This window comes from Silurus meridionalis, chromosome 12 (genome assembly GCF_014805685.1).
Source record: "Silurus meridionalis isolate SWU-2019-XX chromosome 12, ASM1480568v1, whole genome shotgun sequence".
In the NCBI taxonomy this organism is placed as follows: Eukaryota; Metazoa; Chordata; class Actinopteri; order Siluriformes; family Siluridae; genus Silurus; species Silurus meridionalis.
The window spans coordinates 17557867-17629955 of record NC_060895.1 but is presented as its reverse complement, the minus strand read 5'-3'; the positions used below and the strand labels follow the sequence as shown (position 1 = coordinate 17629955).

General features: G+C 39.4%; 2 protein-coding genes across 2 annotated transcripts in view; both read left to right on the top strand.

Moving 5' to 3' along the window:
• The first annotated feature begins 37563 nt into the window (after positions 1-37563).
• Positions 37564-61900, top strand: LOC124394443 (pre-mRNA-splicing factor ATP-dependent RNA helicase DHX16-like). The gene is made up of 21 exons (XM_046862657.1): positions 37564-37633; positions 39145-39350; positions 39434-39669; positions 43392-43569; positions 43661-43717; positions 43838-44092; positions 44260-44499; positions 45525-45713; positions 45833-45943; positions 46139-46254; positions 47255-47465; positions 47587-47685; positions 47779-47931; positions 48626-48766; positions 50339-50501; positions 51335-51453; positions 53169-53236; positions 53340-53502; positions 54284-54445; positions 60589-60762; positions 61628-61900. Exons 2-21 carry the CDS (start codon positions 39153-39155, stop codon positions 61754-61756), a joined length of 3162 nt encoding a protein of 1053 aa, XP_046718613.1. The 5' UTR covers positions 37564-37633; positions 39145-39152; the 3' UTR covers positions 61757-61900.
• Positions 61901-69750: 7850 nt separating this feature from the next.
• mgat1a (alpha-1,3-mannosyl-glycoprotein 2-beta-N-acetylglucosaminyltransferase a) overlaps positions 69751-72089 on the top strand; it is a 9289-nt gene continuing 6950 nt past the window's right edge. Inside the window, exon 1 of the mRNA XM_046863145.1 lies at positions 69751-69974. The gene's annotated coding sequence lies outside the window, so the exon portion shown is untranslated. The remainder of the gene's footprint in view (positions 69975-72089) is intronic.

Genomic DNA, 72089 nt, shown 5'->3' with positions numbered 1-72089 from the left:
CTATTCTATAGCAGCAGCTTGAGCAGTAGTGCTGGAACAAATTCTATACAAATCTGCTTTATATTCTAAATTTAAATGATTTAATTATTATAAAATAACCTTATTGTTTCTAACCAATAATTTACCTGGTTTTTCAATGGGGGTTCATATAAAGCTAATAATGAACAGATAAAAATGTTATTTAAAAAAGAAAAAAATATAATTTATGAGGTAATGCATTCCGTAAGGAGATGTTAATAACTTTTATGGAAGAAGTCTTCAATTTAAGTGCTTTAAAAAAAAATGTTTGTAAAGAAATGCATTTTCTTTTCCATAAACATTTTGTAGAAGAGAGAAAAAAAGCAGCTGTTTGACAGAAGTTTATATCTGCTATGGTGTAAACAATAACAGAATGAACTTGTCTCATTGATGTTACAAAAACATTAACTTCACATCAGGCTTTCATCACATTGTCCTACGATGCCCACGAAGGTGTGCCCACATTGTGTATCAGTTGGTTTTTATGTAGTTTATTTTTAATATAAACTTTTTTTTCCAAGATTTATTTTTGTATAACATGTAATGTAAATGTCTCTCATAACTGAGAAAAATGTAATGAAGGCAAGCCACAGTTTCTGTGTCATCCTTTTTGTCCTCCAATTTTCAGGTGGGTAATATGTTTAAAACTTAACAAAAGTTATTGTTATGGCTTTGTAAACATTCAGAGACACTTTTGGTGTTAGTGTGAAGAGTTTTTTCACAAGGCTGGATAAATGCTAATAGAATAAATGCTAATGCTAATGTAGCAGGGCACCGCGCTAATGTTGTTTAGCAAAGGTAACGCGACGCCACGCTAGTGTGGGCAAGTAGTTCTTTACGTGAGGGTTGCGTAAGCCACGTGCTTATACTGTCACGAGTCAAAATGTGATATCAGGCTCCCTGCATTTTGTTATATTTTACATGTATATAGATTTGGTTTTAATATAAAGGATGTTGAGATATTTAAATATAAAATTACATGTTTGTGTTAGTATATAAAAATGTTAGCTAAAAGAGTTAAAATAAACAGAGTTAATAAGCAAAGCTCTGCAAGTTCTAAGAAGCTGACAATAAAATCTGCCATGTTATTTACAAGTTGCTGTGAAGCATGTAGTCCAAAACACTGAAGGGTGTGTGTAAAAGTGCATTTAAGGTGCAAGTAACCAGCATGTTAATTTGAACAGAATGTGTTATTTTTGGAGTTTGTGTGGTTTATGTCATGGCTTAAAGGCACTCCAATATGTCTAAGAGGACAGTGAATATGGACAGTGAAACAAACTGGATAAATGGACAGTGTTTACAGTGCAGTGAATAACATGTCAATAAAAAAGAACTGAGAAAAATGTAATTAAGGCAAGCCACAATTTTCTGTGTCATCCTTTTCAGTTTTTTACAGCTGTCTACAGGTTCCACAACCTGGTGCCTGTAACACTTACCATTTTTCCATAATATTAATTTATTCGTTAAAATGTCAAACTGTTTTCACTGTGTGACTATTTGTTGAATATTATTACACAACAGAAAAAGCTATGTAGAAGACTTTGTTTACATACACTATATTGCCAAATGTATTGGGTCACCTGACCTTTCCTGCTATATGTGGTACTTTTCCAAACTGTTACCACAAAGCTGAAGGCACTCAGTGGTTCCAGGATGGCAATGCCCTTGTGCACAAAGTGAGCTCCTTGAAGATCTGGTTTACATGGTTTGGAGAGAAAGATCTTGAGTGCTATAGAGCACTGATCTCATCCCTACTGAACACCTTTGGGATGAATTGAACTGCAACCCAGGTCTCCTTACCTACATCAGTACCTGCCTTTAATAATAACTTTGTGGCTGATGAACACACACATCCACTCCAGATCCACAATCTAGTGGACCATCTTCCCAGAAGAGTGGAGGGAATTCTAAAAACAAATTGGGACTAAATGTGGAATGCAATGCTCAAAAATCACATACTGTACATATGATCAGGTGACCCAATACTTTTGGCAATATAGTGTATTTACACTCTTAAGTGTAAATACCCTTCTTTTATATGTAACTCGTACATTTGAAGCCTTTGCCTTGTTATATACTGTTATATTTTAGGGCTGTAGCTATCGATTATTTTAGTAATCGAGTATTCTGCTGATTATTCCAACGATTATTCGAGATAATAAGTAACTTTTCTTTATTGAAGAGCAATACTCAATATACAAGAGAAGATAAGACGGTCTCTTAAACAAGACATTTGTTTCCTTTGTAGATTAATGTACTTTATTATTGCTGAAATTGCATACAAAAATATCTGTGAAAACAAAACCCATTTAGTGCATTTACTAGTCCCGTCCGAATAGGGCTTAAGTCTACCCTTCTTTTTTTCTTGCAATTCCACCTTATTTCTTCTTGTTATTCTGACTTTTGTGTTTTAGTTGGGGAGGAGGATGGCTGAGCTTTCTACTGACCTCATGTTGATTAAAATGATCTTGGCTTTTAAACAGTAAGTCTCCATGCTGATATTTCCAGTCACAGATATCATTTTCCAGCTTTAGGATTCAACCCCGTTATTATTTCATGTGACCATTTCTTTTTCCCTGCAGGTATAAGTGCTCCGAGGAGGTGTTGACCATCGCTGCCATGCTGTCAGTCAACAATTCCATCTTTTACAGGCCAAAAGACAAAGTGGTGCATGCCGACAATGCACGGATGAACTTTGTGGTGCCAGGAGGAGACCATCTAATGCTCCTTAATGTTTATTCTCAGGTAACATCATTGTCAGGAAGGATTTTACTTCCCTATACCTGTCATAGCGATTAATGGACATGTCCTTGATGGAACTGGTTTTACTTGTTATAGTGTAGAGAAACTAGTCCCATCCGAATAGGGCTATAGTTGATGTCTAATAAATCTAGGACCAACTTTATTTACAGTTTTTCCCGATTGCTAAAGCCCTATTCAGACGGGACTAGTTTTACAGGGGGTCGTTAGAGAAATTTCTGTTTCACAGAGGTACTTTGTGATTTTAATCCCGTCCGAATGTGCCATGTCTGTCTTTTTCTTACACGACCTCTGTAAAAATTCCAGAGCAAATTACCTACTGTTTTTCAGCAAACTCGGCGCTCCTCTGAGAAATCTAATCCCGTCCGAATGCGAATGTCTGTGATTGACGAAATGTTTTTTCCAAAACGCGTTTACTTGTGTGTTTTGGTCAACGTGAACTACCGTACTAACCCTAGCGTGCCGGTATTCAAATTTCTGCTTTCTGCGCACCAATAATGGATGTAGAGGTCTTGTGCCACGCCCACATGTAAAACACAGACACTCCTACCTCCGCAAAAAAATTCTAACTCAAACGTCGTTTGGAAAACTAGTCCCGTCCGAATAGGGCTTAAGACACATTTCTTGAAAGCTGCTCTACTTTTCTCTAAACTGTAAACACAAAACCCAATTCTCAAGCTACATTCACAAAACCTCAGACTCTTCTTGGGGAAAAATGTCTCATAGCTTGCAGGAGATGTACCCTGGTGTAAGGTTGGCATTCATATACCTTCCACCGCCATGAGGAGAAGAATTCCTTAATGGGGTTTAGGAAAGGGGAGTACGATGGAAGGCAAAGATTGATAAAACCTTGGTTCATATTGAACCACTCTCTAACCTGGAAGGCTCTGTGAAAACTCACATTGTCCCAAACAACAACATAGATGGGATGCTCATCCTGCTGCCCTAACAGAGCATCTCGCATGTGATTGCAGAAAATGAGGAGCTGGTGAGTGTTGTAGGGCCCCAGGTTGGCATGCTGGTGGACAACCCCATGATTGCTGATGGCAGCACATAATGTGACATTGCCACCACGCTGCACAGGAACACCAACAATGGCCCGATGGCCAATCACATTACGGCCTCTCCTTCTCCTTTTGGTGAGATTAAACCCAGCTTCATCCATGTACACATATTCATGGGGTCTTCCCATTGCATCCAGTTGAAGAACCCTCTGTAGAAATAGATATAGTTTTGTAACTGATACGGAAAAAGTGATTTAGGCCACTACAGTAAATCACTACTTAGAGTAATCAACATTAAATGTGTCTGGATATATGTCAACCTGTACATACTGGAATCTTTGCTCTTTGACTCTGAGTTGCGATCAAAGGGCACTCTGTATAGCTGTTTCATGCGCAGTCTGTTGCGCTTGAGGACACGATCAACAATAGAGAGGCTGACACTAATGATACCCTCAAAATTTACATGGTCTCCAATGATCTTCTGCTGAATTTCACTCAGTCTAATGGCATTGTTCTCACGGACCATATCAACAATTAGGGTCTCTTGGTGTGGGAAGAACATACCTGTCCTCCCACCCCCATGTGGCAGTCTTTCAATTCTACAAAAGAGAACGTGGAGTTACAAAAAATATACATGGAATACTAGGCTTACAAACAGTTAGACCAACCCTCCATTACAATACTACAGTACATTGGTACAGTGATGTACTGAAACATATATTTACTTACAGTATACTGTGGTACAGTATATAGTACCCCTCGTGCATCAGTGAGCCTTGAACACCCATGATCCTGTCGCCGGTTCACCACTGTTCCTTCCTTAGACCACTTTTGTAGATACTGACCACTGCAGACTGGGAAACACCCACAAGAGCTGCTGCGTTTTGGAGATGCTTTGACCCAGTTAAGATAATCACTTTTGTACATCTCTCTGGAGAAGGGCGTCTGCTAAATGCCGCAAATGTAAATGTAAATATTCAGTGTTATTCACTTCACCTATCAGTGGTCATAATGTTTTGCCTGATCAGTGTATATACACTGGAGATCGAAATTAGAGAACAATCTTTAAACAATTGAACAATTCTGAAATAATGTCATCTTCACTGCTCAACAGTTGAAGGAGATTTTGTCTTGTCTATACCATGCTACCAGAACACCTTTTCCACAAAATAACTAAGACATTTCAACAAAAACCATTATCTTGCAGAAAACACACTAATCAAAATTAGAGAACACTTTCAGATACCTCCCAGTTATTGGTGTTAATCTGGCACCTGGTGCTAATTTCCTTGATTATCTGTCAACCCCTATTTAACTGGCAGCCTAACTTCCAGTTTCACTGACTCTGCAAGATGGTGGGCCGTACTAAAGTGACTGAAAGCCTCCGGCAGCAGGTTGTCCAGATGAAGGCCAAAGGGATGACCCTATCAGCCATAGCAAGACAAGTTGGTCATTCCAAATCTATGATTTCAAGAATATTGAATCTTTACATCACCACAAACTCATTCAAGTCCACCAAGAAGGCTGGTCGTCCACAGAAGACAAATACAAGAGAGGACAGGATACTGCAGAGGATCTCATTGGGCAATTGTTTCCACACTGCAGCTGGAATTGCTCACCAGTTCAGCGCTGAACAGGTAAAGGATCTGTCTCGTCATACAGTGTCTCAACGTTTAAGAGCATTTGGACTGAAAGCCCACTCTGCAGTGACCAAACCTCTCATTAGCAGAAAGAATCAAAAGGCTTGACTAAGCTTTGCTGAGGAGCATGTTGTGTGGACAGAGGAGAACTGGTCAAAAGTTCACTTCAGTGATGAAAGCAAGTTTAATTTATTTGGGTCCGATGGGAAACATTATGTTCGGTGACAAACTGGAGAAAGACTGAACCCAAAGTGTATAAAGAAGTCAGTGAAAAGTGGAGGTGGAAGTGTCATAGTTTGGGGCATGTTTTCTGCAGCAGGAGTTGGGCCTCTTATACAGCTACATGGCAGAGTGAATGCAAATGTTTATCAGAACCTTCTTCAACAACATATGGTTCCTTCCCTGCGTTCATCACCCAATCAGCCCGCAGTGTTCATGCAGGACAACGCTCCATGTCAAACAGCAAAACGGGTAAAGCAGTTCCTTGAAACTGAAAACATTGAAATAATGACATGGCCTGCCCAGAGTCCTGATCTCAACCCAATAGAGAACCTCTGAAAAATCCTTGCCGACAAAGTTATGGCCAAGAAACCCACTACAGTCACCGAACTGTGGATGAGACTGGAAGAAGAGTAGACCAAAATCACACCAGAGCAGTGTGAGAGACTAGTGCTGTTCTGTGGCCACAGATGTGCTGAAGTCATTCAGAGCAGAGGCCTGTACACTTCCTACTAATTGCTGACTGTTGTAACCTTCAGAAAATGTTGTTGTAACCTTTTCTATGCTACAGTCATTGTTCTCTAATTTTGATCAGTGTTTTCTGCAAAAAAAAAAAAAAAAAAAAATATATATATATATATATATATATATATATATATATATATATATATATATATATATATATTTTTTTTTTTTAATGCCTTTGTTATTTTGTAAAAAGGTGTTCTGGTAGCATGGTATAGACAGGACAAAAACTCCTTCAACTGTTGAGCAGTGAAGATGAAATTATTTCACAATTGTTTAATTGCTTATAGATTCTCTAATTTTGATCTACAGTGTACATGCACACACACATCTAGATTGATACTACCAAGGTGCTACTGCTGGGCCCTTGACCAAGACCCTTAACGTCAACTACTCACTTTAAAACTGTAAGTTGCTCTGGATAGGGGCATAATTGTTAAATGAAAGGAAAAAAAATGTACGAATAAAAGATCAAAGATCCCCCCCCCTTCTTGTTTCGAAAATTTTCAAAGCTCATTTCTTCATTCTGTAGACTTTGCTTTCAATATATAATATGCTTTTTTTTGTTTGTTTTCCACACACTCATGTTTACACGGTCACCCTTATAGTTCCCTGAGTCCATAACTGTTGTTTATTCTCTTAACTTTTCCATTGTGTTTGAATTTTATGTCTACATGCACAAACACACACACAAACACACACACACACACACACAGGTTTAGTTGATTTATTAGTGCGTTGCATAGTGCATTTCTCCTGTTACACTGGCTCACCATTACATACATTCTCATGTTCACATATGAAAAGAAAGGCGTGTGTTTGTGTGTCCACACACATGCTATTAAATAGAAATATTAAAAATCATATCATAAAAGTCATTTTGCTAACTTAACTTTTAAGAGATTTGATGTAATTGTAAATAAAAATATTGACACAGACGGACTAAGTGTTTGGAAACAACCAGTCTTTTATGGATTTTAAACTAGTAATCAATCAATCAAGTTTTATTTATAGAGCGTCTTACAACAGCCAAGGCACAAGGCGCTTTCCAATGAAAACAAAAGACAACGAAATATAACACAATAAAATAAAATAAAATAAAATAAAATAGCAGTCGAATCAGAGGCTATGTGTCAAAATCTTGTATAAATTAATGTGTTTTCAACTGCGATTTAAAAACACTCAGCACAGTGATGCCTCGTATGTGTGCTGGAAGTTTTGTAAAATGCTTGCTCCTTTTGTTTATATGCAACAAAGTATGTGAAAGGCAAAAACACAAAACTTGGACAGTGAATGTCTGGAAAATAAAAATTCTGTAAATTTCACATTTCTTTGCAAATTTCCCGATTGCAGTGCACAAAACTTTTTTGTGGACTGCCTCACACCCACAGTCAAACATGGAGATGGAAGCTTAATGAAACTAATTTTACCGTACAAGACAATGAGCTTATAACATACAGCCAAGCTCTGAAAGCTTTCTTTAGAGAGCAAACAGTGGACTATCATGAAATGACTGATTATTTACTGCATCTGAATCATATTGAACTGCTCTGGGATGAACTAGATAACAAAGTCAGGAGAAAAAAAAAATCTCCAACTAGTGAAGAAATCCTTTGGCAAGTTTGACAAAGTAGTTCAGCTGAATATTTGAATGGAAGGCAAGAGTGTGTAAAGCTGTTTATTCATGCTAAGGGAGGATTTTTCAATTAAAATAAAGTTTAACATCTGTACATTTATTTATTTATATATATTTATTACCATGTAAGATTATAATATTTTGTCTATTGTTTTATGAAAAAAACCTTGTTTGCATGTCTTGTAGGCAGTCACAGCAGGATATTTTTTCATGCGGCCCGTCTAAGTAAAGGAGACTACAAAACTGTGTCTCATCAGCAGACAGTGTTTGTGCACGTCAACAGCTCACGGTTTCAGGAACACCCACGCTGTCTCATCTACAATGAACTGGTCTTCACCACCAAGGAGTTCATGAGACAGTTCAGACTTCCTATTCCATTAAAATCAAGTCATGTATATTTAATTACTGTAGTGCAGAGCATTTATTCTATATAGATTTTTTATATTTTAAACGAATAACCTCAAGTCACAAGAAAAAAAATTATATTTTTTGCGATGTATATTGCAAGCAAGTGGGAAAAACTGAATAATTCAGTAATGTTACTGATTTCCATTGTGACATTGCTTCAGTGCATTCATGTTTTAGGGCATTTGTTTACTCGAAACATCTCCACTTTGGCCTTGTTTGTCCTTATTGTTCAAACCAGAATGTTTGTGGTTTGTTCGGATTTTGTAAATCTAAGGTCATATTATTCCTTCATACCCATTCTTTCATGATTTTTTTTATTGTGCTATAGTGTAGATAAGCATTAATAGATGCCTATAGGTGATCTTCATATGTTTGTATATCTCTGAGCATTAATTGTTGAGACTTTGGATCGAATTAGCTCAGACATTTACTCTTGGGAAGTCTCTCCAGTCCTTCTCACTGTAGAAGGGTGAATTTCAAAATGTTAGGTCATGGACTTATAACCCTCCCCAGATTGAATAGCAGCAATAACTGGTCCTTTGAGGTCATGGCTCATTCTTTTCTCCTAGCGTGAAAACCTGTGTGCTCTATAACACCAGGGTTTATAGTAGTAGTCACACTTCTTGATGATTAAGTAATATTGTGCAATTATTACTTACATCTGGCTGTTAGTTACTCTTTTAATGAAATTTAGGAAAATGTTGTACATATTTACATTTGTATTGTTTTTTATTAGGTGGGAAACCATGTTTTTACTGATCTCTCTTTGTCATCTAAACCCCACTCTAGACTTGTGTATCATATGTTTTGATATGTTTTTTCAGGTGATTGAGATAGATAGCAGTTGGCTGTTGGAGGTGGCTCCGCACTACTACAGGGGCAAAGAGCTGGAACAGGGGTGGCCAACCAGTCAGAGACCGAGACCCAATTTTTTTTTACTGTTACTGCAAAGAGCCACCCCATCCCTTCCTCTTACACACACACACAAACACACACACACACACACACACACACACACACACACACGTCACACACCAATAATTACAGAAATTGACTCCTAAGACTACAGGACAGTCATTTTCAACAAGGAACACAAGCGAACGCGCACATAAAAAAACAAACACAAACTTTGATATGAACGTAAGAAATGAAACCAGCCAAAGAGCCGCATGGCCACCCCTGAGCTAGATGGCAGCAGTAAGAAAATGTCTCGCAAACAGGGCAAAGCTCTGGAGGAGCTGGGTTGATTTTAAAGGACCTTCTGTACTCTTGGGCCAGTTGTACATCGGATTCTGGTTATCGAATTGGATCAAATCTTAAAAATGGGTTGTTCAAATCTATATTCTATATAGATTTTTTATTTACATTTTTTTAGGTGGGAAGCCATGTTTTTAAGATGTTTTCAAAATATACACAATATAGGTTTGCTAATTTAATGTTATGTTATGTTCTATTTTTGGCTTGTTGTTTCTGAATGCACTTTAACCCAAAGTGGGTTATAATCCCAGAAGGGTAAATAAACTTTATTCAATAAAGTTAAAACTTATTTTGAACATTTTCTTTGTTAAATGCAGATTTATTTTAACCAGGGGGGGAAATTGATTTAAATTGCAAATCCGAGTTTTTGTGAAAAAATCGGGGATTTTTTTAGGCCATATTGCCCAGCCCTACAGGTAGGTAGTGAACATGATAAGAATCTGTACCAACCTCCATACTGGCCAGACAGCAGTGATGACAAAAAGATCAGAGAGTGGACATTGTGTTTGGGGAGGGTGGCAATAATCCCTCGGCACACTAGACCCCCTGCACAATCTTTTTTTTTTTTTTTTTTAACATACAGAGCTTAGATTTCGAAAATATATGTAAATATCAATTAATTTATTATTTTTCAAGGGTAAAATTTAAACCTAATTTATAGTGGTGACAAAGTATAATTATTTAAAAATATTATAAATGTTACATCAAACTTGTTTTGCCCATCAGCTCCAAAACAGCATGCTAATGTTACCATTGATCTAATAAATGCTCCTTCTTCTTGCAAGTAATTGTATACTATTCAGTGATTGATGGTTTCCAAAGCTTAATGTTTTGAGGTTGTTTTGGAGCAGTGAAAGTTGGAGACTTATTCTCGCTAAAAGGAATAATGAACCAACATGGCTACCATTCCAGCACCATGCAATTCAGTCTGGACTGCAGCTAATTGGAACCAACTTCACCATACAATAAGACAATGACCCAAAACCTGAGATGCAAAACACCTGGGAGTAAGCACTCGACTGAAGAGTTATCCATCAAGGAATCTCTAACTAGTAAAGAGTAAACTTGGGAAAGTTAAACAAGAGGCAAAGAAAAGTATTTCAGCTGAATATCAGGATGCCGAAAGTGTGTAGAGCTGTTATTCATCCTTATATTTGTTTAGTCAGAGTAAATAGTTTGCTGCATGTAAACAAAAGAAGCATGCATGTGTCAATCAAAAACAATAAAACCTTCCGAACCTCTGACAGACACTCTATACTCAATACTTATTAAAGACTTTGAATCATAAATGACAGAAACATTGATTAAATCAAAGATTCAAACCGAACAGAAAAGGAATGCCTGAAAAATGGAGGTGATGATGGGTGGTTGTAAAAGACCTTGTGAGAAACAGATGAGATGGATGCCATCTTTAGCGTTCTCAATGATGGATTTGATTTGTTTACTGAAACCACTGACTTGTAGCCAAAGGGGCATCAGGCTGGCCATGTCATCATACAAGTCTATTGTAGTCACACTGGTACCTGGGCGAGTCTGAAAAACATTGGGTGAAAAGAGAAGATTTTATTATTATACCTTTATTTAACCAGGAGGTCCCATTGAGATTCAGAATCTCTTTTACAAGAGAGACCTGGCCAAGGTAGCAGCCAAATCACAACAAATGCATACATAACAAACACCAAAGTACATTTTCACAATAAAAGAAGTACAAAATATTAAAAATAAAAATATAAAACACAATGAGACTCTTAAGAAAAACAAGAACATGTCTCCATCACAACACTCTTCATAGTAGTTTTAAATTCATTTAAGGACATAAGGGTTTCTAACTTTAGCTCTTTTTGTAGATTATTCCACCCCCAAGGTGCTAAATAAGAAAAGGCAGTTTTTCCCAATTCGGTTGTAACTCGTGGCACATTAAAAAGCAACCACTTTGAGGAGCGTAGCTGATAGGTACCAGAGCAAACAGAGAGGAAGTTATAGAGGTACAGTGGAAATTTGCCAAGTATAGCTTTATAAATAAAGATATACCAGTGCTGTTGTCTACGAATTTTAAGTGATGTCCAACCAACTAAATCATAAAGAATGCAGTGATGGATAAGGGACTTTGTATTTGTTATGAATCGTAGTGATGCATGGTAAACTGAATCTACATGACGCAGGATGGAAAATGCAGCATGCATGTACAATATATCTCCATAATCAATTACAGGCAGAAAAGTAGCTTCCACAAGTTTCTTCCTAGCACTAAAAGTAAAGCAAGATTTGTTTCTGTAATAGAAGCCGAGCTTGACTTTAAGTTTCTTAACTAAAGCAGTAATATGTTTATTAAAGCAGTAATATGTTCATTGTTCATATGTTCATGTGTTCCAAAGATGCCGAGTTTCATTCAAGTCTGAAAAGTGAAAAGAAAACAGAACTGGTGGCAGGTCTGAAATTAATGGTAAAAAGCAACATGAAAGGAATTTACAGAACTTGGCACACACATCAGAACAGCTGCCACTTAGGACCTGGAAAATGACTGAGGCTTAATAGAAGCGAACTTTAGTTTTTTTGTAGGATCTAATTTGATCAAATGCTTTTTATCTCATAAAAATGCAGCATTGTGTTGAGGCCAACAGAAACATCTCAGTAGAACTAAATACTATACTCGATTCGGTGTATAGAGGGAATGCAGTATATTATAGTCTTCTTTCAGCTGCTTCCGTTAGGGGTCGCCACAGTGGCTTTCCCTTCTCTCCAGCATTCTCCACCTCTCCATACTCTCCCCACAAATCACAATATCATCCACAAACAACATAGTCCACGGAGTTTCCTGTCTGACATCGTCCATCAACCTGTCACCACTGCAAACAGTAAAGGGCGCAAAGCCGATCCTTGATGCAATCCCACCTTCACCTTGAACTAGTCAGTTGTTCCTACTGTACTTCACACTGTCCTCATACGTTCTGCACCACCCTCACATACTTTTCTGCCACACCTGACTTCCTCATACTATATCACAACTTCTCTCTTCACCCTGTCGTACGCTTTCTCTAAATCCACAAACACACAATGCAACACCTTCTGAACGTCTCTATACTTCTCCATCAACATTCTCAAAGCAAATAATGCGTCTGTAGTATCTTCCTCTGCATGAAACCATACTGTTGCTCACAGATGGTCACGTCTTCTCCCAGCCTGGCTTCCACTACTCTTTCACATAATTCATGGTGTGACTGATCATCTTAATTTCCCTGTAGTTACTGCAGGTCTGCACATCTCCCTTATTCTTAAAGATCGGTACCAGCACACGCCTTCTCCATTCCTCAGGCATCCTCTCACCTTCCAAAATCTTGTAAAACAATCTTGCCATCGCTCTTAAACATCTCCATGCTTCTACTGGTATGTCATCTGGTCCTACTGACTTTCCACTGTTCATTCTCTTAATCACTGCTCGCACTTCCTTCTTACTAATCCTATCCACTTATAAATCCTTTTCTCCTTCCTTAGTGTCCAACTTCTCATACAGCTCATCATATGCCTTTTCCTTTGCCACATCTCCTTGTACTCCTGCCTACTTTTCTCATCTCTCTGCCCTTCCACATTTCTCTCCTTAAAGCCATACATACTTATCTCCTCCTCTACACCTCTGTTCCCTTCACCTACATGCCCATTTAAGTCTTCCCCAACCACCAATCGTACTTTCCTAGGTCCACCACTTTATCTAATTCACTCCAAAATTTTTGTGGAGCATAAACACTGGTGACATTTATTATCACCCCTTTAACTTCCAGCTTCATGTTCATCAACCTCAGAAACTCTCTTCACCTCCACTACACTCTTACTGTACTCTACCTTCAGAATCACCCCTACACCATTTCTCTTTCCATCCACACCATGATACTTACTCCCTTTCCACCTGGTCTCCTGAACACACAACATATCTAACTTTCTCCACTTCATATCAGCTACCGCTCTCCTTTTACCAGTCACAGAACCAACATTTGATGTACCAACCTGAACCTCGACTATCCTACAATTCTCCTGTCCCTAGTGTCTCTGTAGACATCTACAAAACATGCTGATGTGTGTGTTGCCCCCAAAAAGGTTAATTGTGTGTCCATGGTGAATTTTGGTGCTGATTTAAGTCTTGGTGCATCAGTAAAACAAATGTTTACTGATTAAAAAAAATTTTGGGGGGGTGTTTTTTATATATATCAGAGTAAAGAAAGGACATTGTGAATAAACGTGTGTTGTGTTGAAGGTTTTAATTTGAAATTAAAATGATATATCAGTGGTAGGTTGATAGACAAATAGATTAAAACTAAAGTAACAAGCTTGGTTTAAAAATGTAAAATGTAGAAAGTACAGATATTTGTCTAAATATTTAATGAGTCAAAGTAAAACGTTGTCTTCAACAACAACACCAAAAAAGCACAAATAGCAATCAAATAGTGAATAAAACATTACTATCAATTCATCTATCCATCTACTTACCTTATTGATAAAGCTGGTCAGATTGATGAACAAATCCATGCACTATAATGACAGGTCGATATCCATCCACAATCACAAACACAGCAGTCCAGAGAACCACACAAAACATGAAATGTAAACTGTCCCTCATCTTTAGACATCTTGCAGTGTGTCCAGACATATTAATACAAAATAATGGCCTTATGTTGTGCATATAAGGCAAACTAAGAGTGCAAGAGGTGTAGTGGGTTCGCTCTGCGTTGTGTGCGTTTTTAAATAAAAAGACTGCACGCGTTGGTACAATCGTCGTATGATTTACTTCCAGCTTCTGTGTTCTCTCATCGCTGTATTGAAACAACAGACGCCATCAGATAATGATTGGAGAATCTCTGGTCTAGCTGTGCCTCTCATCGCTATCACATTCGGCAAAGGAAAGAGCACACAATACATTAACAATTTCTAAACTATAATAATAATAATAATAATAATAATAATAATTATAAAACTTTTAAAGAAAGAAAAATACAAAAAACCAAAATACCATAATGATCCAATTACATACCTGTATTGAAACAACAGACACCATCAGATAATGAATGGAGAATCTCTGGTCTAGCTGTGCCTGTCAATCATTACATATTCTCTCAATGTATATTCATTGATCTTCAATCAATCAAATTTATAGTAATGAAATTATTCTGTTAACTCAATTTAACTAAAAGATGCCGCGAGTGTAATGGCAGCCATTACCCGAAATAATTATAAAAATAACTATACACATTACAACATTCATTAATTGAATTACTAACCGTAAATCAAGAGAAAAATGAACAAATAATCATTTTTAACACAAAAAATCCTTAACCGATTAGTATTTATTATTATTATAGAAGATCTGATCAATAATATCTCTCATCGCTATAATAATAATAATTTGTTACATTTATATAGCGCTTTTCTGCAGCACTCAAAGCGCTTTACATATGAAAGGGGGATTCTCCTCAACCACCACCAATGTGCAGCATCCACCTGGATGATGCGACGGCAGCCATATTGCGCCAGAACGCCCACCACACAACGGCATATTAGTGGAGAGGAGAGTGATATAGCCAGTTAATATGAGGGGATGATTAGTAGGCCAGCGGGCAAGTTTTTTGGCCAGGATGCCGGGGCACACCCCTACTCGTTTTCGAAAGACATCCTGGGATTTTTTAATGACCACAGAGAATCAGGACCTCGGTTTAACGTCTCATCCGAAGGACAGTGCTTTTTTTATTTTTTTATTTATTTATTTATTTTTACAGTATAGTGTCCCCGTCACTATACTGGGGTGTTAGGACCCACACAGACCACAGGGTGAGCACCCCCTGCTGGTCTCACTAACACCTCTACCAGCAGCAACCTGGTTTTTCCCAGGTGGTCTCCCATCCAAGTACTGGCCAGGCTCAACCCTGCTTAGCTTCAGTGGGCAAGCTGTCTTGGGCTACAGGGTGATATGGCTGCTGGCTATCACATTCGGGGGGTTAGGGGGGGGGAAGCGGGCGCACGGAATGACGTCAGCTCTACCTTCGCGCCTCTTTTTCTTCTTCTTGTGGTGTTTTTTTTTTTTTTTGGCGGTTTGGCAGACCAACGAAAAGGTGCAATACCGCCACCTAGTGAAAAAAAGGGTATATTAACGCCTAAATTCTATCTATCGTTCTTGTATTTTTTAGGTATTTAAATAACACTTCTTGAGCTCTCGATTGCCCGTACTCGCTTCCCAGCAGTACCTTTAGAGAGATATTGCAAACTCCTCTCCACCCTAATTCCTGAATTAACTGAAATCTGTCCCTGTCATATGCAGGACACTCATCTATTATGTGCCTCACTGTTTCCAATTCCCCACACTTCTCACATTCACCCGATTCATGCTTTCCTATTCTAAAGAGACTATGGTTTAATGCAGTATGTCCAATTCTTAATCTTGTGATGACGACATCCTTCTTTCTATTTCCCAATCTTTTCCTCTCATTTCTAACATTCTCCTCTGAAAGAGATGTCTTACTTTAGTCCCACTATTCCATATTTCCTGCCATCTTTTATATACTTCTGATGAAATCACTGCCTTGAATTCAGCTCTACTCAAAGCTACCTTAATGTCTATCTGAGAATGATTCAATGCTTTCTTTGCTAGCAGGTCTACCGTTTCATTTCTATCCACACCAACATGAGCAGGCACCCAAAGAAAATGTACCCCCACCCTCAGCTGCCTAGTTCTAAACAGACTCTGAAAGATTTCCAATATTAAGTCTTTCCTTGATTCGGATTTTCCACTTCTTAGACTAGAGAGGGCTGCCATTGAATCACTACAAATCACAGTTCTTTCTGGTTTGACTTCTTCTATCCATTGTAGGGCTAGTATGATAGCTAAAAGTTCGGATGCAAAAACTGACACATGATCTGAAAGTCTTTTTGCAATCTTTGTCTCAAGAGCAGGGATATATACTGCTGCAGTCCTTTCATATTCTGGATCCATAGAACGGTCAGTAAATACTTGCAGAGCATTGTAATACTCTCGTGTAATGTACTGCCGAACTATTAATTCAATTGGCATATTCGTCCCCAGATTAATTAATTTTTTTAACTTGTAAATCTATTACAGGGTTATGAAACAACCACGGTGGAATTGCTGGTAAAGCAACAGAAGGAGCAATTTCACGATTTTTCAGCTCCAACTTGTTCACCTCATCCCTTACTATCATTTCCCTGTACTCATATTCCTAACATTCCCTCAAAATCAATCTAACTGGATGATTTTCCAGATAACCCTTTACACCATACCAGTACCTTAGTCTCAGCTGAAGCCTGCGTAGTTCTAGGGGCAATTCTCCCATTTCCACTTGTAGTGAGGCTATCGGGGATGATCTAAATGCACCGCAGCAAATACACAAAGTCTGATTTTGAATTACTTCAATCTTTTCAAGTATTGTTTTGCTCGCAGAACCGTACATTAAACATCCATAATCAATGTTTGACCTAATCACAGCACAATAAATTCTTTTCAAAGACTGACACGTTGCCCCCCATTCTACTCCTGACGAGCACCTTAATACATTCATTCCCTTTTTGCATTTTTCTATCAGTTTCTAAATATGTGTTCTAAAATTGAATTTAGAATCCATCCACATTCTCAAACACCTTACTACTTGTTCCAACTTATGCCCGTACATTTCAATATTCAATCTTGGAATATTCTTCTTCTTCGAAAAGCACACCACCTGCGTTTTTGCCACAGAAAAACGAAAGCCCCAATTATTCGCCCAATTTTCCACCCCGTTTACTGCTTTTTGGATTTTATTTTCTACAAATAGAACATTTCGGCCCCTTTTCCATAGTGCTCCATCATCAGCGTATAATGACCTTCCTATTCCATTATCTACAGTATGATAGATGTAATTGATCATCAAATTAAAAAGAATAGGGCTGCTTACACTTCCCCGGGGAGTTCCATTCTTAATTGGAAGGATCTGAGATAATGCGGTCCCTACTCTAACTTGAATCGTTCTTCCAAATAAGAAACTCATAATCCAGTTATACATCCTTCCTTCAATTTTTAAGATTTCCAGTTTTATCAGGAGCCCTTCTTTCCACAGCATATCATAGGCTTTTTCTACATCAAAAAACACTCCCAGTAATACTTTTTTATTAATTTGAGCTTTTCGAATTTCAGATTCCAAACACAATATTGCATCCGTCGTATTTCTCCCTTTTCTAAATCCACTCTGACATGCTGAAAAAATGTTTCTGCTTTCAATTATGTAGGTCAATCTATTAATTACCATTCGTTCCATAACTTTACACAAATTTGATGTCAGTGCGATAGGTCTGTAATTAATTGTTTGAGAGTGGTCTTGCCTTGGTTTGGCTATAGGCACTATTACCCCATGCTTCCAATCTGCAGGCAGATTCCCTGATTCCCATATTTTGTTAAAAAGTCTTAGAATTATACTCAAAGATACGTCTGATAATTGCGTACCTTCGCACTTACACGTGGAAGCTTTCTAAGTGGATAAGTGGATAGGTGTGACACAAAATCAAAAACACGATGGAAAAAAGAATTGTCACACTTCTAACACAGGACAAACCCATTGATTCGACATTATCTGTACCATCTGCTCACAGGTTTAATAATTCTACCAAATTTTGTGAGTGTGCCTCGCCGCTCATGAGATTCTGCTGCAAAACGGAAAAAATCAACATTTTGAGAAGAGCCCCCAGGTTCCTCTTCCGAAACATCACAACCCTGATCTGCAACAGCCATCACAATTTGAGATACTGAGTCTTCAGTCTGAACATCTAATTTAAGCGGTCTCTCCTCGTTTCATGTGAAGCACAAGGACACTGACGCATTAGACGAACTGTCGGAATTATCCAGATATCCCATCCCTTTATCTTGTCTAGTGTGCTGCCCCGCCTCATGAATCCCAATCTCATGATCAACACATTGAGAATTCATTGAGAAGTCCTGTCTTCATTATCACTTTTCTGACAGTCTGACTGTGACAAATCACAGTTTGAACTTAAGTCACACTCTAAATCCACTGAGTCATCCCAAGCAGGGATGTAAGAAGTAAAAAGTTCACAAATTCCCATGGACAACTTTGACACCTCCTGTAACAGGATGACGAATCTTGTATGTATTCAAAGAACAGTTCTTACTCACTACAACATACACTGTGCTCTCCCAACGGTCAGCTAATTTCCTTCTCCCCTTCTCCCCTTTTTTCGCTATGAGGACGCTATCACCCAACTCCAACAAATTACATTTGCACTTTCGATTATAATAATCAGCCTGTTTGTTCTGCTGTTGGTGTGCATTTTGTTGTGCAAGTGACATTGCCTCCCTCAAATCCCTTCCCATGGACTGGACATATTTACTCATGTCGACATTTTCACCATCCAAAATCACACTCTCAAACAAAACATCCACTGGCAAACTTAGGGTATGGCCAAACATCAAAAAGAAAGGTGGATAGCCAGTAGTAGTGCCTAGTACAATTGTACGAAAAAGTCAGTGTATTAAGCATCTGAGGACAGTTAACTTTAGACCTCGTAGGCAGAGACCTAATCATATCACCAAGAGTACTATTAAACCTTTCAGTTTGACCGTTACCCATAGGGTGATACGGAGTAGTATGGGATTTGGCAACACCAGATAATGTCAACATTTCTGCAATCAAAGAACTTTCAAAGTTTGCACCCTTATCTGAATGGATACGAGCCGGGAAACCATATACATAGAAAAAATTGTTCCACAGTACACGGGCAACAGACTTGGCAGTTTGATTAGGACAAGTGTACGCACAGGCAAGTTTAGTGAAGTGATTGGTTACTACCAACACATCAACCAACTTGTTGTTGACATCCTCAGCCATCCAAAAATCTACACAAACCAACTCTAATAGTGCTGTTGTAGTAATCGACACGAGTGGAGCTCTGGCCTCCAGCTCAGGAGTCCTACTCAACACACATCTCTTCATCGCCTAAGAGTGCGGTGCTGGCCCTGATGACCTGTTTTATCATGCAACCCTTTCAGAACCAAACCTATTAAGGCTGCCAGGCCGAACATACTGAAAAATCTTTTTCTTGGTTTATGGGTTCTTAGAGTATGCCTAACTTGATTGTGAATTTAAGTCAAGTCAAGTCAAGTCAAGTTTATTTGTATAGCGCTTTTCACAACAGACATTGTCTCAAAGCAGCTTTACACAAATCAACAGTGATGGTAAATGGTGTGAATTTGTCCCTGATGAGCAAGCCGTGGCGACTGTGGCAAGGAAAAACTCCCTTAGATGTTATGAGGAAGAAACCTTGAGAGGAACCAGACTCAAAAAGGGAACCCATCCTCATCTGGGTGACATCAAGAGTTTGATCATAAATCTTTCAACAATAAAGAACACTGGACAGTGAGAACTAACATGATTACTGGAGTATAAGATTATAAGTGATGTTCTTTCTGCAGTCTTATACAGTCTATATGGTTACTAGCTCCGAGTTTTATGAGCTCAGCATTTGTGATCACCACAGATCCAGCATCAGCTTCTCCATGCCAGAGCCTTTAAACACTCCAGGAGGTCCAATGTCAAAACTTCACACATGTAGCGGGATCCAAATGGCACTGGTACGTCTCTAGATGGTTCGGGATGTTTGTGAGTTCGGCATCTACTTCTTCAAAGGTCCGTAATCATCACGAGGTGGGAGGTGACTGGAGCTGGCCAAACCTCAGGGTGTCTCGGGATGGGGAGAAAGAGAAGCAGTGGAGAGGAATTAGCGTAGCTGCTGTTCATGATATTAACAGCACAAGTTGATAATGTGCATGTGATCAGATGTTCTGGAGCACAAGGTTATGATGTGATGTGTGTTATGTGTAGGCTTTGCTAAAAGATATGTTTTAATCTACACTTAAACTGGGAGAGTGTGTCTGAGCCCCGAACACCGTCAGGAAGACTATTCCAGAGTTTAGGAGCTAAATGTGAAAATGCTCTACCACCTTTAGTGGACTTTGCTATTCTAGGAACTACTAGAAGCCCAGAGTTTTGAGATCTCAGGGGCGTGGCGGATTGTAGCGTGTTAAAAGACTGGATAGATACATGGGAGCCAAACCATTTAGTGCTTTATAAGTGAGAAGTAATAGTTTGTAGTCTATTCGAAACTTAACAGGAAGCCAATGTAGGGACGATAAGATCGGGGTTATGTGATCATATTTTTTGACCTTGTAAGAACTCTGGCTGCTGCATTCTGGACTAACTGAAGCTTGTTTATTAATGATGCAGGACATCCACCTAGTAACGCATTACAGTAGTCTATTCTGGAGGTCATGAACGCATGGACGAGCTTCTCTGCATCAGATATAGATAACATGTTTCTTAACTTAGAAATATTTCTAAGGTGAAAGAAGGCTGTTTTTGTAACTTGATTGATGTGATTTTTGAAAGACAAGTCGCTGTCTAAAATAACACCCAGGTCTTTTACCGTTGAACTAGTGGTTACAGAACATCCGTCTAAATGCAGGTTGAGATGCTGGAGCGTCTGTATAATAGTTTTTGGGCCGATGAGCAAAATCTCAGTCTTATCAGAATTTACCCCATTGTTTCAGTGTTCGTACAGTTTCCTCTGACTCCTTAACTTTCTCTTGCCTACTAGGCCGTCTACCACGCTCTACAAAGAACCTCACCCTACTCACGACTGGATCCAGATGCTGGTTGTCAAGCAACTCAGCATGTGTAAGCTTGTTAAGCGGGTACTGCATGTCATCCCCCAAACCCCTCAAATGCTGAACATACGTGACTGCACTAGTTGCAGTGGCTTCCTCCCAATAGCTATGAGATGGGAGCACAGCTGACATCTCCCCAGAGGACACTGTCCATCCAGCTGTCCCAAAGCTCTAAACTAGGTTAGACACTTCCTGACACTTCTGCGACGCAGGCATAATCACAAATCCCTCCTCTTTTTCATGTACACAGGACAAATGAAACATATGCTGCACTTACCCAACCCCAAGCATCTCCGCTTCATGCTTCAGAATATCATATGGGGTTCTCGTAAGTCTGTGTAAAATCTTAGTAGTAGCAAAAAGCTCCCGACTCAACGTATTGGCTACCACATTCTTTGGTCCCGGTATGTACCCTCCTGTACTTGGGAAAGCACAGCCCCAAAACCACTCATTGAAGCATCCACAGACAGAATAAATGGCTTCGAGAAGTCAGGATGAGAAAGTAAATCTTGCTTCACCAGCATCATCTTCAAATCCTCAAACACCTGTCTACAATTATCTGTCCAATCACCAGGGGTGAGTTTCCGGATGACCCTGGACCTCTTTCCTATGCCCCTCACCTTCCTAGGTTTCTTTTGGCCCATTGTCAACTGAAAAAGAGGCTTTGCAATCATTGAGCAATTCTCGATAAAGTGTTGATAATATATAACCATCCGCAAAAAGGACCTAATTTTACCCACGGAAGGAGTGACACCATCAGCCTCCATGAAGTGTTCCTCAGACACACCCACAATAGCCTCCACCTTCATCGGATCACTAGTCACGCCCTCCTGTGAAACGATGTGACCTAAAAATTTCACAGATCTCCGTAAAAACCTACACTTCGAGGGTGACAGCTTTAAATTATGAACCCTGAGACATCGAAACACCATCTCAAGTCTTTGCAAACATTCTTCCTCATTTTTACTGAAAACCAACCGGTCATCAAGGTAACAGAGCAAGCTCATGAAATTTTGATCACCAAAAATAGTTAGCATCATTCTCATGATTGTTGCGGGACTGTTGCAAAGACCCTGTGGCAAGCGGTTGTACTCATGCAAACCAAGGGGAGAACTGAAAGCGGTAAATTTTTTGTCCTCTTCATGTAAAGTGATGTTGTAGTGCATATCTATTTAACTCAGTTGATTCTAGAGTGTTGGTCTGTGCTTAGTTTGGTCAGGTGATTAATCAAGGGTAGTTTCAGTCTCACTTGAGGTGTGAATTGGGGGCAGGGCGTACTCACTTATATTGAAGGTAGCCCCCACAAGTAGGTAGCCCCTTAAAGCCCGTAACTCTTAGCATTTTTTAGAAAGTCTTATTTGTACTTTTTCTTTCTTTTTTAAAAAAACGCATTTGATCTTAAACTGGGAGATCAGTCATGTGCCTCAAACCCATCTCTGTAGTCATCTCTTACAGACACAGATGTTCCCATCCACAGAACAGATGTCACATCGCCAGTAACCTCATCTACCCTCCCCTGTTGTCTCAATCTCAAACAGCGGTGGTAGCTGGGCTCTGGAATTGTCAGTCTGCTGTAAGGAAAGCTGACTTTATCACAGGCTTGGCTTCCCACTACACCTTTGACTTTCTGGCACTTACTGAGACCTGGATATTCCCACAGAACACTGCTACACCAGCTGCTCTGCCTATGCTTTCTCTCACTTACCAAGAGAAACGGGTAGAGGTGGTGGTACAGGTCTACTTTTATCACAGAGATCGTGTTTCACACCTCTCCCTTTGTCTCATTTAACCATGTCTTCTTTTGAATTTCATGCAGTTTCGGTTACCTCTCCAATCAACCTTTTCATCATTGTCATCTACCGCCCTCCTGGTCCCCTTGGAGACTTCCTAGAAGAGATGGACACGCTCCTCAGTACTTTCCCATCTGACAGCACCCCTCTGACAGTTCTTGGTGACTTCAACCTCCCATCCGACAAACTTCAGTCATCTTGCCTCTTGCCTTTTCTGAATACCTTCTCCTTGACATTTAACAGCTGCCCTCCAACACACAAGGGAGGAAATGTCCTGGACCTGGTTTTCACCCGCCCTACTCCAGCTACAGACATGACTGCCACTCCACTTCCAATCTCTGATCATCACCTGGTTTCCTTTTTAATCACTCTTCCTATTCAACCTAAAAATTATTTACATGTCTCTCTTATCCGTCCTAACCTTCACTCTCTCTCTCCCTCCACTGTAACTTCCTGTACTCTTTCATCTCTTCCTGACCCTGACTCCTTTTCCTCTCTACCCTTAGACGTTGCTACGGACTCCTTCCTCTCATCCCTTTCCTCAACCATGGACCTCCTTTGCCCCTTGACTACAAGACCCAAGAAGGCTTCTTGTCCAACACCATGGCTGTCAGAAGTTTTGCGCAGCAGTCGACGAGAGTTTAGATCTGCAGAGAGGAAGTGGAAAAAAACACAACTTGATGTAGACCTCTTATCTTACCGTGCACTCCTGACCAAATTTTCTTTGCAGGTGACTTCTGCCAAAACTGCCTTCTACAAGGAAAAGCTTGAGGCCTCTGCTCAAGATCCTCGTAAGCTTCACAACATCTTCTCTTCTCTACTCAACCCCCCTGCTGCACCTCCCTGACTGCTAATGACTTTGCCTCCTTCTATGATGAGAAGATTAAGAGAATCTGCCAGACCTTCACTTCCTCTCCAACAATTACTACACAACACAGCCAACAATCCACTACGTCTCTGTCAAGCCTCTCAACCTTAACAGAAGATGAGATACTGCAAGTCATCCGATCTTGCAATTCCACCACCTGTCCTCTGTATCCAATCCCTTCAACTACGCTCCAGACCATCACGCAAGATCTCCTGCCCTTCATCTCCACAATCATCAATGGGTCATTAACATCTGGCTATGTACCAACTACCTTCAAGCAAGCAAGGGTCATTCCTATCTTGAAGAAACCTGCTCTGGATCCATCAGACATCAACAACTACAGACCGGTATCACTTCTCTCCTTTCTTTCTAAATCTCTGGAACGCACTGTTTTTAACCAACTGTCTGTCTATCTCTCACAGAACAACCTCCATGATCCGAACCAGTCTGGGTTCAAAGCGGCACATTCCACAGAGACGGCCCTTTTGGCTGTTTCTGAGAAACTGCATGCTGCTCGGTCAGCCAAGCTGTCATCTGTACTTATCTTCCTGGACCTTTCAGCAGCATTTGACACAGTCAACCACAAGACACTTTTGTCAACCCTCAAGAGCCTTGGTATCTGCGGAAAAGCATGGAAATGGTTTGCTTCCTACCTGGAAGGTCACTCATACCAGGTAACATGGAGGGGATCCACATCTGCCCCGTGCAGACTCACCACTGGTGTCCCACAAGGCTCTGTACTTGGTCCCCTCCTTTTCTCCCTCTATACCCACTCCATTGGTGAAGTCATATCCTCACATGGGTTTTCTTATCACTGCTATGCAGATGACACTCAACTCATCTTTTCTTTCCCTCCATCAGATACCACAGCTTCCGCTCGGATCTCAGCATGCTTGTCAGACATATCTTTATGGATGAGTGCTCACCAACTAAAACTCAACCCCAGCAAAACAGAACTGCTGATCATCCCAGGTGATTCATCTCCAGGTCAAGATCTCCAAATAACACTTCATGACTCTCTGCTCTCCCCTTCAGCCACTGCTCATAACCTTGGGGTAACTATGGACAATGAACTGTCTTTTTTCCCACATGTCGCTAATGTTGCTCGTTCTTGTCGATTTCTTCTCTATAACATCCGAAGGATTCGACCATTTCTGTCCACACAGGCTGCCCAGGTGCTTGTTCAGTCTCTTGTCATTTCAAGACTTGACTACTGCAACTCTCTGCTGGCAGGTCTTCCCCTGAACGCTATTCGTCCACTGCAAATGATCCAAAACGCAGACTTGTGTTCAATCAGCCCAAGTTTTTCCACACCACCCCACTGCTGCGCTCCCTTCACTGGCTTCCAGTAGCTGCACGTATCAGATTCAAAACACTGATGCTTGCCTACAAGGCCAAAAATGGACCAGCACCATCTTACCTCAGTGACCTCATCACATCTCTCACTGCACCACGCTGTCTGAGATCCTCCAGCACTGCTCGACTGGTACCTCCTTCTCTCAGAATGAGAGGTAAGTACACTTCAAGGCTCTTCTCTGTTCTGGCACCGAGGTGGTGGAATGAACTTCCCCTAGATGTCCGTACAGCAGAGTCCCTGACTATCTTCAAACGACGACTGAAAACCTACCTCTTCCTGAAATACCTACATTAGCACTTTCCAAGTTTGTAGAATTCGAGTTATATTTATATTAAGTTTGTAATCTTGCGTACCGGTGTAGATTTATTCATTACTAGAGACTCAAAGCACTTTACATCAGAGCACTGTGCGTCGCTCTTGATAAGGGCGTCTGCTAAATGCCACAAATGTAAATGTAAATGTTGTAGTACCCCGATGTTAAATCCATGGTACTGCTAGTACATCCGCCTGGTGAGGTAGGGTATGTGCGTCTCTCACCGTACGAGCGTTCAGCTACCTAAAGTGCACAGCCGCAAGTCTCCATTCTTTTTCCAAACCAATACCAACCGTGATGCAAATTCGCTGGTTGATTTTTTGATGATCTCTCTTTGTTCCATTTTATCTAAAGTCTGCTTCAGCTTGTGGTAATGAGCAGGTGATAGTCTCCGATAAGGTAAGCGAAACGGTCTCTTATCCATCAAGCGAATGCGATGACAGAATCCCTTTGCCTCACCACAATCCAATGACCGCCTAGAGAAAACACACCCATATTCCTTTATCAGATCAATCAGCCTGCTTCTTCAGCATGGGGACACCTCGCAGTCACTTACATTTAAGTTCTTCCAAGCTCATCCAATCGAGTGTCACCAAAGTGCTCAACACCAGACACTGAGCTCTTTGCTGACAAGCTACCACAAGAACTGTTGCCACTTATGGCCACGTTCTGAAATATTTTTGTTCTGGTACCTGTTTAAAATCTTCTAAGGCAATGCATGGACAGACATCAGCAAGTTTTGCATTTTTGCGTAGCACAATTTTAGAGTTTGTGGAATTTACCATCCTAACCGGAAGCCAACCATCTCCCCATAAAGGCGAGATCACTCTACCGACAAGGACATTACCATGGACACAGCGAGAACACTATGCTCTATCACAACCGTGCTGCCCACTGTCAGTTGTGATTGAGCCTAGTGTTCTCGCTGTCTTCACTCAGATCTTCACTCAGATTTGATTGGTCTGGTTTATCCAGGACTCTCCAGAACCCCTCATGTGATTTCATCGCTCTGATCAAAGGTTTCAGCACATTGGTACCAATGATAAGCTGGTCCATCTGTCCAATCACAACAAGAACTGGGACACTAAAACAGAACCCATACACCTACACGTACCTACAGGACTAGTCTGCTTTCCACCGCACCCAACTAGGACAATGTCCGACCGGGAAACAACTCCTGATTCAAGACTCCAGCTTCTCTTAGCTGAGGTACCACATCAGCACTCAAAGTAGTTGCCATGGAGCCACTGTCCAGCATTCCCCTCAACCGAACTCTGTCCTGCACCTAAAACAGACTGAAATTCAGCAATGACTGAATATATTCTGAAAAATCACCATCTTGTCTTTGCTTACACTCTCACAACAAGATGAATAAACCGACTCAACATCAGTATCCAAGAAGGATCTTACATTTTGCCCCACATTGCCCTCCCCACAGTGGAGGCTCTCTAGTTTCCCTGAAGCTCGTCATTTCCCCATCTGCTAGCGCCATCCCTGGGGACAGACATCTCACAATTGAAGCTCATATGCCCAGGCGAATAACACTTAAAGCAGAGATTGTACATCTTGCAATGGGCCATAGTATTGTGATTTTGTACTGTTTCCTTAGCATCTCATCCAATCTCTCTTTAACCTCAGAAGCTGTCCAAGACTGTACTGGTTTGCTTTTGAACACAAGAGACAGTTCCCTTTCAGGACATTGTCGAATAAACATTACAGCCAGTTCTCTACTTCGGTTTTCTAAAGTCCTGCCCTCCTCCTTAAGGCCCTGCTCAGCCACCTTAACAACCTTGTTCAACCTTATCCAATAATCCAAGGGACCCTCAGTGGAGAAAGGTTTCACCGAGTAGAAATTGGCTAAAGGCATACCAGAGCTACTGGAATCACTAAAGTGATGTCTCAAAACCGTGAAAACAGCATCCGCGGTCGGAGTAACCGTTCTGTTGCTCAACCAGACCCTTATGATGTCCCTAGCCCTCCCCATTAATCTGTTCATTACCTCCTCAACCCTTTCCAAGCCTACCACTTCTTTTTTTGTTAAGGTATACCCTCATCAGTTCTTTCCACTCCATCACAGAACACTTATCTGTACCGTCTCCACGAAAATAAGGTGGTGCAGTTATTTCAGACTTCGGAACCAAATTCAACTTGGAAGCATCAATAATGGTTGCTTTTGACATCTTAGAGTCAGAAACGTTAATGTTTTCTTCAGAACAACTACTATATGGCAAACTTGAATGTCTAGTTTAAAGCAGACTGTCCCTGATAGCTTCACCAATTTCAGATCCAATTTGCCTGACAAGGTCACTCATATCACTTGAAAGTCCCGATTCATGTTTGTTATGCATGTATTTTTGTTATTGGACTACAGTTTATGTCAGGTCTATCCTCAACTGATGATCTAAGTCTTCCACCCCTCCCAGTGCTTACATACTCCGGACCCATAAACTGAAAACCTCTGTCAGGTGTGGCAAGTAGTGCACCCAACCCTTAAATGAAAACATCGGCGTCTATTGGTCATTAAATGTTCTTGCGGGAACGCGCAGAGTGCCGTGCATTTTACCTTGAATGCGCGTGCAGAACATTGCCGTCGTGCTGCAAAGAAACAGTTGCATGCGCCATGAACTTAAGACTCATTTATAGTACTTAAAAAACTAAGCTATTCAAATGCTTTTGATATTTAAAAAAACAATCCAGAATGTTATTTATTTATTAAGGCTAATAAAATTTATTGAGATGGATGCTTTAGACTGTTAAATGTGTGTGTGTGTGTGTGTGTTTGTGTGTGTGTGTGTGTGTGTATATATATATATATATATATATATATATATATATATATATATATATATATATATATATGATTAGATTATTATTATATAATTATTGTTATTCGATAATAAAGTGCTGAATAAAATACTGAAATTTGTTATTGTGCTCCATATTCATTTTAGTGATGCCGAACCATCTCTCTCTCTCTTTTATATCCTGAAAAGTGAACTGTAACAAACTTACAGCAGGGTCACCAAATTTTATAAGGCACTATTACAGGTTATCGAAATCCGTTACCTCCCTCTATTTTACATGCAATGACTTGAATGTTCTCCATATTTACTCTGGTGATGCCTAGCACTTTCTGGATTATATCCTGAAAAACATTTGGGTCTCATGCCAACAGTGACAAACTTACAGTAGGGTCACCAAATTTGATAAGGCATTATTACAGGTTATCGAAATCTATTACCTCCCTCTATCTCACATGCATTAACATGAATGTTCTCCATATTTACTCTGGTGATGCCTAGCACCTTCTGGATTACATCCTGAAAAACATGTGGGTCTCATGCCAACAGTGACAAACTTACAGCAGGGTCACCAAATTTGATAAGGCATTATTACAGGTTATCGAAATCCGTTACCTCCCTCTATCTCACATGCATTAACTTGAATGTTCTCCATATTTACTCTGGTGATGCCTTACACTCTCTGGATTATATCCTAAAAACTATTTGGGTCTCATGCCAACAGTGGCAAATTTACAGCAGGGTTACCAAATTTGATAAGGCACTATTACAGGTTATCGAAATCGGTTACCTCCCTCTATTTTACATGCAATGACTTGAATGTTCTCCATATTTACTCTGGTGATGCCTAACACTCTCTGTATTATATCCTGAAAAATATTTGGCTTTCAAGTAAACAGTGACAAACTTAAAGCAGGGTCACCAAATTTGATAAGGCACTATTACAGGTTATCGAAATCGGTTACCTCCCTCTATTTAACATGCAATGACATGAATGTTCTCCATATTTACTCTGGTGATGCCTAACACTCTTTGTATTATATCCTGAAAAATATTTGGCTCTCAAGTAAACAGTGACACACTTACAGCGGGGTCACCAAATTTGATAAGGCACTATTACAGGTTATCGAAATCGGTTACCTCCCTCTATTTTACATGCAATGACTTGAATGTTCGCCATATTTACTTTGGTGATTCCTAACACTCTCTGTATTATATCCTGAAAAATATTTGGCTCTCAAGTCAACAGTGACAAACTTACAGCAGGGTCACCAAATTTAATAATGCCTTATTACAGGTTATCAAAATCCGTTACCTCCCTCTATCTCACATGCATTAACTTAAATGTTCTCCATATTCACTCTGGTGATGCCTTACACTCTCTGGATTATATCCTGAAAAAACATTTGGGTCTCATACCAACAGTGACAAACTTACAGCAGGGTCACCAGGTATTTGGTTTGGCTCTGCCTTTGTGATCAATAAAGTTTTGTTTGCTGTTACGCCGGCTTCCGCCTCCGTTTCCCGCATGACAATATGATGGACCCCTGAATAGGACAACAGGGACTGAAAAAGAGGGCGCAAAAAAAAAAAAAAGAAAAAAGGTAAGAAAGGAAGGAAAGAAAGGACATGATTGAATTACCACAGTGGTCCCGGCGCAATCCGAATTTTGGAGGCAGGATTCGTACCGCCGCGATGAAGCGACCACTAAGCTCCGCCCCCGGGAATTTTTATGGAGCGTTAATCGGTACATGGAGTTGAATTCATCCAGCTACCCGACGGAAAGAGCAAAAATCGCGCTCCACATTTCTCTACTGTCTGGAGAACCTCTTCGCGAGCGCGACTGGAGATGAGTTTAGCTCATGCACCAGGTTCATTTAGCTTCTAACCAGGGAACTCGGGATACTCGCGGTGTATCTCTATCACCTCTCCCCCACTTTCGAGAGCACCGTTCCGCACCAAAGTTTCCTGGAGAGCTCCGCTCCGCCCCAGGACCTCCCTGGGATCTCCGCCCTGCTCCAGGCCCTTCAGGATGGCTCCGCTACACCCCAGCTCCTCCAGGGGATCTCCACCCTGCTCCAGGTCCTCCAGGACGGCTCCGCTCCGCCCCAGGACCTCCTGGAGCTCTCCGCCCTGCTCCAGGACCTCCAGAAAAGCCTGGCTCCGTTCCAGGTCCTCCAGGAGAGCCCAGCGCCATTCCAGGTCCTCCAGGAGAGCTCAGCTCCGTTCCAGGTGTCCACAGAGAGCTCGGCTCCGTTCCAGGTGTCCACAAGAGAGCTCGGCTCTGTTCCAGGTGTCCACAGAGAGCTCAGCTCCGTTCCAGGTGTCCACAGAGAGCTCCTCTCCGTTCTAGAGCAGCCCAGAGAGCACCTCTTTGTTCCCGTGTCCAGAGGAGAGCTCCTCCCCGTTTCCGTGTCCCAAAGAGAGCTCCGTTTGGCTCCAGGACCTCCGTAAGTGCTCGGCTCTGCCCCAGGACCTCCAGGAGAGCTCGGCCCCGTCTCAGGACCTCCCGGAGAGCTCGGCCCCATCCCAGGACCTCCAGGAGAGCTCCGCTTCGCTTCAGAGATTCTCAGGCGGGTTCCTCTCCGCTCCTAGGCTTCCAGGCGGCTTCCTCTCCGCTCCTAGGCTTCCAGGAGAGCTCCTCTTCGCTCCAGGTCCCTGAAGAGAGCTCAGCTTCGCTCCAGGTCCCTGAGGAGAGCTCAGCTTCGTTTCCGGTCCCCGATGAGAGCTCTGCTTCGCTCCCGGTCCCCGATGAGAACTCAGCTTCGCTCCAGGTCCATGATGAGAGCTCCCCGTCGCTCCAGGTTCCTGATGAGAGCTCAGCGTCGCACCGGTGTCCCGAGGAAAGCTTGGCTTTGCTCCTGATTCCCGAGGAGAGCTTGGTTCTGTCCCAGGACTTCCTGCCTTCAAGTTCCCTGGACGGTGGTCGCCATAGCACCATTAATGAGCGATCTGGCCAGATCGGCTCTGAACATTCCACCGGGTTGTGTGGGGATGCTCGGGAGTCGCGTGACGGGCTGGCTGTCTGTCTCAGCCCCCGGTTGGATGATTCACACAGTCACGAGGGGTTACAGGCTTCAGTTTGCCAAAACACTCCCGCGGTTCAACGGAGTGGTATGGTCCCATATGGACGAAATCTCCGCTCACATTCTGAAAGACAAAATCAAGAAGAAGAGAGTGAAGAGAAGAGAATCAAGAAGAAATCTCGAGAAGAAAGCGATTCCCCAGCATCTAAGCAACCAGGGTTTTTACTCTCGCTATTTCCTGGTCCCGAAGAAGGACGGTTTTCTCCGTCCTATTCTGGATCTCAGAGTGTTGAACAAACATTTAAGAAAATACAATTTCAGAATGTTATCACACGGCTTTCTCATTCGTTCGATAAAGCAGAACGATTTGTTTTGCTCGATCGATCTAAGCGATGCTTTTTTCCACATAAGCATCTATCCTCCTCACATGAAATTCCACCGTTTCGCCTACCAAGGCATGTGTTACGAATTCTAAGTTCTTCCATTCGGTCTCGCTCTGAGTCCGAGGACGTTCTGTGTGTGTGCGGAGGCGGGGCTCGCGCCACTGAGATCAGCAGGATTCAGGATCCTGACTTACATTGACGATTGGCTTATTATAGCCGATTCGAGAGAGAAAGTGATTCAAAACACTGCCCGTGTGCTCTCACACATCGCTGCGCTCGGTTTCAGAGTCAATGTGAACAAGAGCAATTTTACTCCCGCTCAGGAGGTAATTTTCTTGGGTTTGGAGCTGAATTCCGTTACGATGCGCATGCGCCTGTCACAGAAGCGCATTTCTTTATTCATGAACTGTCTCGCGCGGTTCAGGGAAGGAGCGCGAATACAGTATCGCACATGTCTCAGATTACAGGGTCTGATGGCTTCGGCTACCCATATTTTGCCTCTAGGTCTTCTGAGAATGAGAGCTTATATGAAGTGGATTTTGTCCCTTTATCTCAGCCCGTTGCGTGATCTTTGCCGCTATGTCACTGTGACGCGCGCGTGCATGGAAGCGCTGCGCCACTGAAGAGCTGCGTAATTTTACGCGCATGGCACCCCTTTCGGGGTGATTATGCTGTGGAAAGTGGTGACGACAGATGCCTCCTTAACAGGGTGGGGAGCCACTCAGGAGGGCAGGTCAGTGAACGGTGTATGGCCGAACTCACTTTATTCAGCCCATATAAATTATCTGGAGCTCCTCACTGTGTTGAAAGCTCTGAAGCATTTTTTGCCCCGCCTTCAGGGGCACCATGTGCTGGTGCACAGTGACAATACGACAGCTGTAGCACATATCAACCGCCAAGGCGGCATGCGCTCCTCCAAGCTTCACGCTCTGGCTCACAAGTTGTTGGTATGGAGCACACGGCATTTCCTATCGTTACGGGCGACTCACGTCCCGGGCGTTTTAAACAGGGGCGCAGACCTTCTGTCGAGAGGAAACCCCCTCTACAGAAAATGGTGGCTCCACCCGCAGATAGTGAGGCTGCTATGGGAGAGGTTCGGCCAGGCTACGGTCGATCTCTTTGCCTCGCGCCAAAACGCCCACTGTCCTATGTTATTCTCGCTTCGGGACGAGGACACCCCCTCGGCGTGGACGCTCTGGCTCATCCATGGCCCAGCACGCTGCTCTACGCTTTCCCTCCGCTCTGCCTGATAACCCCGACCCTGGCCAGGGTCGCAGTGCAGGGGTTGTCTCTGATCCTCATAGCTCCCAGGTGGCCCAAGGCACCTTGGCTAGCAGAGATAATTCCTCTTCTATATGCGGAGCCTTGGCCCCTCTCATTGCGCACAGACCTCATGGCCCGAGCGAACGGAGAAATCTATCATCCTCACCCAGACTGGCTCTCTGGGCCTGGCCCGTGAGAGGGCGAATTTAAACACCTTGGGGCTTCCCCCGCGTGTTATTGCCTTGTTTCAGAATGCCAGGGCCCCTTCCACTCGTTCTCTCTATGACTGCAAGTGTCGTGTGTTTGGGGAGTGGTGTGAAGAACACCAGCTTGTTTCATATCTGTGTTCAGTCACTGACATTCTGGGTTTCTTGCAGGACCTCATCGTTTGTGGCAGAACTTTTTCGACGATTAAGGTCTATTTAGCAGCTATCACTGCGTGTCACGCCGGGTTCGGCGACACTATGGTGGGGCAGCACCCCTTATCCAGGGAGATTTATGAAGGCCGTGCTCTGCTCCATTCCGGTCACCAGAAGTGTAGTCCCGGATTGGAATCTCTCTATGGTGCTGGAGGTGCTGGCCCAACAGCCTTTCGAGCCCTTGGGGGATATCTCCCTCAAGCTGCTGTCCTTCAAGACGGCCCTGCTTTTAGCTTTGGCTTCCGCCAAACGTGTCAGTGATTTGCATGCGCTCTCGGTTCATTACTTGTGCACCAAAATCTCGTTCAATGGAGATAAGGTTTTATTCAGGCCTAATCCGGCCTTCATGCCTAAGTGCTTTACAGCTTTCACTGGTGAGGTGATTGAGCTCTCCGCCTTTCACCCCCCTCCTTTTTCCTCTGCGGAGGGTCAGAGGTTGAATGCTTAAGAGTTCGTATAATTGAACTGTCTTCACATTTATGCTATTTTTTGGAAAATTGAGTGAGTGAGGAGTCCCAAATTGCATGCATCAGTCAGGTTTTTGTGTATTTGACTACAGGTGTAGCTACCATTTATAGTGCCTCTCTTAATGTTAGTCTGAGATTAGGATTCAGCTTTAAATAATTTAAAGTGCTCGTTCTTAAAATTTTACTTTTGAGAAAACTCGCTTTGATCACCGTGTACAGACCCCCAGGGCCCTATGCTGATTTTCTTCAAGAGTTTGCTCGTTTTATTCCAGACCTCTTGATCTTTCTTTCTTTCGGCTTCTCCCATTAGGGGTCGCCACAGCGGATCATCCGCATGTTTTTGGTTTGGCACATGTTTTTACGCTGGATGCCCTTCCTAACGCAACCCTCCCTACTTATCCGGGATCAATTTTGATAAAGTGCTGCTTGTAGGAGATTTTAATATTCATGTAGATGAAGTAAACAATGCCCTAGGATTATTATTTGTGGACTTATTAAACTCTTTTGGGCTTAAACAAAATATCACCAGACCAACTCATCGTTTTAACCACATATTAGACTTAATAATATCCCACGGAGCAGACGTCACTGATATAGATATTTTACCCCAGAGTGATGACATTACAGATCATTATCTCATACTGTACACACTACCGGTAGAGCAGATTAGCCGTGTTTCACCATGTTATCGACTTGGTATGACTATTGTTCCGACCACTAAGGACAGATTTATAAATAACCTGCCTGATTTATCTCAATTTCTCACTAAGCCCATAACTGCTAATAATCTTGATGAAATGGTTAACAACATAGACCTTATCCTCACTAGCACATTAGACACTGTTCCCCCATCCGGTTAAAAAAAGGTTAGAGAACAAACACCTGCACCTTGGTATAATAGTCATACACATGCCCTCAAGAGAACAGCCCGTATTCTACAGAGAAAATAAAGGAAAACTAAATTGGAGGTATTTAGAATTGCATATAAAGACAGTATGCTCAGCTTCAGACAGGCGCTGAAAGCTGCTAGAGCTAAACACCTGAGCAAACTCATAGAAAACAACAAAAACAATCCCAGGTTCCTTTTCAGTACAGTAGCTAAATTAACTACAAATCAGGTATCTGAAAAATGTGTTCCATCATAGTTTAGTAGTGAAGACTTATGAATTTATTCACTGAAAAAATGTATAGCATTAGAAAAACAATTGTGGCGGTCCAACCTCTGACAGCATCTCCTGACATTATCTCGCCTACAACTCCACATCTACACTGTTTTACATGTATAGGACAGGAAGATTTTGCTCATCACCCAAAAACCAGTACACAGAAGCTCCAGCATTTTAACCTTACAGTACATCCTTCTAAATGCAGGCTGAAATGCTGGAGCTTCTGTGTACTGTTTTTTGGGCTGATGTGCAAAATCTCCATCTTATCAGAATTTAATAATAGAAAGTTATGGGTCATCCGGTCTTTTAATTCTTTAACACACTCAGTTATCCGAGCAATTTGAGCTGTATCGCCTGGTTTTGATGAGATATATAGCTGGGTATCAGCGTAACAGTGGAAGCTAATTCCATGCCTTCTAAAAATATTTCCTAAGGGAAACATGTATATTGTGAAAAGCAGAGGTCCTAGAACTAAACCTTGTGGCATGCCATAATTAACTAGCATTAATTTAATAGTTCTTTATTTATGGTAACAATCAGATAGGTAGGATTTAAACCAGCTTAATGCCTGTCCCTGAATGCCGATGTAATTTTGTAAGCGATCTAGGAGGAGATCATGATCTATAGTGTTGAATGCAGCACTAAGATTTAGTAAAACTAACAGTGAGATGAAGTCTTGGTCTGAAGCTAAAAACAGGTCATTAGTGATTTTAACTAGTTTCTGTGCTATGATGGGGCCAAAAACCTGACTCTTTAAAGATATTGTTCTCTTGTAAGTGGGAACATAACTGGGCAGTGACAATCTTATCTAAAATCTTAGACATAAATAGAATATTTGAAATGGGTCTGTAATTTGATAGCGTGTTTGTACCCAAAATAGGTTTCTTGAGGGGCTTAACAACTGCTAACTTGAGGGATTTAGGGACATGACCTGAAGATAGTGAAGAGTTTATAATATTCAGAAGAGGCTCACCAGCTGTATGTAACAATTCCTTCAATAGTTTAGTTGGAATGTCATAGGTAACTTGATGTAATAGGTAACTTGTCATGTTTGGTAAAATGTATATATGCTTCTAGTTGTGAAGTGTGGAAATACAACTGAATGGGAATCCTTTTTTATAAATACAGATTTTAAGAAGAAGGAGGAGCATAGGGTGACGTATAAAAGAAAGATGCACACAGGTACACTATATTCTATGCAGGAGATGAACCTGAAAAAGATTTGAGACTGTAAGGTGTTGGCAGGGGACAGTGTAGCAACACAGCTTTGGCTGGTGGTAGGATGTGGTAGGATGGCTTTGGAGGTGGAGAAGATGAGGAGGAAAGTGAGGAATTAAAAAAAGAATAGGATGGTGGAAACTGATGAAGGAATACTGTTGTGTGAGATCCAGAAAGAGGTAAGACCAAGGAGATGCTGCAGCAGGTGAAGAGTAATGTGGCTAAAGCAAAGGACAAGGCATATGAGGAGCTGTATGAGAAGTTGGACACTAAGGAGGGAGAAACGGATTTGTACCAATTGACTATGCAGAGGGACCGAGCTTTAGCATGCTTTAACAACCATAGCTCATTGGTTGCAGAGTGGGCACTCCCCATGCCCACTCTGCATCACCTGTACTATCCAAGAAATAGAAAAAGGGCAAACAAAACCACTAATGTCCCCATCACACCTTGGACACCACCACTTTGATGGGTTCCCCTTGTGAGTCTGGTTCCTCTCAAGGTTTCTTCCTCATAACATCTAAGGGAGATTTTCCTTGTCACAGTCGCCATGGCTGCTCATCAGGGATAAATGCACACCATTCACCTTGACTGTTGATTTCTGTAAAGCTGCTTTGAGACAATGTCTGTTGTGAAAAGCGCTATAGAATAAACTTGACTTGAATTGATGTAACAGTGCACAGTTCTCCATCAAGAGTATAAAAGGCCAGACCACAGAGCAGCAGTCGCCTTTCAGCACCTATTCAGCACTGCATCGCGCAACCAAGCAGCAGCTAGCAATTGACAGCAAGAATAACACATGATCAATTACTTTCTGTGGCAACCGATCTGGTATGGAATTTAGGGTTGTGATTTGCATATTTAATTTGGCATGTTTTGGCCCTTCCTAATGCAACCCACCCCATTTATCCGGGCTTGGGACCGGCAATAAGAGTCCCTAATGCCTGGGTTGCCCTCTGGTGTAGTTTTTATTATTTGATGTACTGACAAATAATCTACACCTTTTAATCGAAGTATGGTTGGTGGATCATAATGAAACAGAATTTAATAAAAGAATATTAAGAACCTATTCAGGTTGCTGAATGTCACATAAAACAAAAAAACAAATAGCTTTCTATCATTGAAACAATTTATACACTACGTCCACGCCCAGATATGTTATATGAGTTCTTAGTGCATAGTTTTACATTTGCTTGATTTGATTTGATCCTTTTTATATTTTTTTATGAAACAAAGCTCTTCACTCCTCTATTCTTCTTATGAGCTACTGTATACATGTACCTCGGAATTATGGTGACCTTTATTGTAGCACATGCGCACCGGATGTAACGATAAACCGGAAGTAAATAAGCCGCACACAAGAGAAAGCGTGGATAGTAAAGGCTGATGTAAGATATTTTCTCCTCTGTACTACGTTTTAATGTTTTTATTGCTAATGTGTCTATGACTTAATATCGGCGAGGTGTTATTATTTATCGTGCATACATTGCTTATCGTGTATAAACGTTAAAACGACCAATTGTATGTGTTCAACGGCTAGCTTTTGGCTAAATCAAACTGAACTTCCAACAACAGTAGGGTTTACATAGATTTTTCCCCTTGTATTCGGTGTGTGTGTGTGTGTGTGTGTGTGTGTGTGTGTGTGAGAGAGAGAGAGAGAGAGAGAGAGAGTGAGTGGGAGAGAGTTTTAACCGTGAATAAATGATTTAGCCTTTTTTTATTCTATCGTCTATAACAGTTCTGAATGGGTTTTAATTAGGAGTGGGTGAGAAATCGAAATATTTACATTCCTTGAGGTTTTGCTGGAAAATAAGTAAATCAGGAAAAAACATTTAATATATTGTTTATCTATCAATTATACATGTACAGTACCAGTCAAAGTTTGGACACACCTTCTCCTTCAGTGTTTCTTTTTACTTTTTATTCTTTTCAAAATTGTACATTAATATTGAAGACATCAAAACTATAAATAGATCATGTATGGAATTATGTAGCAAACAGATTTTGTCCAAACTAGCTAAATTTATCCTTTATAACAGCTTGGCACACTCATGACATTCTCTTTTCAGATTCATGAGGTTACCTGTGATTTGTAGTGGACAGGTGTGAAAGTTTTCTTGTGCAGAGGAAAGGTACAGAGTCAGTAGACCTATTAGTGTTACTCCAACTACTGTACAAAGCCATAGTATGGCAAGAAACACTCAGTAAAGAGAAAAGTCAGTCCATTATTATAAGAAATAATGGTCGATCTGGAAAATTTCATGAACTTGAAATGCATTCCCAAGTGCAGTGCCAAAACATTCAAACACTATGATAAAACAGGCTCTAATGAGGACTGTCTGAGGAAAGGAAGACCTAGAGCTACCTCTGCTGCAGAGGATAAGTTTATTAGAGTTACCAGCCTCAGAAACCACTGATTTACTTAAATGCTTCACAAAGTTTAAATGGCAGATTTATTTCAACGACCACTGTTCAGAGGAGACTGCATGAGTCAGGCCTTCATAGTCGAATTGTGCAGAAGAAACATTAGTTTGGAAGAACAACATGCAGAAGAGACTTGCTTGGGCCAAAAAACGCAAGGAATTGACATTAGATCAATGGAAAACTGTTCTTTGGTCTGAGTGCCCTTTGTGTCTGATGGTGTGGGGGTGCTTTGTTTAACATACGATGTTGAAAACAATAAAAATAAAGAAAAAACATTGAATAAGAAAAGAGGCAAAGGTAGAAACAGTCTTTTACACTTGTTACAGTGATAAAACCTGCTGTACTTATTATATGCTGTAACAATATTATGGACATACATTTTAGCTTCTATTTATGCATATTAACTCATATCTTTTGCTTGCATACAGAAATGACCGGCATTATAATTGTATATTGTTTATTGTTTATTTTGCAGCATTCAACATGGCCAATCTGGAGCAGTGGGTGAGGGACAGGCTCCATGAAATCCTGGGCCTAAGTGACAAATATGTGGCTCAGTTTATGATCAACCTGGCGCAGAAATCCTCTGCCCCAGAGGACTTTGTGGCACGTCTGCAACAGACTGGCACCATTGACATTGACCAGAGAGTAACTGCATTTGCTCAAGAGTTATACAACAAGGTACAAGCTGTGACAATCCGAGAAGCTTTTTTACCATTGATGAGCCCTGATTTTGATTACTCTGCTTCTGTTCTCCTGTTCAGGTTCCAAAGAAACAGGTTGTCGAAAAGCCATCGCGAGCCATTGAGCGCCAGGTGATTGAGATGGAGCGAAAGAACAGGACCTACACTTTGTTAGAGGATAGTGACAGTGATGCAGAGGTGTCTAAAGACGGAGGAAAGGATAAGAAGAGCAGAGAAAAGGACAGAGGAAAGAAGAGGAAGCATCTCCGGCAAAAAAGAGACGAAAGCTCCTTGTCGAGTGATGACGAAAAAAATAGGTGGGTTCTCGTATAGTTTGGTTTTAATAATGGTGAATGTATTTCTTGATGGGAATGTAGTAGAGATGATTATAAAAAAACTATTTTAATCTATATAATTTTATAATCAATATTCTATAATTAATTTTCTGTCGACTTAGACAACAGTAGGCTTTGGATGAAATACATGCAGCTATGTCACATTCCTTTAAGGTTTATATTCGGAGAACATGTTAATTTATTATATACATGTAGGGTAAATAGTAAAAGCAAAGGAACCATCATGGCTACCATTCCATACTTCAATGCCATGCTATCCCGTCTGGCTAATCAGAACCGTCTTCACCATACGGCTAAAGAGCGACCCAAATCATACATTCAATCTCTGAATTTTTTAGAGAGCAAACAGTGGGTTGGGGCGTTATCTATCATGCCAAGTCACTGTACACTCTGTGATGAACTGGATCACAAGGTGAGAGAAATATCCTAGCAAAGAAGATCTTTGGCAACTTTTACCGGACACATGGCAAACTATTTCAGCTGAATGTTTATAAACCAAGAGTGTGTAAAACTGTTCGTGCTAAGGGAGGATTTTTCAATGAAAATATAATTTGTACATTTATATATTTATACTGTTCCATTATCTAGTCTCTCAAAACCGGGATGAATTAGGCCTTTCCATACATTGGGCTCAACTGCGTGTTTAAAAAATTCGGCATCCACTAGATGGCGCACCTGCTCACATGGGTTCCATGTCAGAATGAAAAGTTTGGCATTTTCCTGCCCAACACTGTTACAGATTGCTGAACTTTTACATGCTTATAATATCAGCCATCTGTGTAATTGTTGACACAATCTACTTCAATTTGGCAAAAAGTTATAAAAAACACAAACAGTTACTGTAATTTAGATTTTTTTTTCAGCAATAATACTGAATAAAGGCCTAAAGTAGCACATACTTTTGCATTCTGAGACGTTAGTTTGTTTACATAGGATTAGACACTGTAAACCAGGTGCTATACCGGGTCCACTATTTATGTTGGTAACTCGCACCGAATAACTGCAAAATATGCATGGTGCTCGACTTTTCCTTGCGTAGTTAAGAGTTTCCTATAAATCAACTGTCTTCACATTTATGCTATTATTGGAAAAGTGAGTGAGTGAGGAGTCCCAAATTGCATGCATCAGTCATGTTTTTGTGTATTTAACTACAGCACATTTTCATTCCTGATCGTAGTATCAGAGCTCTGGGTATGGAGCAATCCCAGATACTAATCAATGACTGACAGCCTTACCGAAACAAAGCTGAATCTTTGCAAGCTTCTGCCACCAAGTTATGCAAAAACTTTGAAGACACCTGCTCATTTGCACGATCTTTGTCATGTCAGTCATCATCCCGTTTATTTATTATCAGTAAAAGACGTAATGCAAGAAACCCCGTTCTATGTACATGGATCACTGAGTGAGCTGTAAATTAGCACTTTGTTACTCAAAGGCCCAACGGTGGCAGATTAACAGTGCTGGGGCTTTAACTCCCAAACCAGAGCCTTAACAACAACAACTAGCACTGCTCAACTGGTCCCACCTGTTCTCAGGGTACGAGGTAGGTATACATCAGAACTCTACTCTGTTCTGGCAGCGCGGTGGTGGAATGAACTTACTCAATATGTCCGAACAGCTGAGTCACTGCCCATCATCAAACGACCTCTTCTTAAAACACTTTTTCCCTATTTGTTTTTTTTCTTTTTTTTTCACATATCTGTAGTTTTCTGAAGTCTTTCCATTTGGGGAGGCTTTTACTTCTCTACATTTTAAGGCCAAATAGCTTACTACATTTTGTGAAATCAGTCATTAATTTTTAATTCTGAGCAGATAAAAACTTAACTGGTCAAGCACACAGCAATCCACCAATCAGTGTACAGCACACACTCTCTTTTGAACTTGGTTTGATTGGCGCTTTGTGGTATCTTATCATCAACATACAGTTCAGCATCAGTTCAGCAGCAAGCAGAACAATTTGAGAGTAATGAATGATGGACCTGTGGCGTTTTTTTTTTTTTTTCTTTTTTTCTTAACAGTTGAAAAGACAGTTTTGGGCTTTAATTAATAATTTAATTAAATATCAAGGAGATTTTGACTAATTAATATAATTATATCAATAGATTGGCGTGCTAAGAGTAACATTAGTGTCTTTTTACATAAACGTAGTTGATTAAGCAAGAGACTTTATGACCAAAATTATAATAGAAACATTGTAGCCATAGTAAATCATGGTTCTTGGATACTGAAGTTTTACTGGAGTGATATTTTACTGAGTGTATCTCTAAATTTGAACTCGAGTACATGGTTTGTATATTTGTCCACCAACCAGTAAACCAGTGTTGATCTATTCATTCATTAAACCTCAAAGCACTTTTGAAGTTGCTTAGGTGTGTCTGATAAATGCAGTTTATGTAAACTCCTGGACTACCACTGCCCCTATACATGGTCCTGTACTTTTCCAATTTCCAAAGATAATTTGTTCAAAACTGGATTTTAATTTTGATTACATGGATTTCTACTAAATTACACTTTTTATTGTATGTACAGTAAAATATTTCATATGGTTAAATTCAGTTTTTGTTTTTATATAATTGCTTTTGCTTGATTGTCTTCATGATGTTGCCATTCAAAGGATAACTGTAGCAGGGCTATTGCACGAATAGGTATATTATAATTTATGTTCGAAATATTTATACGGGTCTTACAAACATAGATTGAACAAAATAAAAAATTTCTTGATGCAAACATTAAAAATGAAAACTGAAGCTTGGATGGACATGTAATAAAATTTATTGAGAATCTTCTTTTGGCAGCTCCTATTAGGGGTCGCTACAGCGACGATCATCTAACCACCTGCATGTCTTCCCTCACCACATCCATAAACCTCCTTTTTGGTCTTCCTCTTTTCCTCCTTCCTGGCGGCTCCATCCTCAGCATTCTCCTATCGATATACCCCATGTCCCTCCTCTGCACATGTCCAAACCATCTTAATCTTACCTCCCTCACCTTGTCTACAAAATGTCCTACATGTGCTGTCCCTCTAACAAACTCGTTTCTAATCCTGTCCATCATCGTCACTCCCAATGAAAATCTCAACATCTTCAGCTCTGCTACCTCCAGCTCCACCTCATGTCTTTTACTCAATGCCACTGTCTCTAATCCATACAACATCGCAGGTCTCACCACAGTCCTATAAACTTTCCCTTTCACTCTTGCAGATACTCTTCTATCACAAATCAGAAATAGCTTTATTACCAAGTATGCTTCCACACACAAGGAATTTGACTTGGTGTCAGGAGCTTCCAGTGCAGGAGAAGTACAAACATAATGTAACAGAACCAGACAGTTAAATAATGCAATATATACACAGTAAAACTGTTGTTAAATAAATGTACAGATGTTATTTACAAGTGTTTAGTTTACAAATGGACCATTTGGATTTTATTTACAAATTTGACAGTTATGAGGGACAATGATGAGTAAAGCCTTCAGGGGAAAAACAGTTTTTGTGCCTGGCTGGCACTTTACTTCTTTATACAATACCAATAAAATGTATTGTGAATGTGAAATGGAAAAAAAAGTACCTAAATATGCATTTAGCATTGATGGGCTGAAACATAATGCATACTCTGAGAGGTTTTCTAAGCTTTGTTTAGCTAGATCTTCCTTTTTTTCATCACACTTCTTACTTTGCTTTCCAGCAAATCATCTTCACATGAGGCAAAGAAATTGCAGAAAGATGATGACGAGGAAGAAGAGTGGGAGAAGGAGGAGAGGGAAAGATTACAGGACTTGGAGGAGAGAGACGCTTTTGCAGAACGAGTGAAGCAGAGGGACAAAGAGAAGACGAGGCACATACTGGAACGAAATGACAAAAAGGTAGACTAGCAAAAAAATCCATTTAAACCTTATTAAAATGAAATTGGGAATGATGCATTAAACCAAACATCTTCAACTGTCTCATGATTAGGCATATGAGGAGGCACAGAAGAGACTGAAGATGGCTGAAGAAGATCAGAGGAGTATGGTGAGATGTACATTGTATTTATTTGCATGACTTTTTATTTGAATGTCTCTGTTCAAATAATAATAAAAAGGTATTATATAATGAAAATCAATATATTTATGCTTTTACCTTCTTTCTCAGCTGCCTGAGCTGCGGAAACAGTCACGGCGTGACTACCTGACCAAACGTGAGCAGGAGAAGCTAGAGGACCTGGAGGCAGAGATTAAAGATGAGGAGTATCTTTTCTCTGGTGATGTTCTCACTGAGAAAGAGAGGAAAGACCTGGAATACAAGAAACAGATCAGAGACCTGGCCCGAGACTACAAGAAAGCCGGCGCAAAGGAGAAAGAAGAGAGGAAAAACCGCTACTACATGCCCGAGGAGATCCGTAATAAAGTAATGCTGAGCAAATTTGTACACAGAAAGCTGTCTTAGCTCTTAGTTACATGTGAAGTAGATGCTTTTATGTGCCACTTTTTAAATGCCAGGTGAAGAAATACAAGAAAATGTCTTTATATGATCCTAATATTTCTGTATTTGGACTCTCTCATGATCATCCACAGAATATTCCTCAAAAAGACATGGAGTTGGAGTTTGACGAGGGCCCCAAAGAGGGAGGAGGTGAGCAGGGACGATGGGAAGAGGCACGGGTCGCCACAGCCACACTGCAGTTCGGGGCCAAACAAGAGAGAGAGAGGCGTATAAAGGAGGAGAAGGAGAAGTACCAGCTTGTGCTCGAAGAGGATGAGATGATTAACTTTGTGAGCACTGCTATCACCATGAAAGGAACACACACCGAAAAGGTCGGTGCATAAATCCATTCAGCTCTTCACTGTGGAAAGAAATGTCTAATAGTAATAGAGTTAAAAATCTCTAGGGAATTGAAGAGTAGGTTCAGTTCAGGGTTGCTATTCCTCTGGCTTTTTAAAATTTATATTTTTATTCACACTGGTTTATTCATCCATACTGATTTTTTGTGTGTTTGTTTTGTTTTAACTTAATATTAATTTATAAAACTGTACAATGAAAATCACCAGGTATAATTTTTCAGTATTTGTATTTTTATCAGAAAGTTGTGCTATTGCTAATGTTTTTTGGCACTTTTTATTTTAATTTTAAATTATTTACACAAAATGTCTAGTGGTTAGGATGCAGCGCTCTCACCGCTGCGGCAAGGGTTCGATCCCTGGTCAGGGAACCAGCCATTAGGGTTGCACAAGCCTTAGTGCCGGTCCCAAGCCCAGATAAATGAGGAGGGTTGCGTTAGGAAGGGCATCCAGCATAAAAACATGTGCCAAATCAAACATTATCTGCTGTGGCGACCCCTAATGGGAGAAGCCGAAAGCAAGAACATTTTACACAAAATGTCACCATACCAACAATTACCCATTCTTAAACTCTTTAATGTTCTGCATTCTTTATTCACAGCCCTGTATTAATTATTATTATAGAAGTATATTAGTACAAGGGCATGTTGTTTCAGCCAGCATTACTTTCAGAGGTGCTGCTATAGACAATCGATCAACAACATTTAACCAGTCACATTCGAGATTAAACAGTGCTGATTTTTTTAAAACCCTGAAATGTGGCATTATTTTTGTACAAAATACAAACACAATACAATGATTCTATTTTATTTGCTGTAAAGTGTGGCATGTTCCTTGTGGAATTCATTTTAACCTGCATATTTGGTCTAAGAACTATGAGTATCCTGGGGTTCTCCTTAGTCTTATAAATGACTTGCTGTTTTAATTTGTTTTCTCTCTGTCTCTCTCTGTCTCTCTCTGTCTCTCTCTGTCTCTCTCTGTCTCTGTCTGATTGCTGATAGGATAAGGAACCAGAGCTCTCTCAGGCTGAACAACAAAAGCAGTCCATCCAGGAAGTAAGACGCAGCTTGCCTATATTTCCATACAGAGAAGACCTTCTCGCTGCCATCAGAGACCACCAGATCCTGGTTATTGAGGGTGAGACTGGCTCGGGAAAGACAACTCAGATTCCTCAGTACCTATTGGAGGATGTAAGTATTTACTGTAAAATACTCATTGTATTTAGTTACTGTTTATTCCAAAAGTTTAATCACTTTTTTTTATATTCCCAATGTTTCACTTTGTGTTTTGGTCATTGTGTGTCCTTAAGGGTTATACCAAAGGAGGGATGAAGGTGGGGTGCACCCAGCCTCGCAGAGTGGCAGCTATGTCTGTAGCCGCTAGAGTGGCTCAGGAACTGGCAGTGAAGCTGGGAAATGAGGTGAGAATGGTTGAAATGAATATGCAACACGCATGTGGTTTGAGAGTTTTTTTCCTCTTCCTGTATTTTTTTTCTTCCAGTGGCTTTCTATGTTTCTGAAAAAAATCTGCATGGAAAACTAATGACACTGGAATATTACTGATACTTTAAGTGTAATGTGTTTAGCATTGTGTGCTAATCATTTTCTTTCCTCAGGTGGGTTACAGTATCAGGTTTGAGGACTGCACGTCAGAACGCACCGTGCTCAAGTACATGACTGACGGCATGTTGCTGAGAGAGTTCCTCACCGAGCCTGATTTGGCTAGTTATAGGTAAAGATGAGACATTTTTCCAGAATTTATCTGTGTACAGTGGAACCTCGGAGCTCGCGGCCGCAGCGCTCGTGACCTCGCATGCTCGCGACTTTCATTCCGACCGGCGACTCTCATTCAGATTGGCTCGTGAGCAAGTACCTGTACTTTATTTTTTTTAATTAAGCATTGTAATTGCTGTTAATTTACATAAAGTATTGTTAAAATAGTCTAATAATTAAGTGTTATGGAGTGAAATAGTGTTATTTACTCATTTAAATCGATTTCGTATAGTGTTCTTTGGGTTTTACTGGGTTGGAAGGCGTATCAAAGGTCGCGAAAATTGAACCCGCGACCGGTCTTGGTCCCTAACCCTCGCGAGCTCCGAGGTTCCACTGTTTTTTTTTTTTTATAAATTGTGTATTGTAAAATTTGTAATTATATACACATTTTTATAAGGGTTTTTTTTTTTATTACTTTTAAATTAATGGCATTTGGCAGACACCCTTATTCAGAGCTGAGGCCTTGCTCAAGGGTCCAGCAGTGTGGCAGCTTGGTGGTGCTGGGAATTTATTTTGTGACCTTCCAATCCAAAGTCCGATGCCTTAACCACTCAGCTGCCACCTGCCCCTTTAATGTAATGTTTTATGTATTTATAAAATATCTACAAGGGTGAGACAAAACCAGTCATTTCCCAGTGGGCTTGTATTTGTTTTACATTAATTTCCTTTATAATTACTGAAGATTTCTAATTAGTTCTATTAGTTAAATAGTGTCAGACTACCATAGCATAACCTTTATAAATATAACAGATTTAGTTTTTTTTATTTCATCGCCTAGTTTTATTTTATAATCTCCCTCTGGTAAAGTTTTTGTTATTGTGTTTGTGTTTTAAGCTAATTTGCATAGAACTATACAAAAATTTCCCATGTTAGAATTTGTGTGGACACAATTCCACATTATAAACTTTACATTGATTAATCTGATCATTTTGAGTCACTGGTTTATTTCTTCTCTTCAGTGCGATCATCATTGATGAGGCTCATGAGAGAACTTTACACACAGACATCCTGTTTGGGCTGATCAAAGACATCGCACGCTTTCGGCCTGACCTGAAGGTCTTGGTGGCCAGTGCTACTCTGGACACTGAGCGTTTCTCCTGTTTTTTCGACAATGCCCCTGTGTTCAGGATCCCGGGTCGCAGGTTTCCTGTCGACATCTATTACACAAAGGTACTATCTACATAATCGTCACAGTCAACTCGTGTCCATGCTACTCGCTCTATTACTAGTCTGTTTGCATGACTTACAGTTAAATTGTGTGTTTACCAATCAATATTTGTGTCTTGTCTAGGCCCCTGAAGCTGATTATCTGGAAGCATGTGTGGTATCGGTACTGCAGATTCACGTGACTCAGGCTCCTGGAGACGTCCTTGTGTTCCTCACAGGACAGGTCAGTCTTTGTTAGGATGAAACGTTACACTGCAGATCATCTGAAGTGTGTTGTGCTTCACAATTCGTTTATCCCTTCACTTGTGTATTGTAGGAAGAGATTGAGGCATGCTGTGAGCTTCTGCAGGAGAGATGTAGGAGGCTTGGCTCAAAAATCTCTGAGCTTATTGTCCTACCGATTTATGCCAACCTGCCCTCAGACATGCAAGCTAAAATCTTTAACCCCACACCACCTGGAGCTCGGAAGGTACTTCAACACGTTTCCTCCACTGTTTAGTTGATCATATGACTGTAATAACTGTTTATTAACTAAATGTAGGAATTAACTGACCAAGTTCAAATCCTGGGTTACCCAAACTTTTTTCTGTGAGTGCTCAATATGTTATGATCTAACAAATAATTAGGCTATGTTTATAACTAGAGGTCAACTGATAGTGGATTTTACTGATACCGATAGCTGTGTTGGATCGTTTTTGCTGATAACCAATTAATCAACCAATAGTTTTTAAAATGGATACTGGATAAAAAATGAACAAACACTCAATTAAAAAATACTACTGAACTTTATTTTTTTTTTTAAGAATGAAATCAGGAAAATGTACTAAAGGAAGAAAAAAATAAATATATACATTAAGAAATATAATTAATAAATAAAAAAACAAAAAATGTAACACTGTGCTCTCCGTGCCATCTCATGTGTAAAAACACATAGGAGCACTTCTACATACCCGTACGTACTGTATTAACCTTAAGCCACATATGCAGATTTCAGGATTCAGTTACAGATTGGAGGGTAAAAACTGCTTCCTGGTCTTTTGGTAAATTGCCTGGTATTACTGTTCTTGACTGGCAGGAGTGGGCCTCCGTGTGATAGATTCAACAAAGTAAAATACCGCTATATTATCAAATCCAAAACATTTTATTTCTGATCAATTTCTCAGGTTGTAGTAGCCACAAACATAGCAGAAACCTCCCTCACCATTGACGGCATCATCTACGTGATCGACCCAGGCTTCTGCAAACAGAAGAGCTACAATGCCAGAACAGGGATGGAGTCTCTGATTGTTACGCCATGCTCAAGGGTAACGGATGTACTTCTTTTTTTTTTCTTTATTTAACATAATGCTGCTGTGCCACAGGGGGACTCGCATTTTGAAAAAGAAATAGTGCCAATGAGGTGTTAATTTCAGTTTCCTATGTTTAACACCTGTTACTCTATCCACATGTTTTTAGCCAAGGATAAATAAAAGGCTTATAGATGCAACTTAAACATAGCAAAAACTGCACATGTAAATCCTCACTTTCTGACCTCAATCCACACCTTGCTTTGCTTTTTGACACTCCGACACACACTGACATTTCGACCAGGATTTTCCTCTTGTTCAAGTAATTAGGATTAACAATTGTTGTTTCTGCTTAGTAATGCTTCAATAATGTACTTAAACATGCCATATATAACTCATTGCATTGATTGTGCAAAGAGAACATAATTACTCAATGTTTTTTCTTTTATATTGAAATATTATTTGCAATCTCATTAGACTGATGGCAGTGGAGTTTTTAACAAGATTGTTTAACACGATTTTGGAAGGTGAGAGGATACGTGAGGAATGGAGAAGTGTGCTGGAACCATTTTTTTAAGAATAAGGGAGATGTGCAGACCTGCAGTAACTACAGGGGAATAAATTTGATCAGTCACACAACGAAGTTATGGGAAAGAGTAGTGGAAGCCAGGCTGAGAGAAGAGGTGACAATCTGTGAGCAACAGTATGGTTTCATGCCGAGGAAGAGCACCACAGGTGCATTATTTGCTTTGAGAATGTTGATGGAGAAGTATAAAGAAGGTCAGAAGGAGTTGCATTGTGTGTTTGTGGATTTAAAGATGGCGTAAAGACAGGGTGGAGAGAGGAGTTGTGGTATTGTATGAGGAAGTCAGGTGTGTCAGTGAAGTAAGTATGGGTGGTGCAGGACACATATGAGGACAGTGTGACAGCAGTGAAGTGTGCAGTAGAAACGACTGACTGGTTCAAGGTGGAGGTTGGACTGCATCAAGGATCGGCTCTGAGCCCTTTCCTGTTTGCAGTCGTGATGGAAGAGGTCAGACAGGAGTCTCCAAGAACTATGATGTTTGTGAATGATATTGTGATTTGTGGTGAGAGTAGTGAGCAGGTTGAGAAGAGCCTAGAGAGGTGGAGGTACATGCTGGAGAGACAGAGTACATGTGTGTGAATGAGAGGGAGGGCAGTGGAGTGGTGCGGTTGCAGGGAGAAGAGGTGGAGAAGGTGGAGGAGTTCAGGTACCAGGGGTCAACTGTGCAAAGTAATGGAGTGTGTGTTAGAGAAGTGGAGAAAAGAGTGCAGGCAGGGTGGAGTGGGTGGAGAAGAGTGATAGCTGTATGGATTAGAGACAGTGACATTGAGTAAAAGACAGGAGGTGGAGCTGGAGGTAGCAGAGCTGAAGATGCTGAGGTTTTCGTTGGGAGTGACGAGTATAGACAGGATTAGAAATGAGTTAATTAGAAGGACAGGGCATGTAGGACATAAGTTACTTGACTGCAATGACATTTTTATTCCTAATACGCCTATTTGTTTTTTTTGTTTTGTTTTTTTAATACACATTTTATGCTAAATAGTGTTAAATAAATATTTTTGCAGGCCTCAGCCAATCAGCGGGCAGGCCGAGCAGGTCGGGTAGCTGCAGGCAAATGTTTTAGGCTCTATACAGCCTGGGCCTATAAACACGAGATGGAGGAAACCACAGTTCCTGAAATCCAGAGGACCAACCTGGGCAATGTGGTCCTGCTCCTGAAGAGTCTGGGTATGACCCTAAATGCATTGCTTGGCTAAATGATAAATATTTAAATAAGTCGAATTGTACTACATTATATATATATATATATAATGTGTGTATGTATGTATGTATGTATGTATGTATGTATGTATGTATGTATAATTTTTTTAACTCTTTGACCAACATTATCGGCAATAACACCCAAACCCTCCCAAATAAGTTGTCAGGACATATTGGATCAGTTTGCTCAAATTAAACTTCTCCTTTTGTGTTTGTTTAACTTCACTGAAGCATGAGTGCACCAGTTCCAGTTTTTCATGGTTGTAGTTAAACACGCTCATTGTTTTATGACATGGGGCAGCACTTTGCTGGCATTCCAATTAAAACCTGTTGATTGTCTACAAGTTATGCAGCACGTAGAGCAAGTTCTAAGGTGAAGTTAAATTTGGAAACAATATGACACGTGTCTGAAACGCCTGCCAAATTAGACTGGGAGCACTGTGTCCTTCTAAAGATTTGAAAGAATGAGGTTTGGCAAAACTTTCCGTTTCACAGAGTAGTGTTGTGTAATATATATATATATATATATATATATATATATATATATATATATATATATATATATATATATATATTAGTACACAACAATAGTGTGTGTATGCGTGTGTGTGTGTGTATATATATATATATATATATATATATATATATATGTATATGTATGTATGTGTATGTGTGTATATGTGTGTGTGTGTGTGTATGCATGTACAGTATCATAATTTTGTAGTCCCCCAGACTGATGTGAATTTTTTGCAAAATCTTTTAGTCAATAATTCTATAAAACATGTTTGAATTACTGACAGGCATAAATGACCTGATCCATTTTGACTTCATGGACCCTCCTCCACACGAAACTCTGGTGCTGGCTCTTGAGCAGCTCTACGCCCTGGGTGCACTGAACCACCTCGGAGAACTCACTAAGGTACATGAGCATTCATGCGTCTCTTTTGTGTACAGACATGAATTGGAGTCATGACAATTATACAACAATGCTGTTGAATTCTTAAATCAGATTTGCTATTCTATAGCAGCAGCTTGAGCAGTAGTGCTGGAACAAATTTGATACAAATCCTTGGTTTATATTCTAAATTGAAATGATTTGATTATTATAAAATAACCTTATTGTTTCTAACCAATAATTTACCTGGTCTTTCAATGGGGGTTCATATAAAGCTAATAATAAACAGATAAAGATGTTATTTAAAAAAGAAAAATATATAATTTATGAGTTAATGCATTCTGTAAGGAGATGTTAATTTAACTTTTATGGAAGAAGTCTTCAATTTCAGTGCTTTAAAACACTTTTTTGTAAAGAAATTTACAAAAGCATTTTCTTTTCCATAAACATTTTGTAGAAGAGAGAAAAAAGCGGTTGTTTGACAGAAGTTTATAGCTGCTATGGTGTAAACAATAACAGAATAAACTTGTCTCATTGATGTTACAAAAACATTAACTTCAAAATCAGGCTTTCATCACATTGTCCTACCACTTACAATTTTCCATAATATTAATTATTCATTAAAATGTCAAACTGTTTTCACTGTGTGACTATTTGTTGAATATTATTACACAACATAAAAAGCTATGTAGAAGACTTTGTTTACATACACTATATTGCCAAACGTATTGGGTCACCTGACCTTTCCTGCTATATGTGGTACTTTTCCAAACTGTTACCACAAAGCTGAAGGCACTCAGTTGTTCCAGGATGGCAATGCCCTTGGGCACAAAGTGAGCTCTTTGAAGATTTGGTTAACAGGGTTGGGGAGAAAGATCTTGAGTGCTATAGAGCACTGATCTCATCCTTACTGAACACCTTTGGGATGAATTGAACTGCAACCCAGGTCTCCTTACCTACATCAGTACCTGCCTTTAATAATAACCTTGTGGCTGATGAACACACACATCCACTCCAGATCCACAATCTAGTGGACCATCTTCCCAGAAGAGTGGAGGGAATTCTAAAAACAAATTGGGACTAAATGTGGAATGCAATGCTCAAAAATCACATACTGTACATATGACCAGGTGACTCAATACTTTTGGCAATATAGTGTATTTAAGTGTAAATACCATTCTTTTATATGTAACTCGTACATTTGAACCCTTTGCCTTGTTATATACTGTTATATTTTAGGGCTGTAGCTATCGATTATTTTAGTAATCGAGTATTCTGCTGATTATTCCAATGATTATTCGAGATAAGAAGTAACTTTTCTTTATTAAAGAGCAATACTCAATATACAAGAGAAGATAAGACGGTCTCTTAAACAAGACATTTGTTTCCTTTGTAGATAAATGTACTTTGTTACTGCTGAAATTGCATACAAAAATATCTGTGAAAACGAAACTCATTTAGTGCATTTAATTGTCATATTACATCAAAATGTAAAATATATAAATAAAAAATCATGAATAAAATTATATAAATACATTTTAGATTACTCTTTTAAAAAAAAAAAAGAAAAAGTATGGTGTTTTCTTTTTGTCTTCGTTTAAAATGATCCAGTTTTCTGCAGTTTTTTACCTGAATCTTATGGAAGCCCGTTTCCGCCACATAAAAAGTCTAAGTCTAGCCTTTTTTTTCTTGCAATTCAGACTTTTTTTCTTCTTGTAATTCTGACTTTTGTGTTTTAGTTGGGGAGGAGGATGGCTGAGCTTCCTACTGACCCCATGCTGAGTAAAATGATCTTGGCCTCTGAACAGTAAGTCTCCATGTTGATATTTCCAGTCACAGATATCAAAACTTTCCAGCTTTAGGATTCAACCCCGTAATTATTTCATGTGACCATTTCTTTTTCCCTGCAGGTATAAGTGCTCCGAGGAGGTGTTGACCATCGCTGCCATGCTGTCAGTCAACAATTCCATCTTCTACAGGCCAAAAGACAAAGTGGTGCATGCCGACAATGCACGGATGAACTTTGTGGTGCCAGGAGGAGACCATCTAATGCTCCTTAATGTTTATTCTCAGGTAACATCATTGTCAGGAAGGATTTTACTTCCCTATACCTGTCATAGCGATCAATGGACATGTTCTTGATGGAACTGGTTTAACTTGTTATAGTGTAGAGAACACACACAGTCTGTGTTTACTGCTGTGTCATAATGAAAAGTGAAGCAGCTTCAAGCTTAAAATATGTAGTCATAGCTGATGTCTAATAAATCTAGGACCAACTTTATTTAACATGCATCAAGTTTGATATTTATCAAACAAAATAATGATCACACCATAATGATTTATTTTATAGGCTACAAATCAGTAACAAATGATGATCTGCATGTGTGTAGTGTATTATGTTTGCTATTGCGCAGTTAAAATGCATACAAAAGCAAAAAAGGGAAAAAATAAACACTGCATTTCTAGCTACAGTGTAAACAACAGTTTAGGGTTTTTTTTGCTCCCGCTTTGTCAGCTTAAATTTCCCCCGATACTATGATACTTTGTTGAGTGTTATTCCTAACATCTAGGCCAAACAAAGTTCTGACTGGATTCCCACAGCCTGTACCATTGTTTTGACCTACTTGCATAGAAAAATTTACACAAAAACATGCAGCCTAAAGTAATTTACTGAAACCACAGAGAAGTTATGGAGTTGACATTAAATGTAATTGGTACATTTAATATTAGCATTTTATTGGCGTCTGATATTACAATCACATAAACGTAAAAAGCTGCGTAACAAACACAATAGATCGGGGTTAACTTTGTAATCATCTTTCTTGAACTGTTTTTTTCTCACTCTCTGTTGCAGTGGGTGGAAAGTGGTTATTCCACACAGTGGTGTTTTGAAAACTTTATCCAATTTCGCTCTATGAGGCGAGCACGAGACGTGAGAGAACAGCTGGAGGGGCTGATGGAAAGAATTGAGGTTGAATTGTTCAGCGCTGACGGTGACAACATCTGCATTCGCAAGGTAGCTGCCTTCCTCACCGCCTTCTTCTTTATCCTATCTCTTACAACACAGCATGACCGAGAGGTTTAACTTGTGATAGCGTGAACTACACAGTTTGTGTTTACTGCTGTCATTATGCAAAGTTATTTTCATTGGTGCAGAACAAATCTTATTTTCCCCCAAAAAAAGAATACTTTATATACTTCATATCTGGACATTTGTTTCTCCATAATGCATTCTGATTATGTTAATGATATTATATTTACTATTATAGTTTTTATGGCATTTAGCAGATGCCCTTATCCAGAGCGATGTGCAAAGTTCTATATGCTTTATGTAGCTGGTGAAATTGTTGGAAAAAACACTGCTGTATATTTCCAGTTGCCACCTATTTGTTTCTTCTCCTTTATTGGCATTTCAGTATTTCATTAAAAAAAAGGCTGACTTGATATGCAAAATTTTTTGTATTGGGCAAGTTGATTTCAAAGTTAAATCTTATACATAATTTCTGATGTCTGATTGATTGTGGGAAGTGGTAGCTCAGGGGTTAAGACCTTATACTTCTGATCAGATAAATACATGCATATATATATATATATATATATATATATATATATATATATATATATATATATATATATATATATATATATAATATGTATGTGTGTGTGTGTGTGTGTGTATATATATATATATATATATATATATATATATATATATATATATATAGAAATCCTTACTGTTAAAAATGCTGATGAGTCAAATACTTATTTTCCCGTTGTGTGTATGTGTGTATTTTATATATATATATATATATATATATATATATATATATATATATATATATATATATATATATATATATACACACATACACACATACACACAACGGGGAAAATAAGTATTTGACTCATCAGCATTTTTATCAGTAAGGGGATTTCTAAGTGGGCTATTGACACAAAATTTTCACCAGATGTAGCCATCAAGCCAAATATTGAATTCATACAAAGAAATCAGAACATTTAAATATACAAATTGAGTCATAATAAATAAAGTGAAATGACACAGGGAATAAGTATTGAATACATGAAGCTAATAAGGTGCAAAATGGCATAGAAATCCAGATCACCTGAAATCTGTCAGTATTGAGAGAGAAACCCTGCCCCCTATCAGTACTAATTGATATCAGCTGTTTTAGCCCTATTTGATGGCCTATAAAGGCTTCTTATTACCCAGAAGGCACACAGGAAAGACTTTATGATGGGTAAAAGCAAAGAAAACTCTCAAGATCTTATCATTGAAAAGCATTTTGATGGGACCGGTTATAGGTGCATTTCCAAAATGCTGAATGTTCCTGTGAGCACTGTGGCCATTATCTGGAAATGGAAAGAGCATCAGTTCACTATAAACTGGCCACGATCAGGTGCTCCACGTAAGATCCCTGTCCGAGGTGTCCAAAGAATAATCAGAATCGGAGTTTGCCAAGAGCCGAGAACCACTCGGGCAAAACTTCAGGAAGACCTTGCATCAGCAGGTACTGTTGTTTCAAAGAAAACTATAAGCAATGCACTGAAACACTGTGGCATCCATGCACGCTCACCACGCAAGACTCCATTGCTGAACAAAAGCATGTTGATGCTCAGTTAAAGTTTGCGAAAGAGCATTTTGAGAAGCCTACCGGCAGATTTTATATTATTGAAGGCAGGATGAATGGAGAAATGTACCGGGACATTCTGGAGAAAAATCTACTGCCATCTACCAAAAAGCTGAAAATGAAAAGAGGGTGGACATTTCAGCAAGACAATGATCCCAAACACAAGGCCAAGAAAACAATGAAGTGGTTTCAAAGAAAGAAAATCAGGTTCCTTGAATGGCCCAGTCAATCACCTGACCTAAATCCCATAGAAAATCTATGGAGAGAACTGAAGATCAAAGTTCATAAAAGAGGCCCAAGGAACCGTCAAGATTTAAAGACCATTTGTGTGGAAGAATGGGCCAGAATCACTCCTGAGCAATGCAGACAACTGGTCTCTCAATACAAGAACGGCCGCTCTCGTTGTTCAATGCAGCAAAAACTTTATATTAATAACTTTATATTTTCATTTCACTAGAAATCTTGAAAAATGTCTCCCAAGAAAATCAGTGATGGTGCTGTGAAAACGAAAGTAAATAGAATTACCATGGAAACCGAGGAGGTTAAGAGCGTGGTGCGCGTCTTACACTCACAATCAACCACTGCCACATAAGTAAGTGTTAAATTAGGTTTACATTACGGTAATTTGCGGTGTATTTGGTTGTTAAAATAGGCTACAAATACTTTTTAAGTGCAGAAATAAGCGATCGAATGAGGTCTCGGAACGGATTAAATCACTTTTACATTCATTCTTATGGGAAAAGTCAGTTAGAACGTACGAGCAAATGGACCTACGAGCAATTTTCAAGAACGAATTATGCTCGTACAACGGGGTTTTACTGTATTAAATAAAGTGTGGTCAATACTTATTCCCTGTGTCATTTCACTTTATTTATTATGACTCAACTTGTATACTTAAATGTTCTGATTTCTTTGTATGAATTCAATATTTGGCTTGATGTCTACATTTGGTGGAATTTTTGTGTCATTAGCCCACATAGAAATCCCCTTACTGTTAAAAATGCTGATGTATCAAATACTTATTTTCCCCGCTGTATATATACCATAATTTCTGGACTATTAAGGGCACTCAAATATAATCTGCACCCACTGAATTTGACAAAGATTTTTATTTTGAACATAAATAAGCCCCACCTGTCTATAAGCCACAGGTGTCTACACTGAAACTAATGAACTTTACACAGGCTTTAACGACAGTGCTTGTTACACGGTTGAAATATGTTGTGGCTCCATTAAGAGCAGAGAGCTATTTTGGGAACAGCCTGCCGCCGCAGCCTGCCGCCTTTTTTCCGGTATTACTGCATGTGTGCAAGACCGAGGAATATGTCCTTATTATTTTCTGATGCTCATTTCTAAGTTTCTTTGACTAACCCGTAACGCTGTTGCCAAGAAAAATAAAAAAGCATGAGTTTTGGAAACATGTCTGTGCTTATATGATTTCTGTTGCAACAGGAGTTAGCGAGCTCTCCCATGACCCAGACTGAATGCGTTACAATAGCTTGTATCTAAACAGTAGCCTACCAAGAAAGTCATTGTTCACTGTCTTCCTCCTTCCTTTCACAACAATTTCTCTCGAGAGGTTATCGTTTGGCTTCGTCGTGCGTTTAAAAATCACCACCGGTGAAGCTTTTCTCCCGATGCCGTGCAGCTCAGAACACAGGTGAAGTGCGTTTTTAATGCCTGGTTGTTTTCAGCGTGACGAATGATTCGCATTTCCTGTAGACAGTCCGAGTGAGCGACAGGTCAAACGTCAGTGGAACCTCATCCATATTTATGATGTGGTGCGGGCCGATTCAGTGGGAGCGCATCTGATTTAATATAAAGTATTTCTTTGGTTCACTTGAACCCGTTCAGCAATTTCATTGTTCTAATGTTATAGGGGCTCAGTTTTTTGGCTTGAAGCTTGTGAAATTGGGAAAAACCCAGGAAAAATCCATAAATTAGCCGCTTCGTTGTTTAAGCCGCGGGGTTCAAAGCGTGGGAAAATACGAGGTGTGTGTGTGTGTGTGTATGTATGTGTGTATGTGTATGTGTATGTATATATATATATATATATATATATATATATATATATATATATATATATATATATATATATATATATATATATATATATATATATATATATATATTTATATATAAGGTGTAACCCTACACGTATTCGTAATGAGCTCTTTCGGTACAGGGCATTGCGATCCTTTTAACAGTACGTGCAGAAAAGAAACGTATTAAGTGGCAGACCGCAAGTTTGTTTAGTCTCCACCTCACACTTTAAGACCATTTTTTAAATTGTTGTTAAACTTGAAAACATACACAACAATTGCAGGGGTGTTAAAAAGAAAATTTAATTGTTGAATTGGAGTGCACAGACCAGCCTTCACTCTCCACCCGTCAGTCAGCCTTGAACACGCATGATCCTGTCGCCGGTTCACCACTGTTCCTTCCTTAGACCACTTTTGATAGATACTGACCACTGCAGACTGGGAAACACCCACAAGAGCTGCTGTGTTTTGGAGATGCTTTGACCCAGTTTTCTAGACATTACATTTTGGCCCTGGTCGAACTTTCTCAAATCCTTATGCTTGCCCATTTTTCCTGCTTCTAACACTTTATCTCTTCATCATGGCACCTGTTAGTGGGTGGGATACATTAGACAGCAAGTGAACATTTTGTCCTCAAAGATAATCACTTTTGTACATCTCTCTGGACAAGGGTGTCTGCTAAATGCCACTAATGTAAATAATCAGTGTTATTCACTTCACCTGTCAGTGGTCATAATGTTTTGCCTGATCAGTGTATATACATGCACACACACATCTAGATTGATACTACCAAGGTGCTACTGCTGGGACCTTGAGCAAGACCCTTAACGTTAACTACTCACTTTAAAACTGTAAGTTGCTCTGGATAGGGGCATAATTGTTGAATAAAAAGAAAAAGAAAAAGTCAGAATAAAAGATGGAGGACATAAGTGCACCCCCTCTTAATTCAACATTTTTCAAAGAATTTTCCAGCTCATTTCTTCATTCTGTAGATTTTGCATTTAATATATAAAAGGGTTTTTTTTTAGTTTGTTTTCCACACACTCATGTTTACACGGTCACCCTTATAGTTCCCTGAGTCCATAACTGTTGTTTATTCTCTTAACTTTTCCATTGTGTTTGAATTTTATGTCTACATGCACAACCACACTCGTGCGCGCACACACAAACAGGTTTAGTTGATTTATTAGTGCGTTGCATAGTGCATTTCTCCTGTTACACTGGCTCACCATTACATACATTCTCATGTTCACATATGCAAAGAAAGGCGTGTGTGTGTGTCACACATGCTATTAAATAGAAATATTAAAAATCATATCCTAAGTCATTTTGCTAACTTAACTTTTAAGAGATTTGATGTAATTGTAAATAAAATATTAACACTGACGGACTAAGTGTTTGGAAACACCCAGTCTTTTATGGATTTTGAGACATTTTCATTTTATAAAATAGTTGCTCCTTTTGTTTATATGCAACAAAGTATGTAAAGGCAAAAACACAAAACTTAAACAGTGAATGTCTGGAAATAAAATTCTTTAAATTTTACATTTCTTTTCAAATTTCACATTTTGGTGGACTGCCTCACACCCACAGTCAAACATGGAGATGGAAGCTCAATAGTTTAGGGTTGTTTTGGAGCGGGGAAGGTTGGAGACTTATTTCAGGTGAAAGGAATACTAAACCGACATGGCTACCACTCCATACTTCAACCCCATGCATTTCCATCTGGACTGCGGCTAATTGGAACCAATTTTACCGTACAAGACAATGAGCTTATAACATACAGCCGAGCTCTGAAAGCGTTTTTTAGCAAGCAAACAGTGGACTTTCATGAAATTACCTGATTATTTACTGCATCTGAATCATATTGAACTGCTCTGGGATGAACTAGATAACAAAGTCAGAAAAAAAAAAAAAATCTCCAACTAGTGAAGAAATCCTTTGGCAAGTTTGACAAAGTAGTTCAGCTGAATATTTGAATGGATGGCAAGAGTGTGTAAAGCTGTTTATTCATGCTAAGGGAGGATTTTTCAATTAAAATAAAGTTTAGCATATGTATATTTTTATGTTTTATATATTTTATTTATGATTTTAATAAATCAGTTTGGATATGCCCAGTTATTTATTATTTTTGAAAAACACATGCATGTTTCTTTTGTTTATATGCAACAAATTAAATATGATGATTTACTTTGACAAAAAAAAAAAAAAATATATATATATATATATATATATATATATATATATATATATATGTACACACACAAATCCTTTTTTTTTTCTTTCAAAACTGATAAATAACTGGGCATATCCAAACTGAATTATTAATTATTAAGCCACTTATACATTTTTTTTTTTTTGCAGTATATCTCCGTGCTCTTTTTATTAAAAATAAATATTTAGTACCATGTAAGATTATATTTTGTCTATTGTTTTATGAAAAAGTACCTTGTTTGCATGTTTTGTAGGCAGTCACAGCAGGATATTTTTACCATACGGCCCGTCTAAGTAAAGGAGGCTACAAAACTGTAAAGCACCAGCAGACAGTGTTTGTGCACCCCAACAGTTCACTGTTCGAGGAACAACCACGCTGGCTTATCTACCATGAACTGGTCTTCACCACCAAGGAGTTCATGAGACAGGTCAGACTTCCTATTCCATTAAAATCAAGTCATGTATATTTAATTACTGTAGTGCAGAGCATTTATTCTTTATAGATTTTTTATATTTTAAATGAATAACCTCAAGTCACAAGAAAAAAAAAATATTTTTTATGTATATTGCAAGCAAGTGGGAAAAACAGGATTATTCAGTAATGTTACTGATTTCCATTGTGACATTGCTTCAGTGCATTCATGTTTTAGGGCATTTGTTTACTCAAAACATTTCACTTTGGCCTTGTTTGTCCTTATTGTTCCAGAACGTTTGTGGTTTGTTCGGACCTAAGGTCATATTCTTCTTCCATACCCATTCTTTCATGATTTTTTTTATTGTGCTATAGTGTAGATAAGCATTAATAGATGCCTATAGGTGATCTTCATATGTTTGTATATCTCTGAGCATTAATTGTTTAGACTTTGGATCGAATTAGCTCAGACATTTACTCTTGGGAAGTCTCTCCAGTCCTTCTCACTGTAAAAGGGTGAATTTCAAAATGTTAGGTCATGGCCTCAAAACCCTCCCCAGATTGATTAGCAGCAATAACTGGTCCTTTGAGGTCATGGCTCATATCCTTTTCTCTTAGTGTGAAAACCTGTGTGCTCTATAACACCAGGGTTTATAGTAGTAGTCACACTTCTTGATGATTAAGTAATATTGTGCAATTATTACTTACATCTGGCTGTTAGTTACTCTTTTAATGAAATTTAGGAAAATGTTGTACATATTTACATTTGTATTGTTTTTTAGGTGGGAAACCATGTTTTTACTGATCTCTCTTTGTCATCTAAACCCCACTCTAGACTTGTGTATCATGTGTTTTGATATTTGTTTCTCCATGTGTTTCAGGTGATTGAGATAGATAGCAGCTGGCTGTTGGAGGTGGCTCCGCACTACTACAAGGGCAAAGAGCTGGAAGACGGCAGCAGTAAGAAAATGCCTCGCAAACAGGGCAAAGCTCGGGAGGAGCTGGGTTGAAGGACTTTCTGTGATTTTACGTTTCTTAATCAGGCCTCAGATCATCAGGGCAAATGGAGACCAAAATAAATAGCATTGAGAATGATTGCTGTTCAGAACTGGAGCTTTGGGGTCAAAATAAATTTGAAAGCTTTTGCATTGACACTTAAAGACTGTTTTTTGTGGAGTGGAGATGATCGTAATATCTAGTTTTGAAAACATCGTTGACTTGGTATTAAACCTCTAATAGCAGTGCTACAATAACATCAGTACAAGAAAAATCACCTAGTTAAGGACTGAAAAAGAACATGGTTGTTTTTGAGAAGAAAATCTCCACACATTTTTTTTATTTTTTATTTGATTAGCTTTTTTTCATAATTGTAAATTGGATTTGTTTGTACTCATGATTGTTGACTAATATGCAATATCGCAAACCCATCACAGGTATTCCAGGTATGCTATCCTGAGGCTGTTAGTGTGAGCTAGTTTGTGCTAGATTTAAACACAGCACACAGAGGGTGTGTGCCAAGTTAAACATTATTGCATAGTCTGGCTGTATTTTTACACACACGGCCAAATGTGTAGATATCCACTTACATGTCAGAGTGAGAACAAGTTTGGTGTTTCCTGATCTTCTGTACTTGCGTGTTTTATGATAATGGATATATTTTTGACTACAAATCCCTTGTTGTTTTCTTTCTTTCCTGAGTTGAAACAGATCTGGAGAGGAAACATTCTTATCACATGAACATGTAGGACTTTTTGTGCGTTTCAAAAGCATTATTCACTCAAATATGAACAGATCCTGTTTGTTAATCAGGTGCGCTTTTGGTTTAATATTTCACTCCTTTGGTGGTCATTACCCCACAGCTGCAGGTGGAACACCTAACCACACATTGAACTCACTGAAGAGGAAATGGCTTGCATAAATTCAGGCCCCTGTTGTAGTAATAATTTTTAGTATGTTTACTTTTCCTGTTAAGGTTTACGTTAATGGGGTGTGTGTTAATGGAGTTTAGTATTAATCCTATAGCAGTATGTATAGCAGGGGCTCAGATATCATCATACTGTGTGCCATTTAACTTCCTGGAGAGAATAGATTTGGGGAAACTGTTGGTTTATTTGGCAAGTTTGACATTGATAGGAGCGAAATCTTCTTTTTATGAGCTGTCCAACTAAATGAGGAAAATTAAACCCATTGGTTTATTTACATATTACATATTTTACAATTTACATTTTTATATGTTGAGAGCATGCTGACATTGGGATTTCTGTAGTGTCCCTGTAATGTCCATCTAGTTGAAGAAGGAAAGTCTGTCTGTCTGTATGTCTGATATATATGATCAGTTCATCAGATAGATAGATAGATAGATAGATAGATAGATAGATAGATAGATAGATAGATAGATAGATAGATAGATAGATAGATAGATAGATAGATAGATAGATAGATAGATAGATAGATAGATAGATAGAATTTTCTTCTTTAACTAGATGGACATTAAAGGGACACTACAGGGACAACCCAATATCAGCATTTCTCAACATAATTTCTCAACATAATGTTAATGGTAAAATATGTATGTAACAAGTAAGTAAACCGATGGGGTTTTTCTCATTAAGCTGAAGGACAGCGCATAAAAAGATTTCGGTCTTATCAGTTCATCTCATATATTGTGTCTGTCTGTCTGTCTGTCTGTCTGTCTGTCTGTCTGGAGGTGGTAGCTCAGTGGTTAAGGCATTGGGCTTTGGATCAGAAGATCACAGGTTCAAATCCCACCACCAGCAAGCGGCCACTGCTGGGCCCTTGAGCAAAAGCCCCAAAACCATCCGCTACTCAGTTGTAAATCGCTCTGGATAAGGGCGTCTGCCAAATGCCGTAAATGTATGTATGTGGGTGTATATATATATATATATACACGTACGTGTGTGTGTATATGTGATCAACTGATCCCAGACAAGCATTGTGGGTTTTTTTTTTTTCTGCTCTCTTATTTTTTTCTTCTTCTTCCATTTCTGAGTTTTGTACTGTTGACATTGCTGCCAGTTACACTTATCTGCAGTGATGAAGTCTTAACTTAAATTTCCAGGATGTGGAAGATTTTGCTTTCAATATATTCCCTTCACTGCTAAATTGTTTTCATGCTGATCTTTTGGTTCTTGCACATGGTGGTTATAATAGTTACAATACACATCACAGTTACAATAAAAAACACAGGTAAATGCTTAAATAAAACTTATACAATTACAGAAAGGGGAACTATGGGGTACAGGCCCACAGTCTGTACAAAATACATACAAACACTCGTTGCTGTTCTCGCTGTATTAAGTACCTATGCACTGTTGTTTTTCTCTGTAAGTTCAAATTCTTCCTGGACCAGTTGAACAGGTCTGACCTGGAAGGGAGGGAGAGTGATGATTAGCACAGGTGATTTAGGAGGAAAAGGAATAACATAGTCGGAGAGCAAACAACACTGAGAACGAGTGCAGTCTTCATGGATGGCAAAGTGAGGTAAAGGTGAAGAGAGTGGAAAAAAAAAACCCCAAAAAAAAAGACTCCTAACTAGACTAGCCTGGATTACATGTTGTTGGAGCCAAGCAAGGTTGGACAGTGTCTGAGGATCCAAGCCTCTGGAGGTAAGTTCGAAATGCTTACTAATGTTTCTCTGAATCACTTTTGCACTCAGTAACACTGACTAATTCACTTACTCTGATATCTGAGCTGTTTGAATCCATCATTATCCAGTAAAGGTGCTATTTATGTACACCTACTTGACTTAATTTCATTTAAAAAGGTCATTTTGGGACTGCGAACCATTTTAAAGCAGCGTAAGTGCATTATAAACTCATCCGAGCACCTGCTAGAGACAGGAAATTTGATGCACCAGGTTGAGAATGGATTTTTTTTTATCATCAAAACAAAGAAGCTGGGAATCAGTTCAACCAGCTGGGTTGTGAAATGAACAAATGCATGTTCATTGTAACATATTTTGTAGTCTCTTCAGTTATAACAAAGGACTGCACCAGGAAACTGAATTTCATATCAGACTCTTTATCTTATTAACTTGTATTCAGGCATATTCCCTTACAGGCTATTTATCACGTACGACACTGCTCGTATTTCAAAAGTATGTGTAGGGCGTTTTAAAGCCACATGATGAGAGTGTAAATCTTGTAATCGATAAAAATACTTGTGCTTATAAAACACGTTCCTGTTTTAGTTCTTTCAGAAATCAGTCAGAACAAACAGTTTAGTATTATTAAATGCATTTATTTTTTTTCTGATGACATTCTGCAGAAGTGAATAATTATTTTTATATCTTTGTATAGATAGATAGATACATAGATAGAGACATAGATAGATTTGTAATAGTCATAATCTCACATTTGAACCTTAGCTTCCAAGTTAGCTTTAATATAAATCGTAAACTTGTCAATTACAATGTCAAAACTTATTAAAATCAGTGAGCAAAAACTAATACTTGGTGTGCTTTCATGATTGTTCCTGGTTCCCAGAAGTTGACCTCACAATGATTCATAAACAGAAATATGTATTTGGTTGGATGCTGCAACAAAAGTGAAGCATGATTGTGTAACATGGTATTTTTTCATCTATAAACTAGTGTACTACATGTATTTAAATGTCTGGTAACCCTTGGACATGTAATATGTCCCTATTTCTGTGGGGCACTTTTTTCTCATAATAACTAATCATACTTTCTATTCTATATATAAATATTATATATATAAATATAAAAAAAAAAAAAAGTCATCTGGTTTGAACTGCCTTAATGGCCCCATACATGTAAGCAGTGTGTAACAAAATATTGTTTATTTAAAACATTTTGTTTACATCAGTTGTTATGGTGACCCTGGAACGTCCCTGATGAATGTCATGCCTATAGTCAGAATGTATACAAAACATTTTATTCCATGTAATATGATGTAACACCCCTAATTCACCATTATTTATATATATATATATATATATATATATATATATATATATATATATATATATATATATATATATATATATATATATAATATCAAAATTCAAGTTTTGCTGTAAACCTAGTACTGGTTTTGTTGATATTTTAGTGTATACACTACATTAATTCCCTGTGATATCACTCCTGGTCTTTGCCTTTTGTTGATATTTCTATAATGCTATAATTATACCTAATAATCAACATATTTTATGGTACATATGAATGTGAAATATTTTAGTTTGCTTCTGTACATATGGGTGGGGCAATTTTACTTGTATGGGTATTTAACAGGTATGTAAAGCTTTCTTCTTCACTACAGTGTAACTAAAGTTATAAAAAGTATAACCTTGATATTACAATCTCAGTAACTAGCATTCTCACCCTTATGTTTCTTTTTGGAAGGTTTTTAGACTCATTCATGCAAATATTCGAGCTTAATTTCAAACTCATGTTACATATTTGTATTGTGTCTAGTACCTCTGACCACATATCACTTCATCTCTTTCTATAGGGTGGCTGCTTCCACTCCTTAAGTATTTTACTTTTTCATGCTAAACCTCTGAAGTTCTGTGCCATGACTGACAACCAAGCCTATGAAGCAGGAGACCAGGAGAATCTCAAACCGAATGTCAAACCCCAGTATGACCAGAAGAACAGTAACCAAAAGGGGGCAGTGGAGAAGCCCGAAAAATGTGAAACACCCCATCGGCGGAGTCGTAGCAGTGATTCAGAGCGACGAGGCAGACCGAGAGAGCGAGCGTGGGAACATGGGGGAAGGAGGGAGCGTGGTCGGAGCGAAGAGTCCAGACGTGGCTCGAAGAGAAGCAGCAGTGGAAGGGGCGTTACTAATTATCCCCAGGACAATCTAGATGAAACGGAGTGTCCCATCTGCTTTTGCAACTATGACAATGTCTTTAAGACGCCTAAGCTGCTATCCTGTGGGCACACATTTTGCCTGGAGTGTCTGGCTCGCATCAATGTCTCATCTGTGGAGATCAAGAGGCTGTCGTGCCCCGTGTGCAGAGAGCTGACAGAAATCCGGCATGGCCGAGACTTGGCACAGCTCGGCAACAACGAGCAAGTTTTCCGTAAACTTCCACCTCAGATGCAGAAGGCTCAATCTGTACGCTTTGAACGCAACAAAGGCAAACTGGTTCTTAAAAGTCCTCCCCTAACAAGCTGCTTCGGTAAGAAGAGCACAGTTCTGCCAGTCGGCGCTGTAGAGGAAGGTCTCGCCTCGGCTACAATTATAAATGTGGGCAGACCTCCGAACAGAGTGAGAGGTCGCATGGGGAGGATGTTCCAGTCCAATAATTGCTACTACACCGTGGTGGCCTCCATCATCGTGGTTGCGGTGGCTCTGGTAATAGTGGGCATTTTGACCTTTGTGGTGATGCCCAATGTGATTATTGGAAAGAGACCTCCTCAGGGTGATAGTGAAACGAATGATAATCATGGTTAGTGAGGGGCAAACTCTGTAAAATGAACTGAAGAAGGCAGTACTAAGAGTAGGAGAGCAAGGACTTAACAATACAAACTCTAGGAGTAATTGTTGCGTCAAGATGACTTGGCTGAAACAGATCTGCTGGCCTTGCTATCATCCTTTTGTCATCAGCCGAATACAAAAACCTGTGACGCACTGCTTATTGTAGACTTTTGTGAAGACTGCACCTTTACCAGTGTAAATTATAGGCTAGAAATCCTTCTATTGTATATGAATGGAAATGTTCACTTGTGGAATTACTATAAACATATACTGTGACTATTGTTCTAGTTGGTAAAAAAGGAAAATGCTTTGAAAACCAAATATCTTTCCACCCTTTCTTAGCACTATACTGTACATGAATGAGTACATTAACTATTTTGTTGCAGGTTATAACAATTTGAATTTATTTTCTGTTCCAAAACACTGGAGAGCATTCATGAGCAAATCAACATTCTTTAATCGTTTTTTTTTTCCCCCATAGTATTTTTAACATTGTTACAAGGAAGTGTTGGCACTGATTGAATTAAATGCAATTGTTGTTTGACATATAGCAATAAACAGGAATAAAAAAAAAAAACCTATGTATATTATGAACATTTGGCCTCTGGTAGTTTATACCAGTTGTAATCACAACTTTCACCAAGTTGCCGCAAAATGTAACAGCAGCCAGTGATGCTACTGGCTGATTGCAAGCAGTTGGTCACATTATCCCCTTAAACTGTTATTTAGGACATCACACAGGTCCTGAAGATCAAGTAACAGCAATCTGATTCTGGCAGTCTATTAAAACCTTTGTCTTAGTTCAGTGTCTGGATACACTGCTCCTTATTTGCCAGTATACGCCATGTTAACTACCCTGTTTTTACTTCTGATTACCTTTTATGTATTGACTATTTTACACTCTTATTATTTCACACCTAAACCTTCCTTGCTTCTTTAACCATTTAATAGATTGATGCAAATGTTCTCTGAAACCTTGATTTACTTAAAAACTTTTTTTTTTTTATAAAAAGCTGAGGATATCTCGATTTTATGATCTGCCCAAGCTTTTACAATATTATATGTTAAAATATAATAGTTTAGAATGTTAATGGTTTTAAATTCAACTCTGCCTGTCAATATAAAAATAATGTATTAAGTATTAAGGCAAATATGGAGTAAGAAATTGGAATACAGGCTGTAGATTAACTACAATAAAAAAAGAAAAAATTACATATTTGTTTTTACTTGATTGAGCTCATGTGAAAGGATGCTAATCACTGTTTTATTTCATTTCTTTTGGGCTACCAGATCTCTGCAATTTTTCCCAATCTTAATTATCGTCTTTCACATATTGCCATTAGACTGTAGAAGAATAGAAGAGAAGCTGATCCATTTTTTAAAAAGTGGTTTATAGTCATAGTGATGGGTGGTGCAACATCTAGTGTTGCTTCCTCATCGCTTTAGGGTCCCTGGTTTAATCCTGAGCTTGAGTTACTGTTTGTTCAAACTTCCAATATCCAAAAAACGTCCGGGAGGCCTACACTGAATTGTCCTGTGTGTGTATGTATCAGTGGTGTGTGTATGAGTGCTACCCTTTGATGGACTGGCATACAGTATCATCTGGGGTGAATCCCACCTTTCCTCCTGGCCAAAGTAAAGACATTACTGAAGTTGAATAAATATGTGGACAGTAAACATAAAGGCTGGCAGAGGATCATAGTTCAAACATTCTTGACAATATATTTATACCTACAGTATAACGTGAAAGCATTGGCTCTTTATAGAAATGTAACAATGCCGTGAAAGCCTAACTGACTTCCCACATTTACATACAAAATTTAGCTGAACTTTTGTGGACATTTATTACCTGTCAAACATAGTGTTGACGTAAAGGTGTAAACGGTGTGATGATCTGTTCAAGTGCATGTCAAGAACGCCAGTCAGGCGATGAATCACGTGACTAATTTGAATTATGGGCAGAGCTTCGCGTTTTTGGGAGCAAGGAGGGACTAAAACAATATGAAAAAATCTAATTTAAAGTTTAAGAAATGTCTTTTTAATGTGCATGATCTTATTGCAGGAGATTTCTGATTTGTGAAAGTTGCGAGGTCCTCAACCGCACCACACTCGGTTTACCAGCAGGTGTCGCACACGTGCACTCAAAGCAGCAATTCATTATTAAACGCGTTTGTTTGGCAGGATTCATATCATTTACAAAACATTATAGAATTAATACAATTCATTATTAATGAAAAATAAGCTTTAAGTTGTAAAACAAGTTTTTTTTTAAAAATTAAAAAGCCATCAATGCTTCCAGTTCAGTCTGATGCTGTTCATGATGTCAAACTTTTCCTGACTTAAAAAATCCAAATTTGTCAGCTGTGTTGTCCAGAACTGGACTTAGACCCCCTGATTTAAGTAACTATGATACTGAGTTAGAGATTGTATTTTGTAGGTCTTTAGGTCACATACAATATACACCATATGGCCCTAAATGTGGTATTTCACATTGCATTAATATTGACTTGTTCCACCTTTGGTGATATAATTTCATCCCGAGTTTGTTCAGTGGAATTGAGGGCAGGACTCTTGAGTTCATTCACTCCAGCCTTGGAAAATGTGTTTCCAGACTTCACTTTGTACACAGGGAAATTGTAATACTGAAACAGGTTTAGGCTTTTTAGTCTCAACATAGAAAGATATCCTAGAGAACTGTGTGCTTTCAGCTTCCTTGTTAGGCAAGGATTCTCTTTTATCATCAGATCACAGGCTTGTTTTGGTGAGTTTCTTTGATCAATTCCACATTTGAACAGATTTCTACATACCAAATTTAGCAAACATAACAAATATTAGTGGATAATGATTTTGATTACAGGATTGTACATTGGTGTGCATGTGCAGATTTATATAAAATACATGATTTGGCTGCACAATTATATTGGCGCTGAGCACATTATTTGTGATATTGACAAACAAACATTGTATTAGTAATGATTTATGGCTTAGTATCACCATAGCTTTGCACTGTGTGACACAGCTTTTCTCATAGTTGTTCTGCAGGTATTACTACATAATTTTGTACCAGGCTAATTCTATTGATCTTGTTGGTGTGACTGCAGAAAAACCTGATGAGTGGACATGGACATGTCACTGTGGAATGAAGGCTAAAGCCAGAGTCTTAGAACCTGAAACATCTGGCATGAATGCTAAAATAACAACACGGTTTATTAAAGTTTTAGAAATCAAATATTTTTTTTACTAAATATGTTTCTACAGATGTTTAATAAAATTTACTTAATTATGACTCAAAGCAAATGAAAAAAATTTGACAATGTTTTGGCTATATTTTACTGGTGCCACTGTTCTATGGCCTGCATAGCGTGCCCAAATGGACAGATATTTATTTCTAATTTAACACTTTAACAATTTAACACATCATATTTTGTGTTTTAGGCTGACCCAGCCATTAGTGTTGCACAAGCGAGTGCCAGTGCTGTTTTTTAGTGTCAGTCCCAAGCACAGTTAAATGGAGAGTGTCGTGTTAGGAAGGACATCAGGCGTAAAACATGTGCCAAATCAAATATGCGGATCACGAATCAGACTTTCATACCGGATCGGTCAAGGCCCGGGCTACCAACGACTGCCACAGGTATCGTTAGACAACAGGGTACCGGTGGAAATTTGGCTAATGTTGGCTGAAGGAGGAGGAAGATGATTACAGAGATGGCAGGTAAAGCAGAAGTGTAGGAGAGTGGAGGTTCAGGTTGGTATTTTAAACGTTGGTACTATAACTGGTAAAGGGAGAAAAATAGCTGATATAATGGAGAGGAGAAAGGTAGATATGTTGTGTGTTCAGGAGACCAAGTGGAAAGGGAGTAAGACCAGGAACATTGGAGGTGCTGAAGAATAGGCAACTACTGCAAAAGTGATAAGGGAGACATCTAGAAAGGTACTTGGTGTGGCATCTGGAAATAGAAAGGTAGACAAACAGATGTGGGGGTTGAATTAGAAAGTGCAGGAAAGCATTAGAAGAAAGAGGTTGGCAAAACAGAATTGGGATCAACAGAGTGATGAGAATAGTAGGCAGGAATACAAGGAGGTGCGGAAGAAAGTGAATGTAGCAAAAGCCAAGGAGAAGTAGGACTTGTATGAGAAGTTGGACAATAAGGAAAGAAAAAAGGATTTATATTGATTGGCCAGACGGAGGGATCGAGCTGGGAAGGATGTGCTGCAAGTTAGAGCAATTAAGAATGGAGATGGAAATGTGTTAACTAGTGAGGAGAAGGTGAAGAGAAGGTAAAGGGGGAATTTTGGTGAACGAGGAAAATGAGAGAGAGAGAGAAGGGTGGATGGTGTGGAGTTGGTGAAGCAGGAAGTGGATAGGATTAGAAAGGAGGGTATGTGAGCATTGATTAAGAGGATGAAGAGTGGAAAGTCAGTAGGACCAGATGACATACCGGAAGAAGCATGGAGATGTTTAGGAGTGATGGCAGTGGAGTTTTTAACGAGATTGTTCAACAAGATTTTGGAAGGTGAGAGGATGCCTGAGGAATTGAGAAGCATTGTGCTGGTACCGGTTTTTAAGAATAAGGGAGATGTGCAGACCTGCAGTAACTGCAGGGGAATTAAGTTGATCAGTCACACCATGAAGATATGGAAAAGAGTAGTGGAAGCCAGGCTGAGAGAAGAGGTGACCATCTGTGAGCAACAGTATGGTTTCTTGCCGAGGAATAGCACTACAGATGCCTTATTTGCTTTGAGAATGTTTATGGAGAAGTATAGAGAAGGTCAGATGGAGTTGCATTGTGTGTTTGTGGATTTAAAGAAAGCGTACGACAGGGTGAAGAGAGGAATTGTGGTATCGTATGAGGAAGTCAGGTGTGGCAGAGAAGTA

What these genes read in the sequence shown, in the direction of transcription:
- LOC124394443 (XM_046862657.1), top strand. Translation starts at nt 39,153, where the DNA reads ATGGCCAATCTGGAGCAGTGGGTGAGGGACAGGCTCCATGAAATCCTG. An exon ending in AAGGAACACACACCGAAAAG is followed by an intron (nt 44,500 to 45,524) that starts GTCGGTGCATAA and finishes GATTGCTGATAG; the next exon opens with GATAAGGAACCAGAGCTCTC. An exon ending in CCTGCTCCTGAAGAGTCTGG is followed by an intron (nt 50,502 to 51,334) that starts GTATGACCCTAA and finishes AATTACTGACAG; the next exon opens with GCATAAATGACCTGATCCAT.